This window comes from Pinus tabuliformis, chromosome 6 (assembly GCF_031772625.1).
Source record: "Pinus tabuliformis cultivar Carrire ecotype Pingquan chromosome 6, CPIR1, whole genome shotgun sequence".
NCBI classification, from domain to species: domain Eukaryota; kingdom Viridiplantae; phylum Streptophyta; class Pinopsida; order Pinales; family Pinaceae; genus Pinus; species Pinus tabuliformis.
This window is the reverse complement of record NC_142292.1, coordinates 1,289,017,832-1,289,089,920: the sequence shown is the minus strand read 5'-3', so window position 1 is coordinate 1,289,089,920 and position 72,089 is coordinate 1,289,017,832.

Genomic DNA, 72,089 nt, shown 5'->3' with positions numbered 1-72,089 from the left:
TCCCTTTCACCTCTGAACATACCATAGTTGTTATTCTATTACAAAAGAATCAACAAGGGTATGAACAACCCGTAGAATTTTTTAGCAAGGCTATTCAGCATGCATAACTTAAATACAACATAATAGAGAAGCAATCCCATGCTTTAGTAAAACGCCTCAAGGATTTCCGGGAAAATATCTTGTTGGCTAAATCCATTGTATACCTTCCACACCCTGCAATAAGAGACATCCTTTTGCAGCATGATACAAAAGGTAGAAGAGGGAAATGGATAGCAAAAGTTCAGTAATAAAATCTAGAGCTAAAACCCATCAAGATAGTTAAAGGCCAAGGATTGGCTAAGTTATTAACTGAATCCAACCTTGATGCGTTAGGCATTGATCAATATTCTCTTGGAACTTTGATAGAAGAAAATGAAGACCAACAGGATAAGTAGTCACGGTTGTTGCTACCTACTTCTGGCCCTACCACTGTTCACCTAGACTTTTCTTCTTTATAATGGTTTAGGGATATCATAAGCTATGTTCAAACTATGTAGCTCCCAATGTGCTTGAGCAAATTTGCATGATGTTCTTTAAAGTTAAAAGCTGTAAATTACTGTCTTATAAATGGTAGACTATATTGGAAAGGTCCAGTAGGTGTACTTTTGAATTGTATATTTCCCTCTCAAGTAGATTATTTAATCACACAACACCATAGTGGAGTCTGTGGTGGCCACTTCACCTGGTGAGCTACTTCCCATAAAATTCTCCAAGTGGCCTCTATTGGCCCACTCTCTTTCATGATGTAAATAAAAAGGTAAGAGTCTATGACCAATGCCAGATATTTGCCAGTAAGAAAAATATAGCAACTTTACCTCTCAAGCCTATATTAACTGAAGCTCCTTTTCAAAAATGGGGTGGATACTTCATTGGATAAATTCACCCTCCTTCTAGTGGTCAACACTGTTGGATAATCACTTCTACTAATTATTTAACTAAATGGGTTGAAGTAATCCCATTAAGGAATATTAATGATAAAGCAGTGATGGAATTTCTAACGGAAAATATATTTTCATGTTTTAGGTGTCCTAAAAGGATCATAGTTGATATTGATAAACCTTTCTATCCCATAGCCTTTCAAAAATTTTGTGAAAATTATGAATTAAAGTTAGGACACTTGATAGTCTACTACCCTTAGGGAAATTCACTGAGTCCACTAACAAGAATATCATTAAAAATTTAAAGAAATCCTTGCATTCTAAAAAACGTAACTGGCATGTTGCTCTAAAGTATGTCGAGTGGGTAGATATAATTAGCACTAAGAAGTCCATTGGTACTTCACCTTTTCAAATAGTCTACGGGCTAGACACTATCTTCCCGCTATACTTAGGTACAAAATTTATGAAAAGTCTGCAAGAAGCCAATGAAGAACATAATGAACTTCAAAGGTGAATCAATCAAATGATCGAACTTCAACAAGAAAGGGAGATGGTGTATAAAAGAATTAATAAATATCAAGAAAAAGTAAAAAAAATATTTTATAAACGTGCTAAGGATATGGTTTTCCTTCCTAGTGATTGGGTTTTAAAGTGGGACAAAAGGAATGAGGAACCCGACAAGCATGAAAAATGTGATAATCTATGGTTGGGCCCATTCGTGATCGATTAGATAGTAGGGGAAAATTCAATTTCCATAAAAAACTTTGAGGGAGAAGAAGTTGACCATGCTGTGAATGGCTAGTTTCTAAAACATTATCTCACCTATTGAATATTTCTTAAAAAAAAAGTTTAAATAAATAACAACGGAAGAAGGGATAAAGAAAAAAGAAATAAAATAATAATAATAATAATAAAAGATCTTTTATTGTTAATAGCTGCATTTAAAAGGAAATAATGATAAAAAAAATCCTTCAATATTTTATATATAACTCTACATCTTTTAAATCAGTTACGATTCTCAAGTATCATCACTTCTAGGTCGTGTGACTTCACTACTAAGACCAGATCTAAATTCTAGTGAGCCATATTAATCCATGGACATTATTTATAAAAATGCGGACTTTTAAATTTCCTATGGGATCTCTAGTAATGTTGTAATCACATCTAACTATGGAGCTGTAAACCAAATTGTTTTCCTCCTTCTGGGATAAGTTCCACCACCAGTCCGAGATTCTATAACCTTCCCTTCTTAGAATGGGGTATGTTGACAACCTTTGTCGGGGCTATGCATGCTCGCTGACAGCGGAGAAAAGTTAGTGATACTATTTTTTTGATGCGTAATATTCCCATTCCCTTAGTTTATGCCTTTTGTGGGGTATGTTAGTGACTCTCCTAGGGCTATAGATGCTCGTTGGCAGTGGAGTGACACTAGTGGCATTGGGATTTCCTAGTGTGGTATTCTTCCTGTTGTGTTTCTAAAGTAAAATAAAAATAAAAATAAAATATAAAAGCTAAATCTCACCAGAAAGCCCAATCTTAAGGACAAATAGGTCAAGGGAGGTAAACTTTATCTGTTAAAAAATGAATGACTCTTCTAATGCTATGGATGCTCACTGGTAGCAGAGCGATGTTCAGTAGCAACTTCCCTCAGGGGGTGTTCAAAAGTTTATGTTTTATCTATTTTTGGCCCATGAATATATAATTGCACATACTAGCCTTCCCACAAGTATCTCAATCACGTATCTGTGTACTAAAGTCTCCATTCAACTCTAAATTCATCGCCTAAATTGATTTCATTAAGTTGGTCTTAATGGTTTAGTCTCTAGACCTATATTAAATCTCCTTTTGAACCATTACACGATGGACAAGTTGTAAAGTTATCATATTAATACTTCATTTGAGAAAGTATAAAACAAAAGAAATGAAAACATAACTGATAAAACATGAGGTATAATTATGTGAATCAAGAGACTATTAAGTAAAAGAGTATTTAAGCACCTCATTCATCATAAGATTAACATTTTCAAGGAAAATAACTCATATTCATAAGTTCATAAGCTATAAAATCGACATATATCAAAGGTTGAGAGCCCATGAGACATTATCCATAAAAACCATCATAATTTAGTCATGTTGTTCATTCTTGTTATAAAATATACAAAATTTTATCACATCGTCACTGCTTTATCTATCTTAAGAGGTCTATCCGTAAAAAACTCAAATTACGTTCTGGCCAAGGTTCTTAGAGTCTGCAGGAGGAGTTCTCCCCACTACTTCCCCTGCGTGTACCTCTTGGACGGTGTTGTAAATTCCAGGAAGGAGCATGAGCTTATCTTCAATCTGAACCATCCGCTCTTCCATCTCAGCCAACAAGAAAAAAAACCTGTCCAATTTCTCATGAAGAGTTCTATGCCTTCCTCCGCTACTTCCTGCTGTACTCGCCATCACAATTCACTCAACTTATCAAAGGTAGTTTGGGATAATAACCTCTACTTAACCCGACGATTTTGTTATATTCCTCCTAATTACTTCATGTCATTTCTACATTAATGCCTCACTTTTATCCATCGCATCTCAGAATCCTATTCAGGCCAAACCCATACGGGGCTGACTTCGCTACTGTGTTATTCCATCGGAAAGCTTCCAGCGGTTGTTTTTTCTAGACTTAATAACCTAACCGAAGGCACAGGGTCTCAATTCTTGGTCCTTCGTGGGGAAGAACCATCCCTAGATGGAGCCAATGTTATGCCCCTAATTCCACCTTTTGAAACCTTAAGGTGCATTTATAGAGATAATTAATTGAACCCTTTTTAGGTTAAGGAAATTAGGATACATGTATTTGCGCTTGCAAATATGAGCGGTCAATTCGTATCTTTGTGAGATCGAAGGTGGAGAGTGCACAACTCAATTATTCATGACAGAGCGTTAACTTTTTTAAAGGAATTGATGAGTGTAAAGCTCGATCTTATTGTGTTCCAACATGCACGAGAGTTAATGGGTGAGGTAGCACTCGATGAATCGTGATCGTGAAAATAATGTTTATCTGATGGCCCTCATTTCATATTGGGTCAAGACATGCTTGACAGCTAGCCCGTTCCACCAATTCGATATCATCTTAGCTGTCTGACACTAAATCATCAATGGTTGTCAAGCTCCTACTTACACTGAATTTAATCATCCACCTACACCTGATAAATGGGGCCCATTTCCTTGGGTGATGTTCCACCAATTAGAGCGTGGAAATTGTTGCATGCATTAATTAATTATGTAACCATGATTTAACCTTAATGCCGCCAAATTTACACTATTCATTCATTCTTTTTGCCCTCACTCTTGCATGCTACTCTGGGAACCTATTATCAGTTCCAGTTTGCAAAATTCCCTTATATTGACGAGATAAGTTATTCTCATTTATGCTGCTTCATCGCAATGATAATTTAGTCATATTAATCAATAATGTCTAAGTCTATGAGTAAAGAAGTTCTAGTAAATGAGCCAGCTGGGTTCAAGATACTAGAGTCTGTATTAATAATATCCTTGCCCTTAAAAGGACATTGAATCATTCTACTAGTGTATCAGATGAAGATAGATGGATTTTGAACTCCATAATCCTAGGTGCCACTCTTCCTTCTGTTCACTTCGACCCTGAATTTATTCAATTTCTTGCTAGACATTACGACTTGGAACAACAAATATTTTTCTTCCAGTCCAGTCAGAAAGTCTTCCTGAAATTAGAAGAGGAAATGATGGCCAAGATGTTAGGTATTCATGCTAAGGGAATCAACATAATTGAAAAAGGGTTAGACTAATAATTCATTACGTAGCAGAGGATGATAAACTAGAATTTATGAAAACCTTACTAGGGAACCCCAACCTTGAGCCTAAATTGCAATTTCTTATAGCGACTCAATCCTTGAAACCCTTCTTTCAAACCCTCACTTCTCGTTTTTGTTTTTTGTTTTTTGTTTTGTTTTGTTTTTTTGTTTTTTGTTTTGTTTTTTTGTTTTTTGTTTTGTTTTTTTGTTTTTTGTTTTGTTTTTTTGTTTTTGTTTTGTTTTGTTGTTTTGTTGTTTTGTTTTTTGTATTTTTTTGTTTTGTTTTTTTTTTTCAAGACTAGATGACAATGCCAAAATGGACGAGTCTATCATTTTGTCCATATGGATCCTCACCCTCCACTAAAACCATCAGATCATATATTTCCCAAAGTATCTGACTTGAGAACTTATAGTCGACATATCTACTACCATCCCATTCAGATCCTGTCAACATTGTACTTATTTAATTCACTTAGTTCCCTTTATATACCCTAACTATTTTCTTTCTACCGATATTCTTATGAGTATTACTGATATTGATAATAAAGAGAGGGAAATTTATAAATGGTTTGACGTAATTTATCCTTAGCGCATTCCTCACTCTTATTATCAAAATATGGATTGTTTTGCTTATCCTTAGAAAGGTAAAATAACAAAAGCAATGGTAGATAGGATCTCAAAAGAACAAAGGAAAGTGTTAAGGCTTATTGAAGATAAAAGTATAGGAAATTGGTTTCTATATCCTAATTTTATTGTAATTTGTTTATATGGTTTTGAAAAGAAACCCTTCCAACTACCCAAGTATGTCTCACATTTATTATTTTCTTATGAGGTTATTAGGTAAAAAACAATTGTTAACGAGTTTCATTTTGTTTCTAAAAAGAAAGGAGAATTATTTAATTATTTGTATGCAATATCGCCTCTAATTGCCAAGAATAAAAATGCTATAGATATCTTGGAAAATGAAATGTTTTCTTTCAGATTCATGCAGGATAGTAGCTGGCATTATGATCCTTTGGGGATCATCTCAAGATTGAAGAAACATGTAGGGTTTTCATCTTATTCTCATGAGAGCATATCCGAAGAAGAAAAGGTGGTGAATGTTTTGATACTTATGAAAAATATCGTAGAGATGGTGCCACCTCCACCTATAGAAATTGAGAAAACAACTGATGTCACTCCTAGACTGACTGAACAACAAATGTAAGTAGTCAATGTAGTTCATGTGGCTCCAACCATTATCATGAAAATAAACGTAGAAACTGCAATCTCGTTAGAGACGTGACGACTGGTAAAGTAAAGAGAATACGACATGGACATTGACATATTTGAACAAGAGGCAAAGTGTTTGAATAAAGAGATGCAATAAGTTATCAATGACACGAGTTCGAAGGATTTAGGGGTGCAATACCTTGATATTAAACATGTTTTTACTGAAGGGGAACATATAATAGAGACTAGTGCGGATTTGGTTATATAAGAAGAATAGTCTCAACTAGAAGAGGTTCCAACACTTAAAGGGGCATCTTCTACAGGTGGACCCTAATCTATTTCTGCCACTGATTTCGAAGACAATATTTTGAACCTCATAGTGGTTCAACCAGAAATCAGGGAGAACCAATAGGTGTTTGGATCTCGAAATTCTTCCCTGGGTATTAACTTGTGGAAGGTGTTTGATATGGACATTTTCGATCTTCATAGACATATGGGTGAAACTGTAGCACGAAGACTACTATATGAAAATGCAGGAAACAAAAAAATACAAGCTATGTTTGAAGAGGTTTCAAATTAGCTGCATGTGGCATGTGTGGCCTTGAAAACAAAAACAAAATGGATAAAATAATTGGAACATATAATAATCTGATAGTCTGGGCAATCTAAAGACATTGGGCCCATCAAGAGGCTACTAGAAGAAAAGGAAAAAGAGATAAAAGTATTGCAAGCTATTTTGGAAATTCTTGATCATGGCCCTCATGTTTTGATCCATGAATTCAAAAGAAAGGAAGAGGTTGAAGTTAATCTCAAATAGGTGGAAATGGCCTTATGACTCAAGGAGGAAGAACGAAAAGATACTCTCAGACAAATGGAGCTACTAAGAAAAGATTCCTGCGAGAAAGAAGAACAACATCTTAAGATGTTGACGAAATATAAAGCATCTGTAGATGAAGCCCTTAGTTATGCTCAAACGTCTGAAACTGAGGGGTCCCAGATGTTGAATGTTAAGATAAATCAGTTGACACAAGAGTTAGAACTAGCCCAATTTGAAAGGGAAAAATCTAAGTATAGAGCATAAACCCTGGTAGAGTGAAAAAATGAGGAAATTGAACAAATTCAAGCTGCACTAAAGGAATTGCATGATGAGATTAAGACCCTTCGGGAAGTAATTAAACTTACCCACATAGGTAAATAGGTGTTGATTCAAGAAAAAGGAAAAATATGGAGGGAAATTGGACAAAAGATCTCTATAGTCCGAGCTTATGTTAGGATCCTTTCAGATTGTGAGAAAGGTATTATGAAAAGTGAAAAATTGGAAGCAAAGAATATGACCTTGGCTCTTGATGAGAGATTAAAGGATGTTCACACCCTCATTGATCTTATAAATACTTTTGAGGATGATAAATTTAAAGAGATGGATTTTCCTGCTAGATATCAATATATGTATTCTCTCTATATGTTAAAAGAAAGGTGTGCTGCCATGTAAGTAATGCGGGAAGAATTTGAGAAGGCAACTAAAGAGATAAACACCTTTAGAGTGGATTGGAATTACCTCAACAGATTTTGTGTGCCCTCATTCTAGGGAAAAGATAATTTGGTAATATCTGAAGAAGAATCTTGTAGTAAACTGCAAAGTATAGAACAAGATCTTGGTTGTTTGACCATTCAAGGTGAAGAAGCAATTTCAGCGAACATAGTCATTGACAGCCTTAGTAGGGATTTCGTCATCCTGGCTGGAATTAAAAAAATTATACAGAGTCTCCCTAAAGCCCTCTATAAGATTAGGTCAAGTTTGGTAGTGGTTATATCAAGGTATAAAAGTGTGCCTTGGTTTACAACAACAGAATGGGCTAAGTTGATGAATCATTTGAAATGAAGTATCGTTATGGAACATGCCTCCTCAATGACTCAAGTTGTTCAACCAATGTAGTGTGTAATGAAGCAGCCAAAACACTGGAGTGCAATTTCTTTAATTACAACTCAAGCACCAGTAACCAAGATGCGCAGGGCCCACACTCTTTCCTCTACAGGCGCATTAAAGATTGTCAAAAACTCAAAGCCGTGAAGGTGACATGACGCATGAGCTTCTAGCTTAAGAGTTATTTTATTTTATTTCAAATTCAATTTTCTACACTTAATATGGTTATTTGAATAGTTATATTTTCAAACTAAATATTTAAGACACTGTTTCCCATACAGGGGGGGTGATTGACATAAGTGATACTTTTGGTTTTCGTGAAACTGCCTGTACATGATACATAGTCTTTTACTACATTTCTGAAAGTTTTCCTTGATGTTTTAGATGCGTTTTGTTGTATTTTTGTGAGTGTAAGTAACAATTAAAAAAATCTAAATATGAGGCTTCTTCTTGTTTAGAGAAATATTTCTTTTAATTGCTCGTATTATGATATTATACTATCGGTCCGGATGATTAAATGATAACATTTGGTTGTCATTAGTTTAGTATCTTGCCTCTTAAGTTATGGAAACTATTTTTTTACCTCTATGATTGTTACAATGTTACCTATTGTGTTTATCATCTATCATGTAGTTTGCATTTCAAAATCTATAGATTTTCCATTTCGTCCTTGTAGGCTATGTTTTGATATTTAATATTAAACATGGTCATCATGGGATAATTGGAATGGAAAATAGAAATATACTTTGTACATGTTTCAATGATATTTTATCATGTTTGAAGGGTTTTGCACCTTATAATTTTTATCATTGTTCTTTTTTTAGTTTTCTTTCAACTTATTATAATCTTGTGAAGTTAGTTGTTTGTTTCACCTTTTGCATATGGGCTAAAGCTTTCAGAAATTGTACTATTATAACTTACTCTTCTATTAATACCATTAAAAACCACTACAACGAAGAAAAGTATCGATAAATGACCTGATTATCTTTTCCTATTGAAAATTGTATTATTAATATTAGGGTTACTCCCTATGGTGCGTTGGAGGTCAGCCTATAGCACCTAGAGCAGGAGGATTTCTCAATTCTCAATGAATGATTATTTGAGTCGTTTATCTATGGGAACGATTTGAGAACCAACACACCTCGTAACCTACAACAGAATGGGGTGGATGAAATGAAGAACAAAAGTATTGTGGGAGAGGCACGAGCAATGTTGCATGATCAAGGCCTACCATTGCACTTGTGGGCTGAAGCATGCAACACAATTGTTTATTTGCAGAAAAGAAGCCCTCATCGAATTCTTGGGATGAGTACACCAGAAGAAGGATTTTCAGGTAAGAAACTAGATATGGAAAACTTCAATATCTTTGGTTCATCAATCCACTGTCATGTTGCCAAGGATACATGGAAAAAGGTAGAGCCAACCACTGATTTGGGCATATTTGTGGGGTACATTGATACACCTCACAACTATTGGGTGTAACTGTCATCCAGTAGGATGAAAATGGTTCATAGAGATGTGAATTTTTATGAAGAGAAGGTTATGAGATGTTCCCTTGAGAGGGAGCTTCAATTACATGCATATGAGGAGATTTTAGCTCCAAAGGAGGAACCTCAGGATGATGTGTAGGAGCCACATGTAGAGGAGCAGAGAGTGGAAGAACTCACTCATGCAGAGACTTCCAAAGATGGAAGGAAGCACACCAGAGAGGATGAAATATTGATGCATGATGCTAGAGAAAATGTGGGAGGACCCATATGATAGTGCAGGCATAGGAGGTCACCAGATCGGTGCAATGGCTACATTGCTCTGATGAGCGAGAGTGTAGAGATTGAGCCATCCTCATTCGAGGAAGGAGTGAAACAACTAGTATGGGTTGATGCCATGGTTGAGGAGTATGACTCCATTATCAGAAATAGTGTTTGGGAAGTGTTCCCAAGACTATAAGACAAGTCAGTGGTGAGTTCCAGATGGATTTACAAGGTAAAACAAGAAGCATATGGGAGTGTGGAGAAACACAAGGCCATATTTGTAGAGAATTGGTTACGATGAGACCTTTTCTCCAGTAGCAAGGTACTCATCAGTCAAATCTATTCTAGCACTGTCAGTGCAGATGGGATGAAAGATATATTAGGTGGACGTGAAGACATCATTACTTAATGGTATTATTGAGGAAGAGGTGTATATTGAGAAGTCAGAAGGATTTGATACCTTCAACAGAAAGTCACATGTGTACAGACTCAAGCAAGTGTTGTATGGAATAAAACAAGAACCATGTGCTTGATACACTAGGATTAACAGTTATTTCATCGATTTGGGCTTCACAAAAAGTGAAGCAGATGAAAAACTTTACCATATTGTGGTTGAAGGTAAATTGTTGATTATAGTATTATATGTCTATGATTTGATTCTAACACGTGATGAGAAGTTGATAAAATCTTGTAAAGAGGATCTTGCAAGAGAATTCGAGATGAAGGACCTAGGGCTCATGCATTACTTTCTTAGTATGGAAGTATGGTAAGGAGATGAGGAATTTTTTGTCTCTTAGGGAAAGTATGCTAATGAGATACTGAAGAAGTTCCACATGGAGAGAAGAAAACCCATGGAGACTCCTCTAGCAGGTAACTGGAGGAAGGATGATGCTACTTCAGGTGAAGTAGTGGAGGCTACTATCTATAGACAGATTGAGAGTTCACTTATCTATTTGGTGAATATATGACCAAACATGTGTTTTCCAGTTAAGAAGCTTAGTCAAGCCATGGTTAAGCCAACCAAAATTTATTGAAAGGCAGCTAAACATGTGTTTAGATACCTCAAATACACCACTCAGTTTGGTCTTTGGTACAAACAAATAGAGGGAGTGAATCTTCAAGGCTTCACAGATGCAGATTGGGCAGAGAGTCCCATTAGAGGAATTTTGAGATGTAAAATGGGACTCCCAAGGAAATTATAAAATAATAGTGGAAGCAATGAAATAAGATTAGATTACATCATCAAATTTTAGAGTGAAAATATAAAAAACTACTTTTTCAACTTATCTTCCTATGGGTTTACTCAAATTTCGAGCAGGAACACTCATTGGATGCAAAATTTGATTCCTCATCCAAGAAGTACCCATATTGCATACTTTTGATGGACTTTGTTGTATGAAAATTGAGAAATACATGAAAAATGTGATTGCAATGACGTTTTTCATGTATTTCTCATTTTTCATGTAGCAAGGTCCATAAAAAGTATGCAACATGGGTACTCCTTGGGCGAGGAATTAAATTTTTCATCCAACCACTACTCTCGCTCGAAATTTGAGTAAAACCTTAGGGAGATAAGTTGAAAATACAGATTGAAAAAGTAGTTTTATTATTTTATTATTTTTTAATCTTTTTACTTTTTTACCCCAAAAATGATGAATCATCCCCCATGGTTGAATTCATCATCTTGAATCCTATTAGTCCTTATAAACTTTATTTTGGTTGTACATTTTTCTTAGGAGGCCCATTTTAGACCTCAAAAGTTCTCTAATGATCTAACAGAAACATCACATCAGGGAGAATCTTTAGTATTGGGTCAGCAATAGTTTCTTGGTACAACAGGAAGTAGAGGTCAGTTGCACTCAGTTCAACATAAGTAGAGTACATGGCTACTAGTCAAGAAGCTTGTGAGGTTATCTAGATGAGGAAGATCCGTGTTGGGTTATTTGGTCAACAAATGGATCCAACAATGATTTACTATGATAATCACTTGGTTTTATCAAACTCTTTGAGAATCTAGTTTCCATGATTAATCCAAGCATATCGACATCTGATATCACCATCTATGAGATTGTGTGCAGAGGAGAATCATGTTATTATAGTACATTCCTATAGAGGATTAAGATGTAGATATTTTGACAAAGGCACTGTCAAGATGAAAATTCGAGTTTCACAGAGGCAAGATTGGCGTAGCAGATAATCCCTTTGTTGTTGAGAGGGAGTGTTAAAAATATCAACAAGAAAATTGTAATTTAATTTTGTCCTTGAAATTAGGAATTAAATTGTAATTATAATTATCATATAAACTTGTAATAGTGAACTAATTTAATTTAGCTTAGTTGGCTCAATTAATTTGATTTGGGATTCTATTTAGAGTCATGTAAAGTGGTTCCTAAATTTTAGGGGCCTAGGTTGAGTTCTTTGGAGTTGTAATTATTTAATTTAGTTTAAATGAGTTAAATTCATTTAAACTAGTTCCAACTAATGAAGGAATTAGCGGGAGATCCAGCAATGGGGTGTAACCAACACTGCTCAAATAGTAAACTAAAGATTCACTCATAACTAACTCATGCATGTAAGATCAGGGAAATACCCAGTTGAGATTAGAGTTCAGGGATAGAGTACTATCAGTTGTAAAATAATCTAAATTAAACTAATCATGCATGCAATCAGAGAAAGGCCTATGATGGATTGTGCAGTTATGGATGAGGAATTTCCTAATTAAATATGGGCTAATTCCCTAGGAAATTAGGTAAGGAAATATGATCTAGGCAGGCAACAGATTTAGCTAAGTATTGGATGGAGCTTGTTTGTGAAGCATTGAGATAGATTGGGATAGTGCATAGTTTTCTCTAGCTTGAGAAAAGCATTGTAATCATCTCAATTTTTCTGATTAATGGAATATACATATAGCAGGGGCTTTTAGCTGTGGCTTTCTCCATAAAATTATTGTGTTATGTTTGATTGAATTATTCCTTTTTCTGCTTCGTGTTTTCATCAATCAATTATTTTTTTTGTTGATGAGTAAAGTAGATTCAAGTCAATTATTTAAGCATATTACAATCTACAGTTTGAATCTACAAGGAATTTCTACATAGGGGAAGCAATGATAAGAACAACATTGCGGAGAGAAGGAATTTATAGTCAAGAGTTGTGCAGGTAAGGAAAACGTGAAGGATATCATTTTAGCAGAATAGGAGGTGCTAGTGGAAGCATTGTAGGATGTTCGAATGGGAGAGGTGGAACCCACCCAGAGTCAAGAGGATTTCATACGCACAAGCTGATTATACAAACTATTAGGATGAATGATGAACACACTCTAGGAGATGATGACATGCATTTTGTAATGAGGAGATTATTCTTTGAGGATGACTCAGTCCCTATAAACAAAAGTCTGCAAGCTAATGGCACAAATAATCCTTTCCCTAGCCTTCCCCTAATATTGTATCAAGATCTCGATAATTTCTTTTCTAAATTGTATAAGACTCTATAATTACAGCAAGTGTACTTTAGGTATGCAAGAGGAAGTTGTTATTGCACAAATAGTTATGGTAGTTATTTTTATTTTTGGGTATTTGTTCTCAATCAGGATCCCGAAAATTTGTATTAGTTCCACGAGGGTAGCCAAACATGAGAAAAAATGTTGCAGGATCACATACCCTTTATTCAAATTTTTTAGGAAGTGGTGGTGAAGTCATTGAACAACATTGGTACCTATGTGAATTTGTTTGGAGGGAAAGAAGGACTCCTAAGGCTACTAAGCTCATTGAGTTTCAAAAATATTTGCAAGATAGGGCTTCACAATGGTTCATCAAATGGTCTGATTTGAATCCAAACCCCACCATGGACCAAGTTAAACCACACTTTCTTTAGGATTTTAAACTTCCTTAGCCAAATTGGAAAGGTTTAGCAGAACTGTTGGATATTAGACAAAGAGAAGGATAATCTACTTGGAAGTGCATGCAACGATTTAAAGATACCATTAGTAAATTGTCCTATCCAATTGATCCCCATCATCAAAGTGATTGCTTTATTAAAGCCTTGTTTCCAATGACCATAATTCCCTTGTCACAACATAATATTGACACCTTGCAGGATGCTTTAGAATAGGCTATGTAGATTGAAGCAATGGCTGGATATCCTCATGAATACTGACGAGGAAGTACTTCTACTTACCCTTTCATTATGGGACTCAATAAAATTGTGAATTTGACAGAAAGATTGAAGGATATTACTCTTGGCAACCGATGAGTCCTCAAGTATGGTGAAAAAATTATCAAGTTTAGGGATATCATGCTATAGAATGTCCACAGTTGAGGGGTAAGCCCCCTCCATCACCAGATAGTGTTGATGTTGCGTAGATTTATTCAACCCTGCCATTCTAAAGGAACACTTAATACTAGGCATTTCCTAATCACCAAGGTATGTCCATGAATGAGTATTTTGAAATTTGCAAGTCTTATGGTCTTCACCATGTCTATGTCCTATTTTGCAGAAGTATTCCAATGTGTCAAACAATATATTTTGTGATTTTGTTGGATCACCTACACACCATACAGATCAATGTATATCTTTGGATGATTTAGCCAATCATCTTGATCATACAACATTTAGATTCAATTAAATTCCCTAAGGCTGAGGAGGAGGTGCTCTAAGGGGTGGAATGATAGGAAAGAGAGGCCCAATCAAATGTTATAACTGTGATCAAGAGGGTCATGTTGCAAGATATTTCTCAATGCTAAGCCTTGGTGCTCACATTTCTCAATAAATACACATGCCACTAAATATTCTCGATAACTCATTGCTCATTGGGAGGATCACAATTGTCTAAAAAGAGAAAGCTTGATTGATTTAGAACTACGTGAACCAAAGACATCTATGCAACCTAACATAAACATTATTACTAGAGAGGGAAATAGGACTAGAGATGATATTGGGACTTCTAAGTAACCTGTCATTATAAATCCAGTTTCACGTAAGAGGTCTTATGACTCAAATCAACAAAAATAATATTATAAGGATTCAGATGAAATATTCAAGCAATTGGTTTCTTCTTACAACCCTCATGCAAAACAATGGGAACATGTGTAGGGAAAGAGTCCAATATTTTCAAAGAAGGTATATCAAAATATTATAGATTAGTTTAAGTTAAGTTTTCAAACTATGAATGATGAGAAGTTAGTTGTCTAGTTGTGCAAGAAATTGAAGGAAATTGTGAAAGATGACCAATTCTTAGGTGAGACTATCTCTACCAATTTACCTGAAATACATTCTAGAAGAGTTTGGAGGAATAAGTGGAGAACATGAAGAGAGTTTCAAGTAGATGCACAAATTGAAAGGTATCAAATTCAATACTTTATGTGGGATCTTGGGTTGGATGTGAATATTTTTCCAAAGAAAACTTGGGAGGCACTGGGGAAACCAAATCTAGTTTTTCTCTGATTCAGTTATGAATTGAAAATAAATATTGTATCCTTCCTATTGACCAATTGGAGTACATTGAAGTTGATATTGCAAGTGTAAATACATATGCAAATTTTTAGATGATAGATATTATGGGTGATAAAGAACCATATCCAACTTTGTTGGGATACGTTTGGATATTTGAAAAATATGCAATTATTTATTTGAAAAGGGAAACTATGACTTTTAAAGTAGATGGAGTCTGGGTCATACAAACTTTATATCCTTACCAAGGTGTGATATTTACATAACCTATAAATGACATGGAGGAGCCTAATCTACTAGAATATTTGTATCAACTTACTACTAGGAAGAGATAAGATGACATCAATCTAATTTTGGTTGGTTCTATTAGTTGGAGGAGCATTAAAATCACTAAGGTCAGCTCAGATGTTGTAATGGCCTACTGGAAGCAAGGAGATCATGAGATTCATTCTTGGCACTGAGCAATTGTTCGTTGTGCTAGATGGATTGGTACTGATGTACAAGAATATCCTAATTTTAATGGTATTGGATATGTTGTGAATTTTATTAAAGATGTTAATTCCAAGATTGAAGAAGGGAATAATATCCCTTTGATTCATGTTTCTTTGCATGTGACCTCTGTGAGATGGTGGGAAGCCCATCACAACCTCCTCAAAGACTAGGAAACTATTAAAATTGACATGTTGTGTAGCCTTTTGCTCCAGAGAATCCTTCTAGTGGAATTCCAAAAGATGATGAGAACACTAGTCCACAAAAGCATGTACAACTTTGTAATTCTATTTGGTCAAAATTTGGCTTTCCAGTGGTGATGTAGATGCACCAGTTCATTCATACATTGGGAACTTTCTCACAATATTGGTATTGAAGGAGGAAATGAAGAGGAAAATTATGGATTGGGATTGGGATACAATGATCATGGTTAGAGAACTTAAAGCATTTGAAAAGTGGGTAGTTGATTTTGTAGGACCTATTAACCCACCTACACGATGCTCGCATGCTAGGTACATCATCACCACCACTGATTATTTGATTGATCTGAATGGAAAATGGCATCAACCCATGGTATTCATTCACCTATGTTATTCATCCACCCATGTAATTTACCCATGGTATTGTAAGTGGCATCCACCCATGGTATTTTAAGTGACATCCACCCATGGTATTCATGCACCCATGGTATTGTGACATCCACCCATGGAATTGACCCGTGGTATTGTGACATCCACCCATGGAATTGACCCTTTGTATTGTGACATCCACCCATGGTATTCATTCACCCATGGAATTGACACATGGTATTGTAACAGAAAAATACTATAAGTAACAAGTCACATTTTGTAAAAGGAAAGTTTGTAGCTTTTACAGTTATTCTCTGTTATAATAAAAAAATTCTTTGTGGTTTTGTTTATTGGGCATTCTACTCTTTTTCTTCTAGCAATTTTCCCAAAATATGAATCAGTGGTATCAGAGCAGGTTATGATTCCATGGGAATGAGGGTTTGATGCATATTTAAGTTTCAAATTTTTCATCAATATTCAACAAACTTCAGGCACATGTTGTGACCTCCACAGAACACTTTCTTGGGCCAAGCAAGAAGAATTTTTTCTTATTTTTTTTCATTTTTTTGTAGGAATTGTTTTTTGGGTGGCGAGTTTGCAAATCAGATCTAAAACATTTGGTGCAATATTTACAAAAAAAAATTAACATATCTGGATTCCTTGTGAAAAAATACCAACATTCAAAAAAGAAATCGGCCAAATCGGAGACTCGATGAGGGAGATATCACTAATTTAAAGTCAGCTATGTTGTAGAATTGTTTTCTGATGACAAATGGTGGATGGAGACTCTCCTATCATTTTTTAAATTTTTTGTGCAGAATTTCAAAAAAAGGATTGTAGATCTGAGTTACTCTTGAAAAATCACCTAATTTAAAAAAAAGTGTCGAATTGGAGTTTGGATGTGGGAGATATCACTGATTTAAAATCAACTATTTTTTTTCAGAATTTTGTGACGGTGGAAAAATTGCAACGCGAATCTAAGATTCTAGAGTGTCTAGATAAGGATTTCCAACACATGAGAAGATGCAAAATAGTCCTTCTGCTTCCAAAAATAGGTTATAAGAAATATTCTAAGTTATATTGACCGAGTTATGTCCATTTTAATTCTGGAGCATCATTCGGAGCGGGTTCCCGTTGGAAATGTGCCCTTCCACCCCACTTTAGTAAGCACCTGCTTCACATTCATCAGTTTTAGCATAGTAGCATTCGACTTGGGTTATTTGGAGATGTGCCCTCCCACCCCAGGGTATGTAGGCATCTGCTACTTCATCAACAACCAACATCACGGTTATGGGTCAATTGCACAAAATCCTTGTCATCGAAGTCCATTTGCTAGGCCGTACACTGTTAGTATCACAATTGGTCACAAGCATTACAGGGCATCTCTATCCTCGAATCTTCATTTGTCATTGTTATGGGTCATCCACAAACCCATGCTTCATTGAAGTCCATTTTCTAGGCCGCACACTGTCCGCATGTTATGAAACCAGCTTGGCACAAAATAAAGTTGAAACAATTAAGACACCGGGTCTATTACAACCTTTATCCATTCCAAGCCAACGTTGGGAGGAGGTTTCAATGGATTTTATCACAGGTTTACCCAAGTCTAAGGGAAAGAGTGTCATCATGGTGGTAGTTGACAGACTTACCAAGTATGCACACTTTTGTGCATTATCACATCCATTTAAAGCCAGTACAGTTTCTACTGCATTTATGGAAACAGTTCAAAAGCTACATGGAAACCCAAAGATTATTGTAAGTGACAAAGATCCCATTTTCACTGGAAATTTTTGGACAGAATTATTTTCTTGTCTTGGTACTCAGTTAGCTCATAGCTCATCTTATCATCCTCAATCTGATGGGCAAACTGAGATAGTAAACAAATGTTTGGAAGGATATCTTCGTTGCTTTGTATCTGATAAACAGACACAATGGGTCAAATGGTTGCCTCTGGCTAAATGGTGGTATAACACTTCCTTCCATATAGCAACAAAAATGACCCCATTTATGGCACTTTATGGGTACCAAACACCATCAATCACATCATATTTAAGAGAAAATTCTAAGGTTCAGGCAGTGGAACATCACATCGAACATCAACAACAAGTCCTCTAACTCTTAAAGGATAACCTCGTGTTGGCACAACAATATAAATAAGGGGTATAACTACAATAGTAATGGGGTAATCACTAGTATTATAGGGACCCAACATGCCCCTCTCCTTCAAAAAAGTGTTGTCCTCAACGCTTGAGCAGTTCTGGATACTTCTGTATAAAATTCTCATCCTCCCATGTGGAATCTTCAGCGGATAAGTTCTTCCACTTGATAAGATACTCTGAAATTGATCGATTTCGTAGCTGTCGAGTTCTTGTTTCTGTGACTGCTTCCGGTTCCAATATAATTTTTCCTTCCTTGTCAAGTTCTGGCAATATTGTTTGAACTGGGAGCTTGTCGCCTATAACCTTCTTTAAACATGAAACATGGAAAACTGGGTGCAATCGAGAAGCTGTAGGAAGCTCCAATTTGTATGCCATAGTACCAATCTTTTCCAACATCTTGTACAGACCATAATACTTTGGTGATAATTTATTATCCTTCTTAGCTTGCTTTAGGGACATTTGCTTATATGGTTGTAGCTGTAGGAATACCCAATCACCTACATTAAAACTTCTCTCACTTTGTAGGAGCTTGTTATTGCCTTTGATGTATCTCTATACTTTCCAATCATCTAGTTCTGAAATTGTGACCTTTAGTAGCTCTCCGTGTCCTCTTTCCAATGCCACCAGTCTGATCCAAATTGGATTCTCCAAGAAAGAGTTATGCACAATCTCCCAAGATGACCTGATTATAGACCTTTCCAGAAGAGTGAACTTGTATGAAGTGCCACATGTACAATTTTCGACCTTTGGTTCTGAAAACGATAGACAAGAAACTACAGTCCGTCCTCTTTCTGTACCTTCTTACAAAATTTCAATCCGATCCCCAAAGAGAAAGTTATGACAATTTTCCCTATGTCACCTTTTTTGAATGTAATTCAGGAGTCTGTATAAAGACCAACTTCCTCAGATCATATCTCCGCAAATATCACACGAAACGATTTGAAATTTGGAACCAAGGTTTAGCGCGATTTCTTCTCAAATGGGTTTTTTTTTCGACTTCTGAAACGTCACAGAAAAAAAGTTATAGCGAAAATTCCACGATGACCTGTTTGGAGCAGCGAAACCCTAGAATCCAAAGCTCTGATACCAAATGTTATGAAACCAGCTCAAGAAAAGATAGAAAAGAAAGATCAACACCTTAGAATTCAGCCTCTTCGAGGGGGCAACCTCCTTTACATTTCATAAATGAACAATTCTTGGATGATACAAATGACAAAACCTCCTTTCTATATATAGGAGTCTAAGGAGTCACAATATAATCCAGCCGACCTAACAATGATAATATAAAGCCACAAAAATAACAATGGAGGGATTCTATGGGGCACAGAAATAACAATATGGGGGTAATAGGGGCACACCAATATAAATAAGGGGTATAACTACAATAGTAATGTGGTAATCGCTAGTATTATAGGGACCCAACACCGTATCACAATTGGTCACAAGCATTATAGGGTATCTCTATCCTCAGATCTTCGTTCATCATGGTTATGGGTCATCCACCAACCCACACTTCATCGAAGTCCATTTGCTAGGCTACACACTGTCAGTATCACAGTTGGTCACAAGCATTACAAGGTATTTCTATCCTCGGATCTTCGTTCATCATGGTTATGGGTTAACCACACAAAACCCTTCTCTTCAGTGGCTCTTCATATTCAACAAAGGCTTCGCAGGAGGGAACTTCACGCAATGGGGACCATTGCTTCTTAAGGAGGGAGGAATGATCTGAATGGAAAATGGCATCAACCCATGGTATTCATCCACCTATGTTATTCATCCACCCATGTAATTTACCCATGGTATTGTAAGTGGCATTCCACCCATGGTATTGTAAGTGACATCCACCTATGGTATTCATGCACCCATGGTATTGTGACATCCACCCATGGTATTCATTCACCCATGGAATTGAACCGTGGTATTGTAACTGAAAAATACTATAAGTAACAAGTCACATTTTGTAAAAGGACAGTTTGTCCACCATAATGTAGCTCTTACAGTTATTCTCCGTTTTAATAAAAAAATTCTTTGTGGTTTTGTTTATTGGGCATTCTACTCTTTTTCTTCTGGAAATTTTCCAGATCTTGGGAGCCTCCCCCCCCAAGAACCATTTTAATGTTTTAGATCTTGGGGGCCTCCCCCCAAGATTCGGATCATTGATGTGTTTGGCTAAAGCTAATCCTGTTAAGGATTGCACTGCTGATACTACTGCATGATAAATTTTTGAAAATATCATTACCATATTTGGTTGTACTAGAAGTATTACCAGTGACCAAGGCTCACATTTTATTAATGAGAGAATTAATTCACTGCTATGGAATTTTATGATTCGGTACCACAAAATTAGTCCTTATCACCCACAAGAAAATGGAACTATCGAAGGCTTTAACAAATCCTAGAAAAGGGTCTTAATAAATTTTCTCTACGAATAGGGATGCATGAGACGAGTAGGTTACAACAACATTATGGCCTATAACACTACAGTTAAATGCTTGCATAGGTACACATCGTTCTAACTTGTTTATGGGTGTGAAGTAGTGGTTTCGACTGAGTTTATAGTCCTAAATATATTCATTTCTCACACCACTAGGATTTTCAATGATGAGTCTATTATAGAATGACTACAGGAGTTATGGAAACTAGATGAGCAATGGTTCCTTGGTAACTTCCATTAGACTGTTGAGAAAGAAAGGAAAAAGGCTTGGAATGAAAGAAACACTAATAAAAATTCATTTTCAGTTGGGATCAAGTACTTCTCTACGATAGTAAATATCTCAAACATCCAGGTAAATTACAGATACATTGGCTTGAACCATTTTATGTTGTGAAGATTAGGGATTTAGAGCTATCAAGCTTGCTCAATTGGGTGGTATCATTTTACCTAGTTGGGTGAATGGTGCATGCGTGAAACCATACTACGGATCATAAACATATTTTGATTTTTATTGCTCTCTATAAAGGGAGTATTAGTTAGGTTTATCGTTAAGTCAGTTGTGTCATTTTTAGTAAGAGTCTATGGTTTTACTCAATCTCGTGTCTAGTTGTGTTAATAAGTTACTCTATGTTATCTGGTCTCATGGCCAAGAGGAATTAGATCTCTTCTTCGATCATCTCAACAATCAATCCTCAGCCATAAAGCTCAATAAAGAGAAGGAAGTTGATGGGTTCCTCCCTTTCCTTGATATTCTTATTTATAAGAATAGTGATGGCTCCCTCTCCCACCAAGTTTTTTGAAAGAAAACGCATATGGAGCAATATCTTCATGCCAATTCCCACCATTTCCCTGCTCAGAAGATGGGAGTTCTCAATACCCTTGCTACTAGGGCCCTAAGGATCTCAGATAATAAGAGTTTTGAGAAAGAAAAATCCCATCTCCTTGATGTCTTTGTCGAGAATGGTTATAGTAGACACATGGGACAGAAGGCTTTCCTAAAAGCTACCAAGCATTCTCTTGCTAAAAGAGAGCTGAAGGAGCGGATTCCAGGTGTCCATCTTCCCTTTGTTCAGGGGACTACTGATAAGATTGCAAGGATTCTCAAGATTCATAGTGTCCCTGTAACCTTTAGGCCCCTTAACACCATTCGGATGTCCCTCAGATCAGCAAAGGACCCTATCGACCCTAAAGATATGAAAGGGGTATATATTATCCCTTGTTCCTGTGGGACCCCCTATATTGGTGAGACGGGTCACTCCATCAGTCAAAGGATCAGTGAACACACTGCTGACCTTAAGCATAGGAGATCAAATTCTTCATCTTTTGCTGAGCATGCGGAGAAAACCAATCATCACGTTTGTATTGATAAGGCTAGTGTCATTGCTAGAGTTTCACAGTTCCATCATCGGAAATTCAGGGCTCTGGAGATTGAAAAGAGGCCGTGCAATCTCAATAGAGAGGATGGCTGGAAGATCATTAGATGTTGGGTCTCAGCTCTCTCTTCCTAGTCGCTTTCTTCCATTCCGCCCGTCCTCCTCCCCTCCCGCCATTTCTTGTCTCTTATTTTTATAAATTAATTAATTATTATTATTATTATTAGTAGTATTATTATTATTATTATTATTTCATGTATTTTGAGTATTATTATTATTATTATTATTATTATTATTTCATGTATTTATTTATTTTATTTTATTTTATTTATTTATTTATTTATTATTATTATTTTTTCTTAACTATTTATTTATTCATGTATTTATTTTATTTATTTATTGATTGATTTATTTTACCTATTTTATTTGTATTTATTTATTTTTATTTTATTTTATTTATTTATGTATGTATTTATTTATTTATTTTTTTAATATGTTTTATTCCGATACTCATATGATAACTCTATAAATAGTTAATGATTCTTTTTATTTTTATTTCCTTGTATTTATTAGTTAATCCCCCTGTAACTAACCATTATATTATTAACCAATGATATTAAATTAATTATATTTTTATTAAATTAACAACCATTTAAATTTAATTATTTTTATTTTTATTTAGAGGCTAGTCCCTTATTAATTTTGATTATTTATTTAAGGTCCCCTGTCCAATTTAGTCGTTGGCCTAGTTAGTCATTGGAGGCTCTACTCAAAGCTATTTAACATGCAAAGCTGGATCTGACTCTTGAACTTGTCTTGACAATGAACCACACTAGTTGGTTCGAAACACGTCGACAAATGATAAATCTTGTGATTTACGCCGAAAAATCTCTCGTAAACCTGATATGGATCACAGAAGCCTCAATTCAACAAGTTACTTTATTTTTAGTTGCGACCCACCACAACTCATTGTTGTTGGGGAGGTGTCACTCTGTCCATCCTATCAAATTGTTAGTCATAAGTATATGTCTTTTTTGTCATTAACTCTCTTGTTTCCTGTAATAGTTGTTTTATTAATTTAGCAATATTTCCCATCATTCTATATATACTTCAGTTATTACTTTAGCCTTGTTAGTCCTTAGTTTAAATTTTCTTGACAAGTTGAGAGATTTTATTGGTATTTGTGTGGATCTTCGGATTTACACTGATTTTGTTAGTACTACATTTATTGGGTAATGATCTCGCCTTTCTGGATTTCAGTATGTTTTCTATATAACCTTATCAGCTTATCATTTGGTTCTCATTGCACTTGTTTATTCATAGAGATTTCCACCCTGCCTCCTGTGTCTTTTGTGTTCGCATATCCACCTCGCTGCCAACCTCAAGTCCATCTTGTTTACAATCATTAGTCATTTTCAATGGGTTTTCCTACTAAAACCACAATCCCCCAATTCCCATATTCACACTATCTATGATCTCCTAGTTAAATATGAGAAATTCTCTCTGGTCAACAATGATTTATCTAATCATGTTCTTTTTCCTACACTTAGGTATGACTTGTTTATGCAGTCAAATTTGTGAACAGGTGCTAGATCAAAATAGAATTATTCCCTCTAAAACAATTGTCCCTGATGATATTGCAGAACCTTCCATTCTTTGCAACTACTGGAGAGGTTATGCGTTGCACAAAATTTCTAATCAACAAACTTCATGGGGGTTCATTATGGCTTCATAGGGAATACCTGATTCATATTGATGATATTCATAGGCTCATGGGATTATCACCCTATGGCTCCATTGTCTCTAAGACCTTCCAGAGTGTTTCTAAGCATGGAAAGAATACAGGAGACAATAATCTATATTACAGGTATGGTACCCAATGCAAGGGGCATCAGGCAGTGACTGACTTGATAAATAATGAGCAGTTTGTTGGTAAGTTTGCCATAATTTTGTATATCTAATAAGATGTTGTTAGTGATTATACTAGTTTCAAAGATGGTGTGTTGCGCAATGTACTAGACTTGGGTCCTTTGTTTGAAGGAGAGTCAGTAACACAAAGAAATGAAGCATTAGGTGAAGAAATACAACCATAGACAAATCCAGATGCAGCAACAACAAATTGACTTGAGGGAGATTCAATAAAATGTTGTTGGGGCATGTTGGGTCCTTTGTTTTTAAAGGAAACTTGGGAAAATCCAGTTGGAGAATAGTTGTGGAGAAAGAATGACTAAACTTGCTGGAAGCGGCCACTAGAAATCGAGAAGTGGAAAAAAAGCTGAAAGTTAGTTATATCGGGACTTGAAAAAGCTGGGAAGAAAGGATGTACATACCAAATTTTGAATTATTCAAAGATTATAAGGACAAAATCACCAAAACTTGTCAAAGTAGACTCGATCGAGATAGGGATCAAAACATTTGTATGTTGATTAGATTGGACTAGATCAAGCAAGCATGATCTATAAAAGGGCCAAAGAAGAATGAATTGACAATTCAAGAACTGAAGGATCATATTATAGAGAGATGGAGGTGTAGAATTACAGATTTTTTCCAATTTAGTGTTGAGTATATATCGAGGTGAAATTTGAGTTCCCTCTCTGAATCTATGTTATGCTTCTGTGTTGAAATGTAGCCCAAAATATCTGAGGATCTCGCAAGCATGTGTGAGTTTTTTATGTAATAATTTTCACTAATAAAGTAAGAAGTTGTTGTACGGAATAGGTTGTATTGTGATGTTTAAAAAATGGTTATGTGGCCCCTTTTGAATTTTAAATTTTCATTGCATGAATCTCATATTGTCATTAGTCATGAGTATTTGATCTGCATGCTAGTTTTTTGGGTTGATTAATAATTTGTTGATAAATAACGTGCAATATAACGATTAAATATTCTTCTCCACTTTATTAGATCCCTTATATCTCTCACGGTCTCGACATGCCTCGAGTGAGTTGTTCCTTTTTCTCAAGGTAGTCAAAATGTCGGTGTTACATGAGACTATGATGGTATCCTTGTTGGCAACTTAAGGTTGAACCCTGGGTCTTCGTTGTTTAAATTTTATGAAAATAGGAAGTCCCTAAGTTCTCTAATTGTGTAGATATTTAGAATTTACTCAATATTCTCTCAATATTATGCAAAGTAAATAATATTAGACACATAATAAGAAATGGGAAATCAAATTCCTAAGGACCCCTTAAGACTATTAATTAACTATATAATTTACAAGTACGAGGGCTAAACAATTGTTTTAATTTTCTAGTAATGATCAAATATGCCTTAAATATATATAATTTAGAGGCCCACCACCCTTCATGGTAGTATGACCCTGTTGAAGCCTCAAAAAGTGTTGTGACAACACGGGGGAAAACCACCCGGTCCAGACCTTGAAAGCATCTCCTTTTCCATTTGGTATAGTGGCTCCAACTGGGGATAATGGGAGCAGTTTCCCAGAAAAGATTTGATAGTGTTGGTGGGATGATATATGATGTAACAAGAAATGATTAAGCTAAGTGTAATCTAATCTAACTTCTAAACACATGCATATATCCTAATTTAATGTGATTTAACTATAAGTATACCCAAGAATCATATACAATATGATATCTACAATGATGTCTTACAACAATTGGTAATAAAGGTCATTCAATTGCAACAAGAAATTAAATTGTTTAACAATAATAGTTTTGGATAAATAGTTAGACAAAACGATTGAGAAAAATATATCGCATATAAAATCGTTCATGTATTCAAAATGGAATCAGAGCTAACATCATACAAAAGTGCAATAATGGTAAACATATAATTCAGACTTTCATACATAAAACAATTGAAAGAAGAAGTATTGCTTAATACATAAATAAAACATGATCATAAGATAAAAGTACCATATATGATAAGTCATGCTCATGTGATTCAACAATATTGACCCAATTTCAATTAATCCAACACATTCTAGAGTACAAAAGTGCATTTTAGTAGAGCATGCTAGATATTTAAAAGAAAAAAGATATTGTTCCATTCATTTCATCAAAACCTCCTCAAAAGTACATAAGTGCAATGTTTTGAAAAGTGTTTTTGATAAAAAAATTGGACCCCTCTCTAAATGCACGGGAGGGGTTTAAAAACTAAACTATACGTCTTAAAATAGATTATTACAAAATGGATGAGGAGGTTTCAAACAAAATTCCTCGGAATATGCAAAAATAAAACTAAAAGAAAAATAAATTAATGACTAACTCCTTTGGGCTTGAGCTGAGGCTGTTGGCTGATTGCAGATTTTAACTACCCAACAAATATGGCATTAGTCAATGCTGGAACCATCTTTTGTGTAGAGGTTGTTAAACATCTTAGAGTCATCCACTGGCTGTATGGTTTTACTAGAAACTGCCAGTATGCTTCCCAATTCAGCCCGTTTAATTGTTTGATTGCCTCCTCATTTTCCTGCGCTACTTGTTTCCACTGCTGCTCTAACTATTTAACATTTAGAAGAAACCTTGGTACACACTCCTTGACAAGATTGGCGCCATGAAGATTTTAATTAATGGCTTCTATTATTTTTTTTGTTTGTTGTTGTTTCTATCGCTGTTTCCCTTTCCATCTGTTTTAACCGGGAATCCCAATCCGTGAACATCATATCTTTATGAGACTCTTACAGCTTTGGTAGGTCAGCCTTTCTCCCATCCTCTGATTCTTTCTAGGTGATAAATTCCGAAACCCTTTTGTGGATTTTGTCATACTCAAACCTCATATCAATAACTTGGTTTTTTAATTTACCACTGGTCTCACAATAAGGATTTATCTGTGAGATTTTCTGGCAAAATACTTCCTTTTGCTACATTAGTAGGGAATTAACGCTGAGTGCTTCCTTGAAGAATTCATCAACTTGAGGATTATCTTTAAATTTATATATCATGGCTTGTATCCACGAATCATTTTCTGCTAAGTTGGCTTGGTGTTGTATTCTCATCTGTTCGAATTCCTTTTGGAGCTAGGCTACTTGTAATTCTACTTGCTGATTAGATTTTTCTTGGGCTAATTGTTGTTCTAGCAGCAAAATTCTCTGTTCCTTTTCCTTGAGCAGCATTTGGACCTTTGTTTCCTTGTCAATAGTTGTTGTGGCATAGGCTCCTGTGAATTGCGACAACTTTGTGAGATTCTCAAATGGGTCGATAGGCGAGTCCTTCCATACGATGTCCATTGGTTCATTTTCTAGAGTCATAATAGCCACAACATCCAGTTTTCTTTTCTTCCTTTGTCTCTTGACCACAACTTTGTGGGTAGGACTATAGAATACATCTAGCAGAGGCATTTCCTCAGTTCTTAAAATAATTTCTGAAGTAGGAGTAGCAAGAATGATCTCAATGTCCTGAGTGTCTGTAGCTTCTTCCCCTGTTGTTTCTGGATTTGACTTATGTTGGTTTTGCTTGAGATTTTGCATTCCAGATGTTTGCACAAGGTTTGTATCTGTGTGGATATTTCTATTGAGCTATTCCCATTCGTGTTCCAGGTCAATAATTGGAGTTTTACTTGACTGATTTGAAGTAAAGGCAACCCCTGCTTCTTTCTTTGCTAAGGCTTGCTTGAATGTCTCCTCTATAGTTCCAACTGTGTCTTTTTTAAAATATTTATTTGTGTTTTCTCCCCCATTTTTAGACTGCCACTCTCAGTTCTCTGACTCATGCGTAGATCTATCTTGGGTTTCTTATTCAGATTTTTCTTTGGAGCTACCCTCCAAGCTTACGCTGGGAGTTGGCTCCCTTATTGGTTTAATCTGTAGTAGGTTCAATGGGACCTTTAATAATCTATTTTTCCTGTACACATGAAAATCCTTAACATCTTTCGGGGTCAAAAGTAGTGATGCCATATGTAAAACTTGTGAAAATGTTTCTCCCTGTAGGAAGAGGTCATCAAAGTCATCCTCTTCGTGGGTGAACTGTTTTACTTTTACCATAGTAGTAAATTCCTTAACAGTGCCATTTGGTTCATACTGCCTTCCTGGAACTGTAGCTAATTTCAAAGACTTAATAATCTCTACTTCTTTTAATGCATGTCCATTGTAATCGGAATGTAGGCCAAATGGCCTTCTTCTGCTCTTTCAGTCCTCTACTTAATCCACCTTCCCCTGCCATTTGGTAGGCTATTTCTATGGTCATTAGTTTTCGGGGACATAATATGGGAGGACATGTGGTGAGGTAATGCTCCAAAAAACTCTGATGTGGGTGAATATCTCTTCCCCAAACCATATGGCTACTGGCAAGATATCTACTGCGGCCTCTTTAGAAAACCTAGGGATGGTTCTATCATACACTGCTCTATGAATGGGTAGCATAACCCCTTGACCGATTTTATAAAAATGGGGTGGAATTGAGATTCCCACAAAATTTTATTGTATATATGGATGGGAAGTGGGTTCTGTACAGTCCACTTCCATCCCATATTGGGAAATTGAGAACAAAAACAGATTGCATCCATAACAAAAGCACTCATGAAGAAAGGGGGAAAAATCCTTAAAGAAGAACTTCTTTTCCTTCTATATTCTATAATTTCCTTTGTCAAATTGTCTGAAAAAACTTGAGCCCAGTTCATAATTGTTGCATTAACTGCTGCATCTATTAATGAGAACCATTCCATGGAAAACTTGGTGCTATCGAGTCTATCGAATAACCTACATATCATTGTTGCTACGAGACTATGAGGCAGAGAAATGGATGTTGTTGAGTACATACTAGTTTTTTATCCCATTTGAGCTTGCCTTCGCTTGATTTCCAGGTCTACGTGACATCTGACGGGTCCTCATTTTCTTTTGCGAATTTCTCAAGGAACTGTTTGTTGTAGAGCTTTTGCAGCTCTTGTAACTGGTACATTAGTCTTAGGTTGTCTGCTAAGAAAGACCCCATGACCTCTTGCCTGTGATTCTTTAAGGCTCTGTCTGTGATGTCTACCTCGTCAATTATCGATTTGACCATATCTGCGTATGGTATTATTTTTGGTCTCATAGCTATTCGGTGCAGGAATGAACACACTGTTTAGAAATAGGAGGTGTCAGATGAATCCTGAGATTCTGCCATGGCCTTTGTTACCAATGGCCTGGACTACTCTTCTTCGAACAAGTTATACATTGCCTCCCATGTCAAAGTTCCTCTGCCTTTGCTACATGTGGTATCAAAGAAAAGCGGCACCATCTCTGATTTCTCAGATGCAGTCGCCTTTCCATTCTTCCCCATTGTTTCTAACGATGTTCTCTATGGAGTTTTACTGAAATGGAGCAAAAAGGAAGTTATCGGATAAACACAATCGAGAATGACAGTGAAAATAATTGATATAGTTAACCTCAAAAAGGTGACAAGATAGGAGCTTTTATTCAAAACGTAGATGAAAATATATTGTATCACATCGAGCCACTCTTTAACATAAATGACATTAAAATTATTAAATAGCCACTAAGGCTTCTTATCATTGCCTTTATTACTCATTAAACTTCTGCATCACAAATGGGAAGGAAAAATTTTAAGGTGGCGAGTTTGAACTGCAAGAACGTCGATTTTGTGATTACAATAAGATTATCACAATATCATAAATCGCACTATCGCAATTTTGGTTGTGCACTTTCCTAGAGTTTTTTAATATTCTATGGGATGCGAGATGTGAGATAAGAGGCATATTATTTATTGTTTAGAGCGTAGTTTTCTCAAATGAGTAATTATTTCATGAAGTGCATTTTACTACGTGTCAGACTTAACTAACAATTTATAACATTTGCTTCTATCGGGTCTGGATTTTATCATACTTCACAAGCTCACACATTTCATCAGATTGGACTTCTAAGTAAATTGATGCGATGTGGTAAGTTTGACTCGTTCTATTGCAATATCACATTTCACATGTTATGACATTCTTTCTGAGTTGCATCCTCTGTGAACGCCGATATGCGATTGCGATAAGCGCTTCATTTTATGGGAAATGCCTTAATTCTTAGTTTTGAATGAAAATTATAATTATGTCTAAGTTAAATGCGGTGATTCATTCTATCGCAATTGGCGGATTGTTTTTGTTAATTAACTCTTCAACGCACTTGGTCTAGCGGTATTCAAAATGACAAGAATTGCTAGTCTTAGAGGGTTTTGACTCAATATCTTGATTTATTTCTAAAAGTTCAAAAGAAAGTGCCCAAGTGCTAAATTTTGCTTGGAGGGTTTTTTTATAAAGGGTCCCTAGTTATTAATATAATATTAGATAATAAGTCAATAAATGAGGGGGTTGTTTAATAGCACAACAATTGGCGATTCTCTGGAAGAACCAGTTATCTCCGATAGTTTTTTGAAATTTCTAAAACTTCTGAAATAAAGATAGTTCATAAAATAGGAAATACATGAAATCTAAGATAAGTATCATTTCTCTTAATAAGAAAACAAAATCTAACTAATTATCATCCATTTGATTATCCTTTTCAAAATGAAAATTCCTTTGTCTACATTAGTTTTTACTTGGTTTTAAAGATAAAGCAGGTGGTTATCGCAAATTAGCTTTTAGATGTATTCATTTTTCACAAGTAGAGCCTTTGCTGCCAACAGGCATCCATAGCCTCAATAGGGTTACCTTTTAAGAAACAATGATTTTTTTCATTTTTTCTACTTAAAGGTCATTTTCTTGGTTTGGTGGCCAAAATTGACAACGCCATTCATTGGTTGTAGCTTAACTGAACAGGTTGGCTCGTGATGAGACCCCTTGTCTCTTGATTAAAATAATCTCAAGCCATTACCCTATTTTGATATGCAGTATTTGTAATGTTAGTTTATTATTTCCCTATGAACATGGTAAGTCAGGTCTTGATGAGAACTCTTATCCTTTAAGTTTAAGTATATTTTAGAATTACACTCTAAAAAGAGAAAAATTTACTAGATGGTGAGAATCATTGACTCCTTAAGAGTTTCTAGATCACAATTATAGAGTTAAGGATGCTTTTCTGCAGAGAGTCTTTGCTTTTTTATAGATACTTTTCTTGACTAATGGTAGAACAAAGGTTTCTTTATAAAGTTGAGTTTTTGCAAAGGACAAGTAATTTTGGTGGAAAACAAGTAGGTTTCAGAGTAATATAACTTAGCTTATTTTTCAAATGTGAAAATTATCTTCTCAACAATATCTACTTATACAAGCAAAAAGTCAAAATATTAAAGGGATTATTATTGTGAAGGCCAAAAGTAAATGCTATTTAACTTTTTTTTCCTAGAAAAAGTAAAGGAAATAGTGTACAAGGCATACAGGAGGTTATCTTCTATGAAAAATATTTCTTCAAAATCTTTCCATTAACAGGTAGAGAATCTCTCTTACCTGATAAATCTTGCAGTAAAAAGGTGGATGGGCTGATTTTCTCCGCAATCTAAAATGGGCAAAGCCACATTCTTTAGAATTTGGTATGCTTTCCTTTTTCCTCGTGTTCTTTATCCCACTTCAATACGAGGTCTTTGAACTGAAAGGATTTTGGACTTAAAAAATTTGCATCAAATGAAGATTTAACTAATTATTGATGATGTGCATGTGTGGTTTTGGTTTTGTCTCTTTCTTCTTCGAGCTTGAGGATTTTCAATTGCCTTAATTGCATAGAAGAGGAAGGAGTTTCTTCAATAAATTGAACTAGGGCTAGAGAGGCGATGGCTACATTTGAAGGGAGAACAACCTCTTTCCCATAGACCAAATTAAAAGGAGAAGTGCCTATTGAGGCCTTTTGTGTTATTCAATTTGCCCGTAGAGCAAATGTTAAAGATTTGTGCCAGTTTTTCTGACCTTGATCAATGGTTCGTTTAATGATTCTTATGAGATTTTTGTTTGTATATTCGGCCAAACCATTTCCCTAAGGATAATAGTTAGCAGAATATTTAAGTTTAAAACCTCTTTTAAGAGCAAATTTTGTCATAGCATTGCCTGTGAAATAAGATGCATTGTCAAACATGAGGGCAGTTGGTAGGCCAAATCTGGTAATAATAAACTGCCAATAAATTCAATGATGTTTTAAGAATTGGCTACCTTAAGTGGAATCGCTTCCACCCATTTTGTGAAGTAATCAGTTGCTATGAGGATATACCTATGCTACTTTTAAGACTGAGGAATGATATAACCTATTATGTCCAGTCCCCATTGTTCAAATGGTTGTTCAATGTTGACCAGCTGCAATGGTAATGTATGTTGCCCTTCTTTTCCAGCAGCTGTTTGACAAATTTTAAATTTCCTTACATATTCGTGTGCATATTTGAATAAGGTTGGCCAATAATAGCCAACATGAAGGATTTTATGTGATGTTGTGTCTCCTCCAAAATTTCCACCAACTGGTCCATCATGGAGTTCCTATAAAACCTTTTCTGCCTCATATTTTTCAAGGCATCTAAGAAAAACAAAATCATAATTTTTCCTAAACAACACATCATTGATGATCTCATAGTGCTTAGCTTTTATCCTCAAAGCCCTTTTTCTTTTGTAACTAAGCTGCATAGGGGCATATCCATTTTTCAAGTAAAAGATGATATCATCATATTTGGATTCAGTATCATTGAGGCTTACCTCACATATTTGTATATCGTCACCTGAATCTTGTAGTGTTGGTAAATTGGATGCTCCTGCTAACATTCTGCAAAAACTTTGACCTTTAACAATTTTAGTTGGTTTAATCTCAATGTCATATTCTTGCAGTGTTGTTACCCAATTTTCTCTATTCTCACCTACATCTCTTTGGATCAGTAGATTTGTTACTGTTGAGAATGGGACTACTACCTTAGTGTGAGTCTTGAGAAGAAAGGGTCTGAAATGCTTTATTTATTTGAAAACAACGAAAGCATTTTTTTCAATGTCTGAGTAGTTTAATTCAACCCCCTGTAAATTGGAGCTAAAAAATAAATCGGTGCTTTGATTTTGTCATGATTAACCTATGTCAGTATAGCTATAGATGATGTCTTGAAAGCAAAGGTATATAAAAATAAATGATTAGAAAATTTCAGAGTTTCTAAAGAGGGAGCATTTATGACTGCTTGTTTAATTAGATTAAAAGTTTCATACTCGATATGTCCCCATTTAAAAACATATTTTTTCTTAATCATAGAGTGGAGGGGTAAAACAATTCGTGAAAAGTGAGGGACAAATCTTTTGACAAAATTTATCTAACCCGGGAAAGATTGCATGGATTTTTTATTATAAGGTAAAGAGATTTCAGAAATTTATCTTATCCTATCGGGATCAATAAAAATTCCTTCTTTGGATACGATAAATCCAAGGAGCTTTCCTTCACTCAAAACAAAGAAAGATTTCTTGGGATTGAGAGAAATTCCATACCTCTGACGAAGCTCAAAGATTTGTTTTAAATCCTTTATATGATTACAACGCTTTTTTGAATACACAGTTATGTCATCTAAATAAATTATCATTGATTTATTCACCAAACCTTTGAAAGCTATGTCCATGGCTCTCTGAAATGTTGCACCGGCATTGATTAACCCAAATGCCATATTTTGATAGGAATAGGTGCCCCATTTTGTTCGAAACGTGGTCTTTAGCCAGTCATCTGGATGTACTAGAATCTGATTATAACCTGAAAATCCATCCAGAAAAGACATCAGCTCTGATCCTGCAACTAATTGTAGTATCGGTTCCATAGGAGGTAATGGGAAGTTGTCCTTATGAAAATCTTTGTTGAGATTGCGAAAGTCTATACATATTAAAATATCACCATTCTTTTTCCTGACTGGAACAAGGTTAGAAACCCACCTTGAATGCCTATCAGGAAAAATTATTTTGGCTTTGAGAAGCTTATTCAATTCAGATTTTATCTTATTTTCTAAATTCGGATGAATCTTTCTCAACTTCTGTTGCACGCGATTTTCATCGGATATCATGGGAATGGTATTTTGAATGATGGAAATATCATATGTCTTAAGATCATCATAGTTCCAAGCAAAGACATTTTTGTATTTCTTTAACAAATGAATAAAGGTTAATTTTTCATTAGGTGTAAGATCAAGTCCTAGATTGATATTTTGAGGCTAAAGGTCAGTTCCGAGATTAACTAATTTTGAGTTAGTCAATTTCTTGAATCTGTCCTTAATATCATACAATTCTTCTATCTTAACCATAGATTTAGGTATGGGATTTGCAGTTATTTCTTGCTTAAGCTGGTTGCCATGTTGATCTTCATCTATTATCTGGTCATCATAAGAGCCTTCAGATGTTAGAAAACTTATGATATCTGGATCATTATTAAAGACTCACCAATTGGTGATATTGTTGGGAATAGAAGGCCTAAAAATTAATTCAATAGAAAAGCGATTGAGGCTGTAATCTCCTAGTGGAATGAGATTGGATGCAACATTAGCCAAAATATCGACACTTGCATTTTGGAGTCTTGGGATAGGGGAAATGTTGAACACTATAAAATGAGAGGTGAGGTCCTGGACTAATGATTGATAATGTTTCAAATTTCCAGAGAGACAATGTATAGTATTCCTTACCTGTTTAATTACAATTTTTGAATCTCCAAACACTTGAAGATATTTGATATCAAGGTCAATGGCTTTATACAGCCCTTGAACTAATGCTTCATATTCGGCAATGTTATTTGTGCATTCGAATTCAAGTCTGCATGCTAACATAGTTTTTTCACCTTTTGGGCTAACTAATATGCATCCCAACCCAGCTCCATCATTAGATTTGGATCCATCAAAATATAATTTCCAAAATAAAGACTTAACTACAGGTCTATCTACAAAATTTATACATTTAGAAGCATATGTTTGAGAATAATTTTCAACTTTCGATATAAAAGAATTTTCCAAGAAGGGTGAAGTATTTGCATTAAAATTTCAAAGAAATGATTCAACTGAATAATTTCCAATGATATTTCTGTTGTATGCGACGGGTTCATTTTCTCCTCCAGATCTGTGACGATATACTTTTGATGCTTCTCATGGTCAACCCTTATTTGATTTGGCTTACCGTTGCAAGGAAGCCACATGTGGGACCAGTCGATTGCAAAATAGCCATGAATATTTTCTGACCAGTCTCTATTAAGGATTAAACCATATAATTCATGGATATCAGCCACAAGAATGTCAATGAGTTGACATACTTTCGGGTTTGATGAGAGTCGAATAGTGACTTGATTGAGTTCCCCTATAACTTCGACTTGAGATCGATCTAACTGTACGATGTGAACAACAGATTTTTGGGGCTCCACTTTAAATTTCGCACAAACTGTTCTTGGTAGAATGTTGGATGAGGCTCCAGAATCAACTAAAAAATTGTGTAGATTTTTATTGAAAACTTCAAAAGTCAGAAGAAATGTAGGTGTATGGGATTTGGATCTTCCTCCTACTAGAGAAATATCAGTTGAACTAATTTTATCTAATGAGGTAGTAATAGGCCTTCCCATTTCTTGGGTAGTCTATGAGATTACAACAACAAGAAGAGGAGAAGTAGGGACTGCTTTTAGTTCTTTGAGAAATAGCTTCTATTGATGTTTTAACTTGCTAAGCTCATGGAATGTAATATTCACCCTAGTCTTTTTCATATCTTTAATGATGTTGTATTCCATTTCATCAGAGACTAGAAGGATTTTAGCTTAAAGTGAAGAATTTGATTGAGGAGGAGTGGTTTGAGTGGATTTGGGGGAAGATTTCCTACCTATTTCTTTATCTTTGGGAGCTGGAGTTTATGATTTTTGTTTTGGATTTTTTTGTGGCAAATCTACAATGCTTCTACTCCTGGTTGCAACAGGTAATGCTTCTTGTGCTTCTTCATTAGGAAGAATGAAATCCCACATTCCTTGTAATTCAAATACTTCTTCGTCATCAGTTTGTTCTTCAGTTGTTGAGATTTCTTCTTCCTCCACATCTAATTCAACATTTGATATTGTATTTGGAGGCTTAGGATTAGAGGAAGGATTTATTTTGTAAGGTCTAGAAGCTTTCCTTGAGGAAGTATTAGCTACCTATTTTTTGATGTCGACCATTTCATTGGACATGGTTTGAAGGACCTTTTGCAGTCCTTCAAGATCAAAAGGATCTTTAGGTGATTTTTTCTTGGATTTGTCCCTAAAAGTTACCTTCTTGGATTTTCGTTCTTCTAATGCATTCTTTTTCTCTAAAGCTAAACTAAATTTTTCTACAGCTATGGCTTCTTTCATGTTTTCTGCCAAAGTTGGTTTGGTAGCCCTATCAACAAAAATAGCTACATTTGAGGGAAGAGAGGAAATGTGCAATTCATTTTTGACTTCATCACTAGGCTGGAATGTCGTTGGGATCTTATTCAATAACTTATTAAAATGTGAAATAAAGTCCTTAATTGGTTCTCTAGGTTCATATTTCAAGTTGGATAGATCGTTGAGAAGGGTAGTTGTTGATTGATCATATCCAAACTTGGTTAGGATTTGCTCTTGAAAGGCATCCCAACTATTAATGGAACCAAATGGTAATGAAAAATACCATGATCTTACTGATCCTTGTAAAGTATAAGGGAATAATCTTACAACTGCATCTTATTCTACCACTGCATTCAGATTTATGGACAACATAAAGTTGTTTATGTGTTCTTCAGCAGGCAGACCATCATCAGGGTTAAATTTTGGCAACCATTTCATTGGATGCACAGGTAGTGGGTGTAATGGTCCTGCCATTCGAACAGCTCCTGGATTTGTCCATGGTCTTTGAGCCATCGTGGGTATTTGTGTAGAGGAAGATGTTCCAGTAGTTGAAGGTGATTGGGTAGAGGAGGCTTGTGCTCCAGTACAATTGTAAATCACGATCTAGAGTTGTGAAATGGATGATTGATTTTGTGATGAAGTGGATGGAATGAATGAGGGTGTTTCAGGTGATGATGAGAGAACCTCACTATGAGCTTCAAAGTGTGTTTTCTTAGTTTTCCTTCGATTTGGTAGAGGGAATTCAAATGGGGGGATCCCAAATTTTTCGCTCTGTGATCTAGTTAACCTTTGAGAGGAAGGAAATTGAGAAGAAACACTAGCTTGGGATAACTCAGATTCTTCTTGAGATAAAGAAATCCCCTGCAGTTTATGGATTAAATACTGCACTTCGGGAGTTTCTATAGAAGAAGATTGATTTGATTTCTTTGGGATCACAGTAGTGGATTCTAAGGATTTCTTTACAACTTCTCGCCTAGGATTTGGGGATTTAGAATATGACTGAGAAGTTGGAGGTGATGGTGAGGGAGTTTTACTCTTATAATGGCTTACTGATTTAGATTTTCTTGCCATTCATAGTTAGGCCCTCCTTCTAGCACCAAAATGTTGAAGCCTCGAAAATCATTGTGACAACATGGGGGAAAACCACTCAGTCTGGACCTTGAAAGCAGCTCCTTTTTCGTTTGGTATAGTGGCTCCGACTGGGGATAATGGAACCAATTTCCTAGAAAATATTTGATAGTGTTGGTGGGATGATATATGATGTAATAGGAAATGATTAAGCTAAGTGTAATCTAATATAACTTCTAAACACATGCATATATCCTAATTTAACATTATTTAACTATAAGTATACCCAAGAATCAAATACAATATGTGATCTACAATGATGTCTTACAACAATTGGTAATAAAGATCATTCAACTGCAACAAGAAATTAAATCATTTAACAATAATCGTTTTGGATAAATAGTTAGACAAAATGATTGAGAAAAATATATCGCATATAAAATCGTTCATGTATTCAAAACGGAATTAGAGCTAACATCATACAGAAGTGAAATAATGCTAAAACTATAATTCAAACTTTCATACATAAAACAATTGAAAGAAGAAGTATTGCTTAATACATAAATAAAACAGTATCATAAGATAAAAGTACCATATATGATAAGTCATGCTCATGTGATTCAGCAATATTGACCCAATTTCAATAAATCCAACGCATTCTAGGAGTACAAAAGTGCATTTTAGTAGAGCATGCTAGATATTTAAAAGAAAATAGATCTTGTTCCATTCATTTCATCAAAACTTCCTCAAAAGCACAGAAGTGCAATGTTTTGAAAAGTGTTTTTGATCAAATTTCTGGACCCCTCTCAAAATGCATGAGAGGGGTTTAAATACTAAACTATACGTCTTAAAATAGATTATTACAAAAATAGTTGAGGAGGTTTCAAACAACCTTCCTCAAAATATGCAAAAATAAAACTAAAATAAAAATAAATTAATGACTAACTCTTTGAACTTGATCTCTAAGGTCACAAAATTAGTCACGGGCTTGAGCAGAGGCAGTTGGCTGATCACAGATTTTAACTGCCCAACAAATATGACATCTGTCAGTGCTGGCACCATATTTTTTGTAGAGGTTGTTAAACATATTAGAGCCATCCACTAGCTGTGTGGTCTTACTAGAAACTGCCAGTATGCTTCCCAATTCATCTTGTTTAAATGTTTGATTGCCTCTGCCTTTTCCTGCACTACTTGCTTCCACTATTGCTCTAGGTGTTTAAAATTCAGAAGAAACCCTGGTACACACTCCTTCACAAGATTGGCACCATGAAGGTTTTCGTTAATGGCTTCTATAATGTTGTTTGTTGTTGTCGCTATTATCGTTGTTGCCATTTCCGCCTATTTCAACCGAGAATCCCAATCCATGAACAAAATATCTTTATGAGACTCTTCTAGATTTGTTAGGTCAACCTTTCTCCCATACTCTGATTCTTGTGAGGTGATAAATTCATAAACCATTTTTGTGGATTTTTTCATACTCAAACCTCATATCAATAACTTGGTTTGCTAATTTATCACTGGTCTCACAATAAGGATTTATCTATGAGATCTTCTAGCAAAATACTTCCTTCTACTGCATTAGTAGGGAATTAAGGTTGAGTACTTCCTTCATAAATTCGTTGATTTGTGAATTATCTTTAAATTTATTTATCATGGCTTATATACGTGAATCCTTTTATGCTAAGTTGGCTTGATTTTGTATTCTCATCTGTTCAAATTCCTTTTGGAGCTGGGCTACTTGTAATTCTATTTGCTGATTAGATTTTTCTTAGGCTAATTGTTTTTCTAACAGCAAAATTCTCTGTTCCCTTTCCTTGAGCTGCATTTGGACCTCTGTCGCCTTGTCAATAGTTGTTGTGGCATAGGCTCCTGTGAATTGTGATAGCTTTTTGAGATTCTAAGATGGGTCGATAAGCGAGTCCTTCCATATGATGTCCATTGGTTCATTTTTCGTAGTCGTAACAACCAAAATGTCCAGTTTTCTTTTATTCCTTTGTCTCTTGACTACAAATTTGTGGGTAGGACTATATAATACATTTAATGAAAGTATTTCCTCAATTATTAAAAAAATTTCTGAAGTAGGAGTAGCAGGAATGATCTCAACGTCCTTAATGCATGTAGCTTCTTCCCTTATTGTTTCTGGATTTGACTTATGCTGGGTTTGATTGGGAGTTTTCATTCCAGATGTTTGCTCAGCGTTTGTATATGTGTGAAGCTTTTTGTTGAACTGTTCCCATTCTTGTTCCAGGTCAATAATTGGAGTTTTACCTGATTGACTTGAAGTATAAGCAACCTCTGCTTGTTTCTTTTCTAAGGCTTGCTCGGTTGTCTCCTCTGTAGTTCTATGTGTCTTTTTCAGACTCTTTATTTGTGTTTTCTTCCCCATTTTGAGACTGCCGCTCTGAGTACTCTGACTCATGCATAGATCTCTCTTAGGGTTTCTTCTTCAAAGTTTTCTTTGGAGCTCCCCTCCAATCTTACACTGGGAGTTGGCTCCCTTATTGGTTCAATCTGCAATAGGTCCAATGGGACCTTTAATAATCTCTTTTTCCTATACACATGAAAAGCCTTAACATCTTTCGGGGTCAAAAGTAGTGATGCCATATGAAAAAATTGTGAAAATGTTTTTGCCTGTAAGAAGAGGTCATCAAAGGCGTCCTATTTGTGGGTGAACCTTTTTACTTTTACCATAGTAGTAAATTCCTTAACAGTGCCATTTGCATCGTATTGCCTTCCAAGAACTGTAGCTAATTTCAGAGACTTAATAATCCCTTCTTATTTTAATGCATGTCCATAATCGTGTAGTGCAAAAGCACCACATTTAATGGGAATGTAGGCCAAATGGCCTTCTTCAGCTCTTTCATTCCTCTACTTAATCCGCCTTCCCTTGTTGTTTGGTAAGCTATTTCTTTGGCCATTAGTTTGTCAGGGACATAATATGGGAGGACATGTGGTGAAGAAATGCTCCCAAAAACTCTGATGTAGGTGAATGAACCTAGGGGAGGTTCTTTCGTACATTTCTCTATGAATGGGTAGCTAACCCCTTGACAAATTTTATAAAAATGGGGGTGGAATTGAGATTCCCACAAAATTTTATGGTATATATGAATGGGAAGTGGGTTCTGTACAGTCCACTTCCATCCCATATTGGGAAATTGAGAACAAAAACAGATTGCATCCATAGAAAAAGCACTCATGAAGAAAGGGGGAAAATCCTTAAATAAGAAATTATTTTTCTTCTATATTCTATAACAAACTTTCCCAAATTGTCTGATAAAACTTGAGCCCAGCTCATAATTGTTGCATTTACTGTTGCATCTATTAACGGGAGCCATTCCATGGAAAACTTGGTGTTATTGGGTCTACCAAATAACCTACATATCATTGTTGCTGCGAAACTATGAGGGGGAGAAATGGATGTTGTTGAGTACATACCAGTTTTATCCCGTTTGAGCTTACCTTCACTTGATTTCTAGGTCTGCGTGACATTTGATGGGTCCTCATTTTCTTTGGCGAATTTCTCAAGTAATTGTTTGTTGTAGAGCTTTTGCAGCTTTGGTAACTAGTACATTAGTCATAGGCTATCTACTGAGAAATACCCCATGACCTCTTACCTGTGATTCTTGAAGTTTATGTTTGTGATGTTTACCTCATCAATTATCCATTTGACCATATCTGTGTATGGTATTATTTTTGGTGTCATAGCTATTCGGTGTAGGAATGAACATGTTGTTTCGAAATAGGAGGTGTCAAAAGACTCCTGAGCATTTGTCATGGCCCTTGTTACTAGTGGCCTAGGTTGCTCTTCTTCTAACAAGTTATACATGGCCTCCCATGTCGAAGTTCCTCTGCGCTTGCTGCATGTGGTATCAAAGAAAAGCGACACCATTTCTGATTTCTCAGATGCAGTCACCTTTCCCTCATTCCCCGTTGTTTCTAACAATGTTCTCTATGGAGTTTTCCTAAAATGGAGAAAAACAAAAGTTATTAGATAAACACAAGAGAGAATGACAATGAGAATAAATGATACAGTTAACCTCAAAAAGGTGATAAGATAGGAGCTTTTATTCAAAACACAGATGAAAAGATATTGTATCACGTCGAGCCGCTCTTTAACATAAATTCCATTAAACTTATTAAATAGCCTCTAAGGCTTCTTATCATTTCATTTATTACTCATTAAAATTCCGCATTGCAAACAGGAAGGAAAAACTTTAAGGTCGCAAGTTTGAACTACGAGAACATCAATTTTGCGATTGCAATAAGATTATCACAATATCACAAATCACACTATCGCAATTTTGGTTGTGCACTTTCCTAGAGGTTTAATATTTTGCAAGATGCGAGATGCGAGATAAGCAGAATATTAATTGTTATTTTTAGCGTGGTTTTTCCAAATGAGTAATTATTTCATAAAGTTCTTTTTACTATGTGCTAAACTTAACTAAAAATTTATAAAATTTGCTTCTATCAGGTCCGGATTTTATTGCACTTCACAAGCTTGTGCATTTCATCAGATTGGACTTTTAAGTAAATTGGCACGATGTGATAAGGTTGACTCGGTCTATCGCAATATCGCATCTTGCATGTTACGACATGCTTTGTGAGTTGTGTCCTTTTTGAACGTTGATATGCGATTGCAATAAGCGCTTCATTTTATAGGAAATTCCTTAAGTCTTAGTTTTGAATGAAAAGAATGATGTCTAAGTTAAATGCGGCAATTCATTCTATCGTAATTCGTGGATTTTGTTTTTTAATTCACTCTTCAACACACTTGGTCTAGTGGTATGCAAAAAGGTGAGAATTGCTAGTCTTATAGGGTTTTGAATCGATATCTTGATTTATTTCTAAAAGTTAAAAAGAAAATGCCCAAGTGCTAAATTTTTCTTGGAGGGTTTTTTATAAAGGGTCACCATTTATTAATAGAATATTTTCTATTAAATCAATAAATGCGGGGGTTGTTGAATAATACAATAGAACCCTAAGCATATTCCATACTCTTGGTCCTCAAGTTGAATCTTCTATAGGCCACTTTAGGCCTTATTTTTATTTTGTTACAAAATGTATGGCTTAATTTAGAATTTTGGTTTTATATATGGATTATCCTTCCACATGTTTTTCTATTGACTACCCTTTTGTCCAATTATGAGCTCTAGGATAAATGTTATGGCCTATTGAATTTTAGCCTATTTTTCCCAATTTCCTTGTATATTATTGATGGGCCTCTAAAATAGGTAGATTATAAGGCCCGTCAATCCAATCCTAAGCACATAAAACTATGTTTGAACCCACCTTTTGCACTTAATGATATAATTTCCTAATCTTAATGGGTTCTTAGAAGAGTTCAATGTCATTTTCATATTTTATGTGCCCTACCATGTTTATTATGCAGGATGTAAAGAGATATGAGTAGCTTCCAAGAGATCCGGAATTGGAGATATTTTGGGACTTGTTCCCTACAATAGGATGGCCTAAACTTGAATGAATCAAGGCATTTAGTGTCCCCTCTTGTTTTTGTGAGGTGGACCATGAACAAGATCCCCTTTCTAACACTTTTAGGAGGGGAATGTAGCCATTCTCTTGAGGATGTTTCTCCCCACTTTATGTACACATAAGAGGATGAAGTTAGCCTAGAGGGAGAGAGAGGAAAGGGAGAAGTAGAAAGTAAGATTAGCCTTTTTGTATTCTTAAGAAAGTTTTGCAATCCTATAATCTAAGAATAGTTTTTTAGTTAATGGAAGTAGTGTTATACTTCATCCCTTAGCTTTCTTCTCCTTTAATTACATTGAGCATCCTTGGGTTGGGCCCACTCTAGGAGCTTCAAAGCCCTCTTGTAATTTTTTTAGTGTTATGCTTTGCATTTGTTCATTTTCTAGAATTTTTGAACTTTACATTTTCATGGTTCTTGTGCATGGTTAAGTAGAATGTTCTTTGAACAATTCATTATTATAAGTTATTTATGTATTTGTTAGAAATAGTAGCACTTACTAGTGCAGTTTCAATCCTTCATTTCATTTCACTTGTTGTTATAGAATTTGTTTTTTACTAGCTTTCTGTGTAACTGGTTTTACAACTACAAGAAACACATAGAGATTGATTTCATAAGGGTAGGCTTGAATAAATTTGCCTTGAACTTTTATTAGTTGAATAATATCATTTCCTAACATTTCCACAAGATTTCCTCATCCCATATTCATGTTCTATCTAGTTTACATGCTTTTTTGATTGTCCCTTTTAGCAAAACATAGACTCTTATCTTTTCTCTCCCGAATTCACAATAAACACTTAGTTTGACCTCCCTGATGCATTACAACACCTTTGAGACATTAATAATGAAAATTTATAAGTATAGAGACCTCATAGAAGTCTGCCTTTTTCAATTGTTTTATGAATATTTTTTTTTCTTTCTGTAAATTAGGTTTTTTATTCTTAATCCTTTGTTTTAGCAAGTGTTCTTTTCCATTAATTGAAGATAGCATAGAAGTGTGTGGAATTTAGAAAGTGTGTTTTTTCATTGCAATTAGCATAGATGTGTGTGCAATTTCATTTTCTACAAATCTATTTCCCTTGTAGCGTAGCTTGGTTAGCTTGGTCTCTGTGCATATAACCTTCATTCCAATGCTTCCCACCTACATACAAATCAACAAGAGAAAAATTTAGTGCTTATTTCACATACAAGTTTGGCCCATATTAAGTTTGTTTGAACCCAAGGTTGATAATTAAGGTTGAGACCCTTGGGACTTACAACATTGGTGTTGCAATACTAAGTGGCATTACTTTTTGGTGACATTGCGAAGGAGGTGTGCAAGTATGTACTACCTTGTAATTAGTTGATTTACTCTCTCTGTTATTTCATATTTTGCAAAAAGAAGAAAACAAGGTAGCATATTTACATAAAATCCAAAAAAATAGATTATTTTTTAGAATTTGTTTCTTTTATGCCTCAAAGGATTAGGGACAAGGCAAGAAAATTTATACCAAAAACCCTCACTTCGACTAGCATCCATTCCTTTTCAGTTGAATATGAGGCTCCTACCCTGATCCTAGGGAAATTTGAGGTCATTTTTAGTGAGAAAACAAGGATCTTTGAGGCCATTTTTAGTGAGAAGGCAAGGATCTCCGAGGAGATTTCTAAATGATAAAGTTCCCCAAACCCCACCATTAGTGTGGTTGAAGATAAATAACCTAAAGTGTTTATATTTACAATTAGAGAAAGGGATGGAGAAGAAATAAAAGCATTAACCCATTTATGCTCCCACACTTCTATGGTTTGATCACAAAGGATATTGACAATTTCTTGTTTTAGTTTTTTGTTGTATGCAAGACTTATGATTACACCACTGATTAGAAAAAGCTCAAATTTTTTACTTCACTATAAGGGATGCAACCATCTGATGGTTCATGAGCCTTGAAGGAAATAACATCACTAAAAAAATATTAAGATTAATATAGAGAAAGGGATACTAGATATAAAATATTCATAATGATTTAAGGAGAACATGTGTCTCTAGAAAACTATGAGGATAGATTCTAGCTGAGCTACAAAAGGCTGCATAATTGTACTATGGACCTACACTCCCAAAAACTAGTGCTATTGAGGGGGTCAAAGAATATCTCATGGAAACCCTCAACTTGTTGGCAAATGGAGAAATGTACTAGTTGACATATGATAAAATTAAATAGGTATTTAAAAATCATTCAAGGAAAAGGAGGTAGAGCAAGCAAAATTTTGGTAAGTCCTTCCTCCTTTATGCTTACTAAGAATTAAAAAGGAGGGATGTTAGAAGACATGTAAACTAATATATTGCACATATTTTCTATATAGATTGATACATTGTAGATCAAAATAAAATAAGAGGAAGCAAAAAAGGAATTGGCCATATTTTCCCCCCAATTCACTAAAAGACACTCAAGGAATGAATGTTCTTTAAATTTCATAGAAGTCTACTTTTATGTGAAGAAAAACATTCCACTAATAAATGCCCATATTTTCTAGTTTTGAAATTTGTGTACCAAGGAGAGGAAGGGAGCATGGAATAGTTCTTCTTTGTCAACTAGAAGAGACCACAAGCTCCAAGATAATTCCAACAAGGTATAACTACCATTCTCATTTCAATCCTAATTATAATACTCAATATCATCGTTGGTTCCCTCCTAATCCTTCACCCTAGCCTATGCCCACTCCTTGGCCATATCTACATCAATTTTTTGTTCCTCCCTTCTAGCCATATTCCAATCAACCTCCTCAATGTGGTAATCCATCATAAGAATGGAGGCCTGTTACACAGTATTTTTTCACACCTCCTAAACTTCCCTGTGACATACCCTGAAGTGCCCAAAACATGATCATTATACAATATACTCATCCATGTATACAACTTATATACCTCCTTTAACTTTTCTTGGAAAATATCTGGAGCTTTCCCTGAAGAAATGGCTCTTGAAACCATAAAATGAGAGTCATCACCCTTATGAAGCTCAAAACTGTGATGATCGCTTGTTGCACCTTATTAAGCCAGCGATGGCATCGCTCTATTCTCTCTCATACCCGCGATGGTCTCAAAAAGGAATTTTTCCCAAAGAGGATGAGAATCTTTGTGATCTAGAAGCTTCCAGAGTGGCGAGCTGGAGGTGGTTTTGCATAGATGAGGTCGAATTCTCCTAATTTGACCTCTTGGTCTCATCCCTATGAGCTACCTCCTTGAGATGTGGGCCTAATCCTATCTTTGGAGGAGGCCTAACTCCCTCCCCTAGCTTATAAATTCCCCCTCTACCATTCCCAAATGGTTGACCTATGTCCATTTTCACCCCTATGCTGAGCTTGTGCTTAGAGGCTATTCATTAGACTTGGAGAAGGAGTGTTGGAGATTTTCTTGGCTTGGACTTGGATTACCACTCAAGGAAATCCTTCAACATCAAGGCTATGGTTGTAAGCTTCCATTTATTCTTTAAATAATAATACAACTGCTAGTTCATCTTCCCAAAATATATATGTTCATGTATGTATTGGATCGGCTTTCCTTGATCAGCTAAGTAGGTTATTATTGAATTTTCTATTGGTTTTGGCATGCTTTGTTGTCTCTTGATCACTAGTGCAAGTACATAAGTGCTGAAAGAATCAAGAACAAGCCCATGACACAATCAGTTCGAGAATCTCAACAAATGAAATTAGATTAGCATCAAAGCAAGGTAGGCCATCTCTCTTGTTCTACTTTTCAATTATGATCTAGGAAGATGTTTAGTTGATTGTCACTTCAGTTGCTAGACCCACTCATTGGGCTAGACGGTTCGTCTCTGTCTGCAGAGAGGATTAACCTTGTCAACAAAATGGTGACTTCACTGGGGAGCCTATGACCCTTTCCTTTCCTTCCCTTCCTTCACCTTGTCTTTTGATGAGTTTGATCAACCATTGATTTTTAGACTTCATTGCTTGTTTGTAGTTAGTATCACTGTCTGGTAGATCCCTAAAGATTGTTAACTTGAGTTGTTTTTGAAGATTTTGGATTTCTTTTTTGTTTTCCTTAACCATCACGGATTTGACCCTGATATTCATGATGATATCGCAGGTTTTTTAGTTACAGTAGTGATGATTGCTACTTTACCCCTGATAGGTGCAATGATTGCAAAAAATTAAGAAATTTAGGGTTTTCTCTCTTATTTTCAGTTCTATTTTCCTTCTCCCTATGATTTATCAGTGTGCCCTTCATTGACTCTCTCATTGTTTGATTGCAATTTTCTTTTAACTTGGCCTGAGTTTCCTTGAAGTTTGATTAGCATTTTAGGGTTCTAGGTCTTCTAGGTCAACCTTCATCCACTCATTGGTCTTCCCATCAAAAGTCAAAGATTAACTGCCTATGTTAAAGAGTCTTTGTGTGTTCAGACATACTTTGCAGTTCACTTTTTCTTTCTTGTGCCTTAGGTTGTTTTCATTAGTGGATATTGTGAAAGTTACTTAAGCTTCATTTAACAAATGATATATTACAAATAGATTGTCTCATTGGAATCAAAGAAAGTGGTTTCTTTGAATTTTTTGTGTTTTGAAGTGAAAGTGTTATTCTTTTCATAGTTTTCGAAGCATTTTGAGTTGCATTCAAATCATTGATGTGAAAGATATTTTCATATTTGTTGGGTTTCTTGCATTCTCTTTTACTTTGCACTTGATTACGTTAGTTTCATTTTGAAAAAGAGAAAAAATCATCATTATATCTTAAGGAAATTTTGCTTTAAGATTTGTTTTGGCATTGCACTTGCTTATCATATGAAAGATTAGATTTCATATTCTGCATTTAGCATTTGAAGATTGTTATGGATATTTTTTCAATTGGTTTGATTTATGATTTGAGTGATCTTCTTCCCTACATAGATAGATTTCATCAGATTGAAGGATTTCATTTCATCATCTAGTTTTTCATTTTAGGAAAAGGTAACATCGTTAAGGCCTTGAAATTGAGACATAATTACAAGATCAACTTTAAAATATATCAATTAACCTAAGGAGAATTTGAAACATTAATGATCATATCTAGTGGTCTAGGTTAGAGACGTGTTCCGACGTCTTAAAAACTTAGCAGTTGTTATTTGCTTCAGCATTAGACAACGCTAGCATAAACTTGTGCTCCCCATACCGTCGTGTATATAAAGGGGTACCACCTTAGGTTACAGTCCTTTATCCATAGGAAGCCAAGTCTACCTCCTTGTAAATGTGATACACTAACCACAACATTCGAGGAAATTTCCTACATGTACGTCAAGTCCTTGGTCGATTTATTGGTGAAGATGTATATTGCAGCTCAAGGTTACTTGGTACTCCTTTTACCTAGATTCACCTGAGCAGTCATCCGATCTTTTCTGAATCTCTAAATTTGAAAAGACCATCGAGAACCTTGTCCTTTAAAGCTCGCAAAACTATTGAAAGTGACTAGAGTCACCTTTTCTCCCTTTTCTCAACTCTTAAAATATGAAAAGGCAATGTTTTTGTTTCTAAAATTTAACTGCCCACAATAAACATGTTGATCCCAAGCAGTTGCTTCTTAGACCAAATTGAGTGATTTCCTTTTAATTTCAAGATCGTTAAAGCCCTAAACGAATTTTTTTCCTTTCCATTTTTGTTGTTGAGGGGAATCCATCGTGTATGAACCATTGAGTCCATATCATAGTTCACCTTCATTATCAGATACTGAAGGGTCCTCCCAAGGTGTTCATCTGGAGCTTCCTTAGTTGCTTGAGGATCAAGTTCTTGAGCTTGGAATTGTTCTGAGTATTCAACCTTTGTCTTCTCATCTACCTCCATCAGATTCCTGGTCACCTCACGAATCTGATCCAGATTCCTCTGATAATCCTATTCAGACCCCCGAGAGTCTGTAGACTCCTAAAATTCCACAAAGGCTAGTTGTTTATCCACTGAACCCATTGTTCAATTCTATTGTGATATCTCCTCAGCATCCTTACAGTCCATATGATCGGCCTGGTAATCCTTTAGAGTTATCTCCTCGTACATCTTAGGTTCCTCATCGCCAGTTGTTTCCATCGATGGAGTCAGAAGATGAGATCACAATCTCTTCTCTGGGTCATTCGGAAGTTTCCTCTACCCACACTCCTCACATAGATGATAAGCAGGGACATGAGTTCCCTCCAAAAGGCTTTCCTTATACCGGAAGAGTCTTGTCTCTCTCTTATCCTGAGACTAGTGGACCCATGTTTCTGCATGGCTATACCACTTTAGCTCATGTAGTTTCAGGCACTCCTAGTGCCTCGTCATTGTATCAGAACCCCGTCTAGTCTTCTAACGCTATGCCTACATCATGTCCGTTCGTTAAAAACATGACCTTTGGGCCAATTGTACAAACTGCAGTCACTTCAGTTCCTATTCAGTTTACCATTCTATCTCAACCTATTTCATCGTTTCAACCGACTCTTCTAGTTCAATCGATTGTCTCAATTTAGCTCTCAGTACACTTTTCTATCCCTCCATCGAGTGGACAAACTGTGCCACCACTTGGGGGGCAAGATCTGATTATTCCTCTTATGTTAGGCGAAACCAATGTGAGTGGATTACAAGCTCACATGGTTGGAATGAGTCAACCTTTTCATGGTGTTATTCCTAACCCTGCTGGTTCATCCGAGTTAGGTAACATCCAATACTAGTAGTATATGTGGCTCAGGTCCCATTCCCACAGGCTTATGTCCCATATGGTTCGCAAGCCTTGGTTAATTTGCCTTACATTCCTCAAGTCGGACCTTATGTTCAGCCTGGTCAACCTACTATTCTTGGTGGGTATGGTCAAATCCAATTTAGAAACTATCAATACCCTCAGGATATAACTCTAGATCTATCCAGCTACCCTTGTAGCAATAAGGACAACCTTTGCAGTAGCAAGGGAAACCTTTGCAGTGGCAAGGTAAATCTTTGTAGTAGCAAGGGCAAGCATTGCAACAACAAGAAAAATTGCTACAACCACAAGGGAAACCTTTGCAATAGTCACAACAATCTTTGAATCTGCAAACTCAGTTTGTTCAACAGTCCTCTCAACCTTTGTCCTCGAAAGGCCAACCTTTACAGCAGCAAGGTCAACCTTTGCAGCAACAAGGTCAGCCTTGGCAGTAGCAACAAGGTTAGCCTTGGTAGCAACAAGCCTTCTATGTGTATCAGCAAGGTTAGCCTTTGCAAGGTGAAGGTCAACCCTTGCATCACCAGGGTCAATCTCGTTATGTCCAGGGTCAACAGGTTCAACAACCTTATAACCTATATGCCGCATACAATTTTCATAAGCGGCCTATGGCAGGGTAGTATCAAACCTACCTAGAACTGAATCATCCTTACGGGCAAGATAACCCTCAGTAGGGAGAAAATAAGATTCCATATGGACAAAATCCTCCACTGTGGGGGAGAAATCCTTACCAACAAGGATGGACTCTGCAGTTTGGGTCTCCTCAAAGACCCTATATGCCAATTTACACACAATTTCATTTCTTGGCTATGTTGGAACAAGTCCGTGACATAAGTGGTTGGAGGATCTCAACAAAGGAAATCAGATTAGCATCAGAGCAAGGTAGGCCATCTCTCTTGTTCTGCTTTTAAATTATGATATAGGAAGTTGTCTAGTTGATTGTCACTTCAGTTGCTAGACCCACTCATTGGGCTAGAGGGATTGTCTCTGTCCAAAGAGAGGATTAACCTTGTCAACAAGGCCTCAGGTGGCCCAACCACCTATTCTAATTCCTTCTCCTAAAAAAACCAAATACCTTAGAATGTTCCTCTAAAACAATCTCATATGCCTACTCAACTGAATCCTGATCCCAATAATAAGCAAGCTTAGCTAGTATATAGTGGGGAGACTTCTTACCAAAATTATCTTATAGAAATCCAAGAAATCAACCTTAGGTCATGGAAGGTTATCCTATATGTACATCCACCTTCTCTAAGTAAATATCATGAGAAATAGAAGGATTATACCATGCCTCCATTCATTCAAAATAAACCCCCCTATCTTAAAAGGTTGACATCCCAAAAAGCACACACCCTAGAAGAAGTCGAATTTCTAGGAGAATTGAAGAATATGTGGGTCAAAATTCCTCTCCTCCAATCCATCAATTATGTTCCCATCTATAACAAGTTCATCAAGGAAGAATTTCTCAAAATTCCTAGAAGGAAGAGAAGGGATCCCCCTACTATCAATGTCATCATGTAACTTTTCAATCCAATGCTTGGGAGAGTAATGATCCCAAAGTATCTAGATATTTAAATCCTAATAGTAGATGTGAATGTAAATAATATTACAGTTTTAAAACATCTCAATGACCTGGGAGCTACAATCAATTGCATGACCAAGGAAACAATGTATAAACTTAACCTCCAAGAGTCCTTGAGAAAGACCACTACTATTTTGTAGCTTGCTAAAATATCCACAGTACCTCCAAAAGGAATAATCAAGGATGTAATGGTCTCTATAGACTCCTAGGATTATCCCACAAACTTCCTTTTCCTACATCGAAGAACCAAGTTCAATGGCTATCCACTCATGCTAGGGAGACCACGGTTAGCTATTATTGATGCATATATCAGTTGTAGGGATAGAAACATCACAGTTTGCAATGGGAAGTCCCAAAAATAACTTGTCTTGTCCCCTACCTTAGCCTCTTGTTGAGGATGACTTTCCTACCTGGGCAGAAGAAGAAGAAGAAGAAGAAGAGGATTCCGACCTCTCATCACCCTACCCTATGTGTACAATAGAAACCACCTTAGCAGAAAGCAAGTTGATGAAGGTGATTTAATTGATAATTTAATACAAAACCATTATCCTGCCACTATGAATATTGATTGTTTGAGAGAAGGCTCCTCACTATGGAATACTAGTTGTTCATAGGACAGTCTATGGGTATAATTGTTGACTATCATTTCTAATCAAAACAACATGAATATGGTAGAAATGAGCCACTCCAAAAGTTGAAAAACAACTCCTCAGTTTTAGCTGATTAGGAGGATCAAATATTCATTATCTTAAGGAAGCACATTGATACATTTGCATGGGATTACAAGGGCATGAAAGGAGTACATCCTTCTATGTGCACTCAACACATATACATAAAGTAATATCACAAGTCTATTCACTAGCCTCAAAGGTGAATGAATCATGCCCTATAAGATATTATGAAGAAAGAATTATAGAAATTACTAGATACAGGGTTCATCTATCCAATATCAGATACTAAATGGGTATCTCCTTTGGTTATTATTCCCAAGAAAAATTCAAAGTAGAGAATTTTTGCTTATTACAAGGAACTTATTAAAGTCACAAGGGAAGATCCTTTTCCCTTTCCCTTCATTGACCAAGTTATTGATGTACCCATTGAGTGAAATTACTTTTCCCTATTGGATGGGTATAGTGGGTACAATCAGATACAAATCATTCATACATACCAAGGTAAGACCACTTTCACCTATCCTTTAGGAATTTGTTTTGACGAGCTCCTCAAATTTGGCTTAAGTAATTCCCCTACCACTTTTTAAAGGATGTGCTTAGCATATTCTCTAATCTTGTACATGATTCGGTAGAAATATACTTGGATGACTTCATGCCCCATCGGAATGATTTCCAAGAAACTCTCTCCAACTTGAGAAATGTCTTTCGAAGGTGTGTGGAGATTAACCTCTCCTTGAACTATGAAAAATGCGTGTTCCTAATAAATGAGGGAATTGTCCTAGGACATTTCCTCTCCTAAAAACAAATTCAAGTAGACCCTAATAATATAGTAATGATTAGGCACCTTCTTATTCCTCAAAAGCAAAGATATGTTAGTAGGTTCTTAGGCCCTGCAATATTTTATCGAAGATTTATAAAATATTTCAATAAAATTGCCTCTCCTTTGTTTTCCTTGTTGACCAAAGATGACGAGTTTTGTTGGACATATCCATGCCAAGAAGATGCTGAGAGTATAAAAGAAAAGTTAAAGATAACATATATACTCAAAGGTCCTAATTAGACCTTTACCTTTCACATTCACACAGATGCATCAAACAAAGAAATTTGGGCAACTCTAGGTCAACTTGAAGGTAAACTCCCTTATGTTATATATTTCATCAACAAAAATGTGTCCAAGGATGAATTAAACTAAATTATAACTAAAAAAATATTTCCTCACTATTGTACATTTTTTAAATAAGTTCAAACATTATATCACTAGTTACCAAGTCTTCGTGCATACTGACCATGTGAAAATTAATTATTTAATGAACAAACCATATGTAAATGCTCACATAATTAGGTGGTTATTTCTTTTTCAATAGTTTGACTAGACTGTTGCTGACAAACCAAGGAAAGATAATGTGTTGCAGAGTTCTTGTCAAGGCTAACCTTCTATGCAAATGAAGAGATGATAGATTATCAACTCGCATATGTGCATATTTTTTCCATCTCGTTGTTTTCTCCATGGTTTTTTAACAACTTTTCCACTAGCCAATTCCATCCCCACCTGTCTTCTAAGGAAAAGAGCAACATTTTCATAAAAAGTTCCTCCTATACTTGGATTGTGGGAACCTCTTCAATTTGGGATTGGATCATATTTTAAGAAGATGTGTGAGGGGGGATGAAGTCTATGATACCCTCTTAGCTTGTTATGATGGACCCCATGGAGGCAATTTTGCTAGAGAAAGGAAAACCGTGAAATCTTACAAGTAGAATAAGTTTGTCCAACTATTCATAAGGATACCCAAAGATACACTACATGATGTGATAAGTTTGAAATCATGTGAAAGCCTACTAAGAAGGATGAAATTCCCCTTCAACCTCAAATGTCTTTTGATTCATTTGATAAATGGAACATGGAATTCATTGGTCCTATTGATCCCCCATCTGAAGAGAAAAAGTACCTCATTGTATGAATTGATTACCTAACCAAATGGCCTGAAGTGTAAAGGAAAAAAAAAATGTGGTTGAGTTCTGAAGAGAAAATATCTTATACAAGTTTAGTTTTCCAAGAGAGTTAGTGATAGATCAAGATTCCCATTTTACCTCCAATATGATTGAAGGAATAATGAAGCAACACCACATTCACCGTCGAAAGTCCACTCCATACTAACCCCAAGAAAATGGGCAGGTAGAGTTCACTAATTGGGCATTAGAGAGCACTTACCAAAGTGATTGGTGGAAGTAATAAATATTGGGAAGAAAGGTTTCATGAGGCCACTTGGGCCTACAACACTACTTGGAAAACCACAATTGGTTTCACCCACTATTATATGGTCTATTGAAACAAGGATATATTATCAATTGAATTTGAGTACGATAAATTAATCATGACATCCTAGTTAGACATTGATTTGACCAAAGCACAAGTTGATTAGATACAATAATTAAATACATTGAATGAGTATATAATGTGATCCTTGTTACATAGTGAGGTAGTCTATCTATAGATGAAATCCTAGCATGATAGATACAATAATACTAGGGCCTTCCAAGAGGGTGATTTGGCTCTCTTGTATGACTCTAAGTTCAAGGAATTGAAGGGAAAATGCATGACCAGATGGCAAGGACCTTACCTATTGGAGAAATGTTATCATAATGGTTTTGTCAAGATAATAATTATAGATGAGGAACAAATACCACTTCTAGAGAATGGTTATATGCTAAATATTTATAGGAAGTCCCTTTATAGGGTTGAGTTTACATATTTAATAAGAAAAGAACTAAATGTGATTGAGAAAATCATAGCTCCTAATGCATTCATCCCTTGATCAACAAGCAAAGAAAAAGGAAATGAAAAATTACAATATCTTAAGGGAAAACCTTCTTTGAGACACTTGAGGCATAATCACTAGCTGAAAACCTCTATGAGGCAGTTAGTAAGTCTGAAGAGAAGAAAAAATAAAGCTCTAGGTGAAAACCTTTTCCAAGGAACCAAAAGCAGATTCATTGGATTAAAATCTCCATGAGGTAGCCAATAAACCCAAAAAAAAAAGAGTAAATAAAAACGAAAAAAATGTGGAAAAAAGAATGAAGAAAATAAATTAAAGGCATTTTTGTCTCTCACATTGGTTTTTGTGTAAGTACAACAAGTACACAATAAATTAGGTCAAATTAGAAGGACTAGCTTTCACCATAGCCCAATTCATCAGCACAGTCACTCCAAGAAGGACTCAAATAACATCCCTACACCATCTTCCATTTATTTTCATCACCCAAAGAATCATCCATCATAGATCATCTCTTTTTCATGAGTTTTTTGCAACTTTCTTGAACTACTATAACAAAGTCCATAACTGTTATAACAAAGACTAGTTTGTCAAAAAGTTGTAGATCCAAAATATGTTAAGCATCTGGTCCAAGAAAGAACATGAGGGGAATCCTAACAACTATTCATTTTATTATTAAGCATCACAATTGGGTTTATCCCCTGATGTTTTCCTCATTCCATCTTATAAAAACCCACTTCTTGGCATTGATCATGAAGGGACTTTATGCCTACTACAAGAGACTACATAGACCTGTAGCAGGCTATAGAAACCCTGCAGGATCAATTTTCAAATCAACAGGAAACCCTCTGAGAATACTTAATCATCTAAAAACTCAAAATATTTAAGAAAACACGCTATAACTTATGAAGGAATCCTTATTAGCTACAAGTCCCCTTGTAGGCTGCTATAGGATAGGCTATCCACTCCACTCAGCATTTGAATATACTTGCAACCATGATAGATAGTAGCTTTAAGCACTTAGAAAGGTAAATATAAGGTATGAAACCCATAAACTCTCTTTTAAAATTCATTTGAGCAGAACAGAAAATGGATTTCATTCAAAAGAGTGGTTAAGATAAGCTAGCCTAACTAAAAACAACCTCGACCAAACTAGCAATCAACACCCACCTTTATCCAAAGTATCTTCCCACATATGGGGAATAAATAAGAAAAACATATGATATTTTAAAAAGGTGGATGGAAAATTAAGGTGGAGCGTATGGTAAAGTATTGCACTAGGAATTGAGTAGGTAGGTGGGACAAATCCACACTACGCATTAAGCCCCCCATCTCCACCACCTAAACATTCAGCTATACCGTCACTTAGGTCACAAAAAACTAAATAAAACAAGAAGTTTTCTTGCAATTTATTTGCATGCAAGAACTCATAAGATCCATCACGAGTGTGCTAAGTGCTACAGAAAGAAAAATCTATAGGTCGCATAAGTTATAAGAACTTACAAGTTGTAGAAAGCTACAAGAATCTATGGATACAAATTGCGATGGGAAAACCTATAGAGTTTGCTATAAGGATACAAGTTCACTACCATAATCACTCACAAATTTCCCTACATATGCTACATAGGTTGGTGCTCGAAAACTGACCCTTGATATTCCTTCCATAACATTGTTTGAGTTCGTGTAGTTTTGCTAAGTGTTTGATTAAGGTGTAAGTCCAGTTTAGATATTTTTCTCATGTTTAAGTTGTGAAGTAGAAGAATGGAATGGTTCACTAGTTTTTTTCATGATTTGATGCTTGGTCTGATAGAAATAATAAGATAAATCTATGTTGATCCTACCCATTCAAAAATAGAGAATTTTATTGCAAGAGGAATCTTTGTCTCTTGTAGGAACATAGACACAACAATTTTATCTCTTACCCATGATATGAACTAATAGCTTGACCAAGATTTTGAGAGAGGACCTCTGAAATTGAACTCGAAAGCTTGTTTGGAAGAGATTTTTAAGATAAAATGGGGGATAGTTTCAATAGGAGAGAACCTATTGATATTAGTAAAATCCAGCAATACCCTAAGGTTGTCAACATTCTTGAGAATTGTCAGTGGTTTAGATACTTTAAGAAACTTAGAGGATTTGATGATGAGGTAGCCATGGAGTTTTCCATGAACCTACAAAGTCCTAAAGGAGAGGAACTTATCACTAAAATCAAAGGTTTAGTGATTTATATCAATGAGGGTTTCATAAGTAGTAATACAAATTTCATTAAGGGGAAACATTAGAACAAGGATTAAAGGAATGAAGCGATAATTGTTAAGAGGGGATCCTTTATGCTAAATGAAAAACCTTATGAAGAAAAGAATGAAATAAGGAGAGAAATGTTTCTTAGTCCTTGAGATGAAGTGGATTATCACATCCTCAAATATATTTCCTATGAGGGAATACTAAGTATATTTTATTCCTAATAGTTCAGATTGTTGTACCAGTTGAGGTTCCAAGCCCACCTTCTAGTAAATAAGATAACAAGTATCACAATTTTCCTCCTCCAATCCCTAAAAATACGAGTGCTAAGGTAAAGGATGGTAAACGCAACTACCTAGCTCATCATGGTCTCATCAAATTAATTTTTTCAGATGCACTAGAGGACCTGCAACATCCTATTCTTTGGGATGAATTTCTAGACATGGATAGGCATGCATTTTTAGAGGCCTGAGAAGTGATTAGTAAACCAAAGAAGATCATAGACAAGAATAGAAAAGGGAAATTAGTAGTCAGTCCTTCAAAGAAGAATAGGAAATACACCATGGAAGAACAAGAAAAATTAATTACAGCTACCTTCACAGGAGTAAGCAACCTTACTAAGCCCAAGGTGAGTAGGATACCCAACAGATTGTTTATATATGAATCAAGTTTATTGGGAAACCTATACCATTCTCTACTACTCCCATCACAATTGAAGAAACACCTAGTCCTGAAGGGAAGGAGATACATGAGGAGGAGATACAAGGATTATTAGATCCATAAGCATAAGAAACAGAGGCATAGTAGGGCAGAATGTTAGTACTTCCCGAGGTAATAGGGTAGCCAGTATAGCTATAGGAATAGACTATCCAGCTATAGGATCAATCTATACAGCTACATGGACAACCTATAGAGTTACTGGAGATAGATAAATCCACAAAACAATATTCCCCAAGGATGTCACCTTCTTTCTTCTCTTGGCTACTATAGGATAACCCCCTACTACAGGAACATTAGGGAGAAAGCTCCTTGTACGTATAGTACTTCCCCATTTAATGATTGAAGTATATAAGGCTAAGGAAAAAACACACAAATGGAAAAGGATAGCACATGATAAAGGAGTGGTTGACATTGCAGAAAATGGAAGATGAAGTAAACAAGATGAGGGAGGAAATGATTTTCTTAAGAATAGACGAGGCTAACAAAAGAGAGAAACTTTAAAGATAAAACCAACAACTAAGGAATCAATTTCAACAAGCATAAGAGTTGCTGAAGGAAAAATATGCTCAAATTTCAATAATGGAGACATCCTTGAGGACTATGGCACATATCTCTTTGGAATCTATAAACAATAGGTGGACTTCAAGGGATTATTCATTTTTCCTCAAGGAACAATGGTGTGGGGTTTAGATTAACCAAATAGAACAAAGGGGAACAATCCAGTTATAAGAAGCTAAACATTTCATAGATTTTTTCCTAGGATGTGGTACATAAGACAAATCTATTAGGGTTTGACCCTAACCCCTTTTTAATGTAATAAGCCCAAGAGGCCCGTTAAGACTCATGATTTGTTAGTTTATCAAATAAATCCTATGATCATTGTAAGTGGTTGACATGCATTATAAAAAAGGTACCATTATTACTTATAATGGGCCATAGCTAATAAATAAAGTGGTTAACCCACATTATGCAAGGGACCAATAGTAGTTAGGGTTTTGGGTCTCAGGAAACTATTGTTATCAACCTGTTTTACCCCTATAGGTTAGTGATCCTCAATAATTGAGTTTGGCTGACTTTGTTCTAGGCTCAAGACTCTTTTTCTTCCAGTTTGACCCACAGTGGCCTTGTTACAGAACATTTTGTCACTATCCCTATACTCCCCGTCCCATGATCTTGGAAGATCTCTTTAGTGAACCCTACATGCTTTCCTATCATGAAGAAACTCTCATTCTGTCGCTCTTCATGAGCAGAACAATTCCCTTTTGCATCATTTCCCAAAAATCTTCTATTTGTCCCAATTTACAATACCGACGCTAATGACCCGTGTCATCCTCGTGCCGATATGCATGGATTACAATTGTCCCTAGCACCGATCGAATCGAATAAGCCCTTTCTCAGTCGCAATGATCCTCTTTTGGAATTTTTTTTAAATATGGAGCCGAAGCTTCCAACTCTAGAAGCTTCTTAATGGAAATCTGGTAAATGGTTAGGCTGGATGGAGTCAAAGAGGTCAGTTTGGGCTCCTTTCCCCTATTAGGATGGAACTAATCCAAGAGATAAGGCCTTCTCCCATGAGAAGAGGAGCCCTCTCCCCTCCATCCAAGCTATATAAACCTCTATTCTTCTCAAGCACAGGCTAGTTATAATTAAGTTTTGGTTGGAGTTTTGATTTTGGAGTAATTAGAAAGTTACCCATAGTTTGTAGCTCTCTAGTTTGTCTTCAAGGGAGAATTGTGATTTTGGTTTGGTGTGAAGAATAAAGGGAAGAGCCTTGAGACTACCATTGTTGGGGCTATCCATGAGATGCTAGCAGAAGTGTGTGGAAACCTGGATATGTCGGAGGAGAATGACAACATCAAGACATCGGTTGTAGTGTCTTCTTGAACTAATATAGATGCAACTATCGATTGATTTCCTACATGAAATGTCATATTACATATTTATGGCTTAATGTTTCTTGACTTATTAAGTAGGCTGAATGTAATTTGTATGTTATCACGTTTGTTGTTTGTTGTTGTTTACTTGTTTCAAGTGTCCGAAGGAAGGAAACAAAAGATAGTTAGAGCAAGGAAGCAAGATCATCACCAAGCAGAATAACATACTAAGAGGTAGGCCCTCTTATTTGATTCTAGCTTAAGGAGATCTTCCATAAATTGTTTGTTTGTGGCTAGACCCACTCTCTCAGGCTAGAGGAATTGTTTGTGTCTGCACTTAGAATTTAACGGCACCAGAAATTGGCAACTCCACTGGGGAGCCAATCCTTCTATTTGATTGATTATCATTTTATGGTTTTGTGTGAACTTTTCTAGTATCACCCTTTCCCTTTAGTGTTCTCTACTTTACCTAGTTTACTGCCCTTAGCCTGAAATTTACAGTGGCAAGTCTGGTCTTAGCCTTTGAATATTTTTATTTTTTTCCTTGAATCCTCGGTTAGCGCATTTATTTTTCTGACAGTCACGTCGATCAGCACTAGTTTCTCAAAAACAGTGGCGCCGACCCCCTTTTGGCACATGTTGTCAGTTTGGCAGTCGTGCCGATTCCTATAAGTGAAGATCAGGGTTTCCCTTATATCATGACCAGTGTGTCTTGCCCTCTTAATTTCTACCTCTTGGCTCATTTTTCTTGTGTTCTCCCTGATTGGAAAGCTTCATTAGCTTGGTTTGTGTGCTTGTTTGGTTTAGCCCACCCTCTGATGTGTTAAGTCTAGCCTTGTGTGAAGTTCTATTTTATTTTTTCTTTGAATTCGTCGATTAGCACTACTTGTAGCCTGGCCAGTTGTGTCGACCAGCCGATCAATGCTAGTTGTAGTCTGGCCAGTCATGTCGGTCGTGCCAATCGGCGCTAGTTGTTAGTTGGGCATTTGCTCCGGTCTTTGAGTTAAGAAAAAATCAGAATTTCTCCCATTTCAGTGCTAGTGTGTCTTGACCCTCAGACTCTCTTCTTCTGCCCAGAAGTGACTTGGGTGCTTTGTTTGCTACTTTTGATTAATTTATTGGCTTGAAGTTTCATTGCTTGATTTTTTGAGTTTTTGGATGGTTTCTATGACCCTAGGGCATCTAGGTCAATTACCGTCATTTGTTTGTTTACTCATTGTGTCAAGTTTCTGATTTGCTACTTCATTTAATCCATCTTTCAGTCGCAACATCTTCATTGCTTCATTTTCAATTGAATGAGTGAAAGAGTCTTGTTTGTTCTCTTATTTTGAGTGTCTCTTTTCTCGTTCTGAGCATAGATTACATTGCTTGGTTTGTCGATTGAAGCATTTATGTGTTTGGTTTGTTCGATTCAGGGAAAAAGTTTCTTTTAGTTTCATTTATCATGCTTTTGATTTGATTGATGCTTGTCTGTTTGGAATTGTGAAAATTTTCATTAAAGTGATTTATGTGAAAGATTCATTTTGCATTTTATGAAAAGAAGAACATCATTCTAGTTTACTTAAGAGAAAATATTACATTAATAGCATTATTGAGAAGCTATAATTGCATCATCATAGGCATGGAAATAAAATGGAACTTATTTTGTTGTTAAGGGAAGATTAAGTGCATTTAGGACATATATTAGTGAAAGATTTCATTCTTTGTTTGTTGCATTGATTTTGTGTTCCCTGTCTCTCAATTAGTGTTAACTTTCATCGAAGACAAAGATATCTCTTCTCATATAGCTACATGTAAGAGTTTTTTTCAGATGACAGCGATAGGGCCTTGTAATTAAAACCTAATTTAATATCAACCATTAAAATTTATTAAATTAACTTAAGGAAGCATTGAAACTTAAAGCTTACATTTAGAGGTATAGGCTAGAGTCATGTTCTAGCGTCTTAAAACCTAGCATTTGTTGTTCACTTCGGCACTAGACAGCGCCAGTACAAATTTGTGCTCCCCATACCGTCATGTATATAAAGAGAGACCCCACTAGGTTGCAATCATTTATCCATAGGAAGTTGAGTCTGTTGCCTTATAAACGTAATACACTGAACACAACATTTAGGGAGATTTCCTACCCGTACTTCTCGGTTCGCCAGGAGATATTCTGTAGTTCACGGTTACCTAGTAATCCTTATGCCTAGAGTACCTTGAGTAGTCATTTTTGATCTTTACTGACTCTTTAAATTTGAAAATATCATCGAGCACTTTTCCTTTCGAGCTTTTTAATTCCGAAAGCGACTAGAGTCACCTTCCATCCTTTTCTCAACTCTTAAAATATGAAAAGGAAAAATTTTGTTTCAGTGTCTTAAAATTAACTGCCCACAAAATATTCCTAGTTAAAATTATCTTCCTTAGTGTTTCTTTAAAAGTTGATTCCAATGGCAACATTCCCAGAGTCTACCAGTCAAGGGTTCCCCTCGGATGGGAATCTTGGTTCTTTTCCTTCTTTTGGAAATGCTGGTGCTCCTTATATGGAAACACTGTCCCTCCTTGGGTTAACCATTGGTTTACCTGTCTGGTTATTTTCGACCTCAGTGGTCCCGAGTGTCCCAACTCCTGTGCAAATGTCTCCTTCACTTGAATCACATCACGTTGATTATAAAGTTGACCTCTCACCTTCTTCCCCTATTTCTTCACCTTCCTATTCTAGTTCACCTGGTGAAAGTTTCAAATCTAGTAACCAGGAGGCTAAGAAGAAGAAGAAGAAGAAGAAGTTAGATAAGCGAGAGGCAAATTGTGCATCTATTGCTCTAAATGCACTTCCTGTCGACAAACTTTCCAATATTCCATGGAAGGTTAGATTCCCTTGCAATCTTCGTAAGGGTGACCATCTCCTTCGAGACTGTCCTGGCGTCCCCAGAGTCTTAGAGGTATGGTCTCAAGACCTGAATCAACCATCCCTGTCGAACTCTAGAGATCATGTTGATGCTACACCTTCAGCTAATGATGGTAAGAAGAAAGGTAAGATTAGATTTCCCTACAGGTTATGTGAAGGAGAGCATCTTCTTCACCTTTGTCCTCTTATGAATAAAGCTTCCAAAGTTTTGGAAAACCTTGCAGCTCCTCAACCCCAACTTCCTATTGATTATCAAAGGCTTTCTTCTAACCCTCTCTGAGTTGGTAAAGAAATTGACATGGATTCATCTCTTGTCCATACTTCTCTTCCTGAGAATGACTCTTTTGTGTTTGTTATCGACCGACCATTGGTCGAAAAAAGTGTTGACTTGGCTCCGCCATCAGTTGTTCACTCTATTCTTGACGAGAGTAGTGATCATACTTCTCATGTTCTTCTCATATTCTCAGATTCTCATGAATCAAAGAGTGACCCTCCCATCCTAGTTGTTAAGGAGAGTCCTTCTCCTTCTCCTGTAGAGCATGGGGGCAATCATATGATACCCCCACTAAGTAGTTCTCTCGTTTTTTTCGATTGGAGTCAATTGGCTGCATTCCTCCTCCCATCTTGTGTGCCTTTCCATATTATAGTACACGCCTATAATATGGTATTACATGACACTATATTGGATGAAGGCGCGTTTGTTGACATCATGTCTTCTACTACTTGTCAAGCTTTGGGCACCCCATAGCTTGTGCTTGTCACTCAGAATCTGTTGGCTTTTAATAGAGGAACCAGTCAACCCTTGGGGGTCCTTCTAAAGTTCCCTATTACTTTGGGAGGAAAGACTATCTATATAGACATGATGGTAGTCCAAGGTCCATTAGATTTCAATCTTTTCCTTGGATGCGACCATGTTTATGTCATGGGAGCTCTTGTTTCTTCGTTTTTCTGTGTGGTTTGTTATCCACGTGAAGGGAGACTAGTGACCATTGATCAATTGTCATTCATTGGTCATCAGGCACCTCCTTTGCAACCAGCATCCCCTATCGGTCTTATTTACAAGTAGTACCTTCCCCACCACAGGTCAAGTATGTGGCTACCCATTCCGTCTCTGCGTCTGCTGATGATCACGCAGATGGTATAATACATTATGTACTGGGGGTTTTGGAACCCGATCTGTCTTTGGTACCAAATGACATGTATTGCTCCCATAGTGTGGTTCTTCCGTCTAGTGAAGACCTCTTGGGAGACATGTTCTCTTATGGTTCATGAACAAAGGGTGTGAGCATAGCTCCTTGCCTTGTGTCAAGCTTGTTAAAAAATGAAACAAAGGTCATGAGGATAGTACCTGGTCTTATGTCAACCTCATTAAAAAATGAAACAAAGGGTGTGAGCATAATTCCTAGTCTTATGTCAACCTTGTTAAAAAATGAAACAAAACGTGTGAGCATAATTCCTTGTCTTGTGTCAAGCTCGTTAAAAAATGAAACAAGGGTCATGAGGATAGTTCCTAGTCTTATGTCAACCTTGTTAAAAAATGAAACAAAGGGTGTGAGGATAGTTCCTGGTCTTGTGTCAACTTTGTTAAAAAATGAAACGAGTCATGAGGATGGTTTCTCTTACTGTGTCAACCTCATTAAAAAATGAAGCACCTCCCTTTTCCAAATCGAGTCTTTGATTAAGATCTCGTAAAATCCTAGTCGAGTCTTTCCTGGATCTCGAAAGTGAACTTTCATTCCATCCACCTAGTTGAATGAAATGAAGCTTGGGGGGCTGTTGTAGTAAAACACAACCCCCCCATTTTTGACTTGTTTACTTCAAATAATGGGGACCCTTTCTATAATTTTTCGGCTAAACGCCTTTTAGGATTTTTATTAAGTAAATTATCCTACGATATTGTTAATTTTTCATTTTTTCAAGTTTTCATTTTGATTACTTTGTTGAAATTGATTTTTGACAAACTTCCCATCGATACTTATTTCGCTTCATTTGGTCAACTGGTTTGTAAATGACACTCCTTTGAAGTCTAATAATTTATGTTGCTTGGGTTAAAAATGCGTAAAATGTACAATATTCCATTTTTGTAATTAAATTAGTTCAATAATATATTTATTTTAAATATTAACCCCTAGTTAGTTATTACTAACATTTTTCATTTTTCACTTATGATCTTATTACATAACCAAGCGAAATTATGGAGCATTGGGATTTCAGTGATTTATTCCAATTTTCTATTTTCAAATAAATTACGAATCTCGAAAACTCAAAATATCAAAGTGGCTATAGTTTATTTTTTTACCAAAAGTGGTTATAATTTAGATAAGAAAATTATGCTCTAAATAATCCCATTTAACTTTAGTCCCATAACTTAACTAAACCTTATTAAATTTAAACCAAAAAATAAATATATATATATATATATATTATACGATCGGAATATCGCATAAGGAGTTCTCAAACATAACATTTTTAAAAATCTCGATAACCTCATTCTCTCGATTTGTCGATTGTGAAAAAGGCAAAAGATATGAAACCAAAGTTTCATGTGAACCTTGTGATTTGTTTTTTTGGTAAGTTTCAAGTTTTCACTCATATGAATGAGTGAAGTGGTAGTATGAATGAAGTGGTAAGATAGTTTAATTTAATATTAAAATATTAAATTTTGGATTAATTAAATTAATTTATATAGGAGATATAATTAATTTAATTAAATTAAAATTAATTATTAATTAGATTAATATTAATTAGTGTATAACTAGTTAATTATATATTTTAGTTAGTTAAATTAATATTAATTAATAATCAGTTTATTAAATAATTAGTTTAGTTTATGATTAACAATTAAATTAGAATAAATTATTAGATAATTAGAGTGTAATTTAGGATTAGATTTTATTTAATTAAAAAACTTTGATTTTTTAGTCTAGCAATATAATTATGCCAGATTTGACTCATCAATTTTGGAGGTTCATAGATTTAGTTTTACTTGGCCAAATGAGGCCCAGGATGGCTAATTGGAAAGATAGAATCAAGGAGAACATTTTTGAGGAGGTTTCACTAACAGATTTAGTCATTTATTAGGTCTAAAATCAGGCAAAAGATCAAGCTCCGAATTTTTAACAAAATCAATTTTTTGAGTTTTATTTTCTTCATTTTCATTTGCCCAAGCCTCTTCTAAGTGCAGATTCATTCATCACTAATATTCTTGCCCAATTAAAATCACCATATGCATCAATAAAAAGCTTAGATTTGCATTTTACTGGATTTGTTTTAATGCCAGAAATGACATCTTGATTTTGTTGTTGCATCTTAATTTATTTTGATTTTTTTTGCAGGAAAACAATAGAAAAGATATGGAAAAAAAATCTCAATCAATGAGAATGATCCAGCAATTAAAGATTGAAATTTTGAGCAAATAAAATTGGATTGGGTAGATTTATTCTTCAACAAACTTTCTTCTCAAAAATACCTTTGGAAATATTATAAATAGCAGATTGCAGAATGTAATAAGGGTTGCTCTCCTCTGCAATTCTGGACTTCTAAAAGCACTTCTGTAATAGGAATTTAGAGTTGTAGGAGGGAGGAGAGAAAATCTCAGATCTGGGGATTATTGAGGATTTTTCTTTTGCATCTTGAATTATGTATGATAGGCAGAGTTTGCACTATTGTAGCTCTAGTTTTGAAAGCAGAAGTTCAAGCAATGTAAAGGACTATTGGAGACCAGGGCCAGAGAAATGGATTCAATAAATTGGTATTTCTAATACTACTGTTTCAAATACTAGTTTCATTTTATGATAACAGGAATGTGTCATTTTATTCATGTTTGTGCACTTTTGTCGATATGGGTAATTTGTCTCAATGTTGTTATTATTTATCTCTACTCTTATGGATTAAATTTTGATTTTTGAGTAACTATTTACTCAGAAATCTGTCTTATAAAACTGATTTATTAAATAGTGATGTGTTGTGAACTATTTCCGCATATTATTGTTTAATTATTGGATTTACTGATTTGACAATCAATATCATTTTTGTGAACTACTTCCTGAGTGTTGTTGGTTGATTATTTCAGTTAAGAGGTCTCAATAGGATGTGTTTTGGTATTCACAAATGTTAGTTAATTGAACTACTTTGTTAGCTTGATATTAATTAAAAGCCAGACATATTTAAATCCCTATCATTTAATTATCTTGCTCTTAGTTGGGTTAGATCTATATTTGACTAATTGATATAGGATTAAGATTAGTTTCTTTTGCTTGCATTATAAAATAAGTTTGCATTTAGATTAAGTTCTACATTCTTTTAAGTCCTCTTCTCAAAGAGGTAAAATTTTAGTTGTGGCTTGGCTGAACCCAAATCAGCTTAAGGGTCATTCTCTTGCGTGATCAATAAGAAGAAGTGATCTGATATCCCTATCTCTTGGTAGTTAAAGATACATCGTAAACTAATAGCGATAGGGAAAAGGTAGCTGGAACTAGTTAAACCAGTCAGAGCCACTACTCCAAACGGAAAAGGATTGCTTTAAGGTCCAGACCGGGTGGTTATCCCCCAATGTTAAGGCAGACATTTTTGGCCCTCAACAGGGGCATGTATGTCGATTGATTCATTATGTTGGGGGCATGAAAACTTATAGCAAGCATAGTTTTTCGTTTTAAGCTTATGTAAACATGAAAGCCATTTTTATCATCTAATTTCTACTAGATTAGCCTTAGTTGCTTCATTCCATTGCCACCATCTCTTTGGCTGATCATATCCTTTCACTTGGTTGTTTTTCCTTTCCTCAGGGACCGCAACGATGAGTGGTTTTATTAGCTAGCCTCTTGACCATTACATGTTTTGAGTAGTTCCACCATTGTCGGAACCAGTTGCTACCCTTTATACCACTCGTTCCTCCAGGATGAGTCACTTTTAAGCTCTTTTCTGACTCGTAAAAAATGAAAAGATCACCAAGTATTTTTCCCTTTTTGACTTGTAAAAGAGAATAAAAATGGGGGGTCTGCTTTTAGCTCTTTTCCGACTCTTAAAACACGAAAAGACTACCAAGCTCTTGTCATTTTTGAACTTGTTAAAGGCTGCGAAATATTGTTCACCCAGTATACGTTTACCCCTTTTTTCGGGCTGGGATGTACTATTTATGAAAAATGTACTCCTTGACTGAAATGGTCAAGAGGTTTTCTCGAGTATCATTTTCTACATTTTCGGGCTTGAGAAACACTAATGTATGAAAAGGGACTATGTGGAGTTTTTTTTCCCGTGTCTTTTTCAAACTCTCTAAACATGAAAAAGATACCGAGTTATCCCTTTGTCAGACTCGTTAAAAAATTAAACGACATTGGATTCGTCGCCATGACGAACGTGAGCTTGTCCTTCCTAGGGTTGATTAAACTTACTAGGTCGGATTCATCTGAAGGATGGACTTACAGTGCAAGCACATGTTATCCCCTTGAATCTTGAGATTAAAAAATAATTGGGGTACCTTCCATAAATGGTGGGGGAAAAATGGGAAATTTTATCAGTTGTGTCGGAAACTTACTCTTGAACATGACACTTTCTATTTCATGTCGGGTTGGGATATCCTCCTTTCATCGTTGACCTTCCTAGGTTGGGCCATTCATTTTTTCCTTCTATTTGATCTCTGCCACATCATTATGACCACCAATCTTATGGATCCAAATGTTGCCAAACTCCAGAGTCATGTTGTCGATATGTTCAAGAGTTGTCCTCTATAGTTACCTCATTCCTAATTCTTTGTATCATCCAAAATCATTTTCATCCTTTGGTCTCGTGTCGATGATGTGGGATACATCATGGCCCTCCTTCGACATGATCACTTCCTATTGACTTCAACTCATTATCTAGGAAGTTGGCCGAGAGAATCCCTTCCAGTACCTTAGAGCTTGCATGCCCTAACGGCAAGTTCTTCGCACTTGACGACAAGTTCACATCATTGGATTTTGATCCGCTAATTTCATAGGTGTTTGACTTTAGTTCCTTTGTTCGCATTCTGTGAATTGTGCTGCTAGTACCTTGAGGACCATTTCCATTATTGGTGGTTTCTCTCACGCTTGTTAACAATTCACATCATTGACTGGTAATCAAGCGATTTTCTAGCATGTTCGACATCAATACATCTATTCACATGTTGGAATTTTTACTTTGATCGGGTCGCGTTGGAGCGCAAGACCCTGGGCTCAAATTACAAAAGTCCAGGTTGCGAGGCGATGTGACATGATTGTGTTGATATACATGTCTCTTTCAGATGGATGGTTGCTACCATACTGTTAGTTGTTCTATGTGATCCTTCTCATTATTGGATGGCTGCGACCATACCATGGTTTCGATATGATCCTCTTTATTGGATGGCTACCCCTTGTGGCGCACACTTTAGATGTAAATCAAAAACCAAAAAAAGATGAAACACAAAAAAATTGACAAAAGCTGAAACACAGAAAAAATATGAATGGCAATGGGACCACCCCTCCCAAAAGGAGGAGGCTAGGTGAGACAACCTGGGTTCCCCCTGATGGACCACCATAGCCAGTGGCACCAATGTAACTCAGGCAAGGAGCCCTTGCACCCTAACCAAATGAGGGACACTCCCAGCAGTTTACATGATCATTCTCCGGATGGCTGCATCCATACCACGATTCATGTATCATTTGGCAGAGTTTTTAGTAATGTATATGTATATGTACTTTCTTGCAGGTTCTGCAATGACAGACTCTGGTTCCTCACACTTATTCATAAAGCATTTCACCCCTCACTCTAGATTGGAATTCACACTTTAGGGGGAATATGTTACACAACATTTTATTACTGTCCCTGTACTCCCCATCCCATGATCCTAGAAGACCTCTATAGTGAACCCTACATGCTTTCCTATCATGAAGAAACTCTCATTGTGTCCCTCTTCATGAGAAGAACAATTCCCTTTTGCATCATTTCCTAAAAATCTTCTATTTATACCAGTTTACAAGACCAGCACTAATAACCCTTGTCCTCCTCGTGCCAATATGGAGGGATTAAAATTGTCCCTAGCACCAATTAGATCGATTGAGCCCTTTCTCAGTCGCGCTGATCCTCTTTTGGAAAGTTTTTTAAATATGGAGCCGAAGCTTCCAACTTTAGAAGCTTCGTAACGGAATTCTGGTAAATGGTTAGGATGGATGGAGTCGAGGAGGTTAGTTTGGGCTCCTTTCCCCTATTAGGATGGAACTAATCCAAGAGATAAGGCCTTCTCGCATGAGAAGAGGAACCATCTCCCCTCCATCCAAGCTATATAAACCTCTCTTCTTCCCAAGCACAAGCTAGTCCTAATTAAGTTCTGGTTGGAGTTTTGATTTTGGAGTAATCAACAAGTTACCCATAGTTTGTAGCTCTCTAGTTTGTGTTTAAGGGAGAATTGTGAGTTTGGTTTGGTGTGAAGACTAAAGAGACGAGCCTTGAGACTACCATTGTTGGGGATATCCATGAGATGTTAGCAAAAGTGTGTGGGAACCCGGATATGTTGAAGGAGAACGATAACGTCAAGACATCAGCTGTAATCTCTTCTTGAACTAATATAGATGCAACTATCGATTGATTTCCTACATGAAATGGCATCTTACATATTTATGGCTTAATGTTTCTTGACTTATTAAGTAGGTTGAATGAAATTTGTATGTTATCACATTTGTTGTTTGTTGTTGTTTACTGTTTTAGGTGTCTGAAGGAAGGAAATGAAAGATAGCTGGAGCAAGGAAGCAAGATCGTTACCAAGAAGAATAGCGTACTAAGAGGTATGCCCTCTTATTTGATTCTAGCTTAAGGAGATCTTCCATAAATTGTTTTTTTGTGGCTAGACCCGCTCTCTAGGGCTAGAGGAATTGTTTGTGTCCGCACTTAGAATTTAATTGCACCATAGGCCTATGGGAGTGACTAGAGGCTCAAAGTCACTCTTAGGCCTCCTTTATGAGAGCGAACAGGGACTTTCCCCCTTTCTATGCCAACAACCAGGGATATCTTCTACAGTGCCTTAGTCCCTAGGAAATCAATTCGATTTCTCATCTATTCGAGTTGGCTAGGGATTATCTCTTAGAACTTTCTATGATTTCTCTTTGTCCTTTGCCTCGACATACATCCTCTTAGGACCTCTCTTCTGCCTATTTATACTGGACCATCTGAGAGGGTCAACTAGTTTTTAGACAGCTAGTCTTTGGAGAGTTAGTATTAAGACTCATATCTCGAGATTATGTTGCTATAGCTTGTGAGCTCTTTTGCCATTTGTCTACTACTCTTCATGCTCATTTCTTAGATATAGTGGGGAAACTCAGCTGGGTGATGGAGAAGAGGTTTGGAGGTTAATGTTCAACATTGTATTGTTTCCTTTCATAATTAATGGAAATCTATATTCCCTTCCTTACATGAATTTGTGTTCAACATGTTATATGATTGTATCTATTGCTTTTGATCTAATCATCTTTCGAGGAAGATCACATGTTGTCTTCGTTTCGCTGTGATTGTGTGTAGGGATAGAGATATGGTATGGACATGTTAGATTGCTCGATTGGGGTGAAAGATCTACATCAAACTCAAAACCCTTCTCTGACATGCGAGGATTCTAGGTGTGATATCTTATCTTTATAGCATAGATCCAACTACTTGTTGCACGATTGGGCATTTGGGATTGGGATTAGTTTATTGTTCCATTGATTCTATTCTTCTCTATCTAGTGCCATGATTTGGACACAAGATCACAGAGCAACAAATCCTTGCAAATTTACCTACAACAACTATATATCGTCAAAGATAGTAAGGGAAGTCTTGTGTTGTGTTGTGTAATTGAGCTTTGCCCTACTAGAGGTTTCCCCCTCAAAGAGGAAAGTGAATGGTATTTTTCTAGATCTTAATAAAATATTTCAATTGTTATCATCTCATTATGTTATTTTCTATAATATCTTTAGCATATTTCACACTTCTTATATTTTTTGTAGCTCAAGCATGCTACAAGTGGTATCAGAGCACTTTCCCAGGCCAACTACACCACCAATTTTATTGAAAAAAATTAGTCTAGAGACATGTTCCAACATCTTTAAACTATAGAGATTTGTCATTACACACATCAACCTGTAGTTGGAGAGGCATACACGTGGGAACTACAAGAGGTGGTCACATCTGTTGGACTCCCTTATAACCCTAATTGGCACCCCTTTGAGTAGTAGTGCATCAGATAGCACCTGTACATGGGTTTCACTTCCACATGCCTCTAGTATATCGGAAGCCCCCCAAGGTTACCTTGAAATGAACCTTAGATAATCGGTCATCTTGCTGCTATAGTATACTAAGAATGGAACTTGGGAAGATTACTCACACATACTTAGGGTAGTCATGTAGTATATAAAATGGCACGGTCGATCTTCCTTAGTTAGCCCCTCGTAGATTGAGTCGAGTACTATTGTTGGACCCTTGGTGTATATAGCAATCTGTATCACCTAACACCCCTTATTGTCACAGTTCTGTCACTTCCTACTAATTGGCCATCACATTTTGCAGTATCCAGAAGTTGGGGTTTCTGCCATCACAGTCATGATCAATTGGGATAGCAAAATTCCTACACATTTTTCCTTATGCAGTAGTTAGGGTTTCTACTACTACAGTATTGATTAGTTGGGACAACCAAATTCCTACACAATTTGTAGTATCAAGATTTTTGGATTTTGGTTGTCATAGTATTGATGATGAACCACAATGGTTGGTTTGAAACATTGATTAAAACATTCATGAATGCGATGGATCCAAAATTCATATTGCAACAAGTAATACTCCTATTGGAGTAAAAAAAAAGTTTGGTGGTCCTAAAATTTCGCTTGCA